Genomic DNA, 62,497 nt, shown 5'->3' with positions numbered 1-62,497 from the left:
CTAATTATTATGGTATCTAAAAATTGGTTTCTATTTCATGATTTTCTTGTAGTGAATACATGTCACACCATTCTAGATTCACATAAAGTTTAATTCATAATAAAAACATATAAACTGTTTAAATTTGATTTTATTCACTGTGAAATAAGTAATTTTTTTTTATTTAACTGAAATATGAAATTTGTCATTTTTACTCCCTTTCATCATATAACACTCATTACTTAATTACGTGTTTAACTTCAGTTAAGTGATAATCTCAAGTAAGATTATTATTAGACTTGGAAATATTTCTGAAAGGTTGTTTTTTATTATTGAAATAAGATAATTTTATAGGTTAATAAAATAAGATAAAATTTAAAAAATTATCAAAATCGTAAATCGTGCTAAATTGAGACAATTTTATTATGAAAAAGTTGTGTCAAGATAACACAATTGCAATGTAATTAGTTTTCAATTAAAGTCTTATATACGATACGACTTGAGTATTAATTAAAATCAGAATACATTGAAGTCATGATAACGTGACACAACTTACCAATTTTATTAATTTTTAAAATTTTATCTATTTTGATAATTAACGTATAATATTAAGCTAGTTTGACAAAAAAAATCCTAACAACTTTTAGATTATCGTGAATATGAATGTTATATGTAAGAAAAAAATAACAACTTCAGATTTTGTTAGAATGAAAATCAAAGAAAAATATTTTTCGGAAAAAAGGAAAACGGTGTCGTTTGTTGGTATGAAAAAACTAAATTCTCACCTTATTTAAACCCAGAAAATCTAATTTAAAAACTGAAAATCGTAAAAAGAAAATTGAACAAATAAAAAATTATAAATGAAAATATTTTTCGAAAATAATAAAAAAAATTAACAAAAATTAAAAAAATTAAAAAAAGAGTTAGAGATATAAAAAAAGAAAAGGAAAATTAAAAGTCAGTTATCTTGCAAAACTAAAAGTATATTAAAACATATATTTGGATATGAAAAAAGTGTAGCTATGAAAGGGAAAAGCATGGGCACAAGAAGCCAACTTTGAATCTATACAGCCATGTGTTAAAACTTTAGAAAGCCTAGCCTTCTTATTTTTTTTTGTTTTTTGGGCTTTAGACGAGTTGGCCTTTTCTTTTTCTGTTTTTCTGTTTTATACCGTGCGCCCCTTTCCTTTTTACACTTCTTGTATATAAACTCTTTTTAGGGTTTTTATCATTCTGATTTTTCAGATTAATAAAATTCTCTTTTCTCTCCTTCTCTCACACCGTGCTTCTTCTCTTCTCTGTTTCTTCATACCTCGTTGTTTTCTTTCTCTTTGATCTCTGTAAATGTTGCAATTACATCAAAGCACTCTTTTGATTTATCTCTGTTATGGTATCTGAGCTCTTCTTTGAGAAGAGCTTTGCTGCGCGCACTCTGTCTTCGTTCTCTCAAGATTCTTTTCTTTTCCTTTTTTTCACGTTTTGTGCATTCACTCTGCTTTGCATCTTCTTGATTCTTTCTAACGATAGTTTGATTGTTTTATTTCTACAGTTCGTATTTTTTGCACGCAAATGGCTGACGAGAATAGTGACGGGAGCGAAAGCCCTAGTTCTAATCAGAGCAAGAATCCCTTACAAGGCGAGAGTTCTATTCATAGCTTCTTATGCCTACATCCCAGTGAAAATCCTGCTACACCCCTTGTGTCACCCGTTCTTGATTCCACAAATTACCACTCTTGGAGTCGCTCGGTTCTCACGACTTTGAGCGCAAAGAATAAAGTCGAGTTTGTTAATGGCGCTGCTCCCCGACCTTCTGAAACCGATTCTTCTTTCTCATCCTGGACGAGATGCAACAACATGGTGACATCTTGGCTTGTACACTCGGTCTTTGTTCATATACGTCAAAGCATCATATGGATGGACAAGGCATTGGACATATGGAATGATCTCAAGGCCCGCTTCTCACAAGGAGATTTATCCCGTATCTCTGATCTTCAAATGGAAGCTTCTTCACTCAATCAAGGTGACCTTTCTGTTACCGATTACTTCTCTAAACTCAGGATTATTTGGGATGAATTAGATCATTTTAGGCTTGATCCTATATGTTCTTGTACTAAGCCTTCTGTTATTATCCAAAGAAAAAGAGAGGATCAGGCAATGCAATTTTTACGTGGCCTTAATGACCTATACAATAATGTAAAAGCACATATTCTGCTCATGGAACCTGTCCCTGCTATTACCAAAATTTTTTCTCTTGCTACCAACAAGAACGCAGTTTAATAATAGTGTTCTTGTAGCTAATGTAAAAAATGTTACCCCTGTTACCTCTGTTAACCACACCAGTACCAATACCATTACTTGTACTTTTTGTGGAAAGTTGGGTCACAGTGAGAGTGTTTGTTTTAAGAAAAATGGTTTTCCTAACCAAGATAACAGAGGCTCAAAGTTTGGTAGTAATAAAAAGGTCTGTACTTATTGCAACAAAATTGGTCATACCGTTGATGTCTGTTACAAGAAACATGGATACCCTCCCAGGTATAGGTCTCAGTATGGTAAGTCTTCTCAATCCAACAACGTCTCCACTACCATTCAAGAAGAAAATTTTGGAAATCAAGACCAAAACAAGCAGAATAATGGAGGAGATTTTCGCATCACTCAGCATCAATATCAAATTCTTTCGGAACTTCTGAAAAATGTTAACAGTTCCAACAATCAAGTCCAAGTCAACCAGGTTGGTTCCCTCTCTGCTGATCATCAAGGTCAGAATTCGGCTGTCACAGGTAATATCCAGAAGCTCAAAAATTCCAATTTTAATGAATATACTTGGATTTTGGATTCTGGTGCGACTGATCACGTTTGTTTTTCTTTATCAAATTTTACATCATATAAAAATATCAAACCCATTACCATTAGGCTTCCCAAAGGAAATTCTGTTATTGCTTCCTGTTCTGGCATAGTTTTCTTTAATAAAAATCTTATTCTTGAAAATGTTTTGTATGTACCAGATTTCTCTTTCAACTTAATATCCATTTGTCAATTAACTGCATCACTTAAATGTGAACTTATTTTTTCTTCCACTGAGTGTCTGATACAGAATTCCAGAACCAAAGACAAGATTGGTACAGTTGATCTTGTAGCTGGACTATACGTCTTCAATAAAACTGATGGCAGGGTTATGAGTTGCACTACAAAACCAAGCAACATTTGGCACCTCAGAATGGGTCACCCCTCGGATGAAAGGTTAAAAATTCTACAAACATACTATCCTAATATGCATATTGATAAGAACTATGTTTGTGATACTTGTCACCAAGCCAAACAAAAGAAACTTCCTTTCTTTCCTAGCAATACTAAAACTGTTCAACCTTTTGAATTACTGCATATTGATATCTGGGGTCCCTGTTCTGTTGTTTCCATGCTTGGTTATAAGTTCTTTGTTACCATAGTTGATGATTTTACTAGATACACTTGGGTTTTTCCCATGCACAACAAATCTGAAGTCAGGGCTAGTGTTGTTAATTTTATTGCTTATGCTAAAAATCATTTTTCTACTAAGGTCAAAATCATTCGAACTGATAATGGTGTTGAATTCTCTATGCATGAATTTTTTGCTTTAAAATGTATTATACATCAAACCACTTGTATTGAAACACCTAAGCAAAATGGTATTGTTGAAAGAAAACATCAACACCTCTTAAATGTCACACGTGCCTTGCTTTTTCAATCTAATCTTCCTGTTGTTTTTTGGTGTTTTGCTGTACAACATGCTACCTTTCTTATTAATTGTATGCCTACTCCACTGCTTAATAACGCTACGCCTTATGAGAAATTGCATAAAAAGCTTTGTGATATTTCTTCCCTTCGTGTTTTTGGATGTCTGTGTTATTCTTCAACTATTATTGCTCACAGAAAAAAACTGGACAGCCGCGCTGCTCCAGGCGTTTTCCTTGGTTTCAAACCAAACACAAAAGGTTTTTTGTTTCTAAACCTTAAAAATCACAAGATAGATTTGTCAAGAAATGTTATTTTTTATGAGAACTCTTTTCCTTATCATTCAAATCATATTCAAAATAATGACTCAAATAGTCTTTCTTTACCAATTCCTCAACACTATGCCCAGACTCATGATGATATTCATGTGCAAACTGAAAATGTTATTGATAATACTACTAATGATGTTTTTGAGACTGACACTAATTTTGAGCAAAATGAGCAAATAGAGAAAAATGAGACAACAACAACACCTCCTAGAAGATCTACCCGCAGTAGAAGACCCCCCATTTATCTTCAAGACTTTGATGTACCAAACATCAACAACAGTGTTGTAAGTACCAAACACTCAATCCATTCCTTTTTAAATTATAATTCTCTATCAAAGTTTTTCAAAAATACAATACTGTAAATATCTTCTGCTGAGGAACCTCACAACTATGAGGAAGCTGTCCAACATCCACTTTGGATCCGTGCTATGAAGGAAGAACTAAAAGCACTTCAAGATAATGGGACATGGTCCCTGACTACTCTCCCAATTGGTAAATCGGCAATTGGGTGTAGATGGGTTTACAAGATCAAGCATCACGCAGATGGTTCCATTGAGCGTTATAAAGCCCGATTGGTAGCAAAAGGTTACAGCCAAATTGAAGGACTGGACTTCTTAGACACCTTTGCTCCTGTAGCAAAGTTGACTACACTACGTCTACTTCTAGCTCTAGCTGCAGCCCATAATTGGACACTCAAACAACTTGATGTGAACAATGCTTTCCTACATGGGGACGTAGATGAAGAAGTTTACATGCAACTGCCTCAAGGCTTTCACACTTCTTCCCCCAACCTGGTCTGCCGCCTAAGGAAGTCACTCTATGGTCTAAAACAAGCAGGTAGACAATGGTATGCCAAACTCTCAAATTTCTTACTTTCACACAATTATAAAATTTCCATTGCTGACCACTCTTTATTTTTGAAACATGATGGCAAACACACCACGACATTCTTGGTCTATGTGGATGACATTGTTCTCACTGGGAATGATCCTATGGAGATATCTACTATAACTAGTCTGTTACACAATTTCTTTCAAATTAAAAACCTTGGTGATTTGACTTATTTTTTGGGAATTGAAATTGCTCGCAATGCCACTGGTATCCACTTAAGTCAGCGCAAATATGTTTTAGATCTGCTCAAAGATACTGGTATGTTGGGATGTGCCCCTGCACCTACACCAATGTTACACACTATCAAGCTCTCAACCACAAAAGGCACCCCTCTTGGTGATGCAGAATCCACTGCATATAGACGATTGATTGGATGCCTTATTTATCTGACCAACACACGACCTGATATTTCCTTCTCTGTTAATCATCTCAGCCAGTTTGTCTCACACCCAACTAGCGAACATCACCAAGCAGCAATGCGCATCCTTCGTTATCTCAAAAGAACTCCTGGCACAGGTATCTTCTTACACAGTCAGTCTCTTATTCAATTAAAAGCATATAGTGATTCTGATTGTGCTACATGCCCTGAAACCCGCAAATCCATAACTGGTTTTTCTGTGTATTTGGGGGAGTCACTCATCTCTTGGAAGTCCAAGAAACAACAGACCATATCTAGGAGCTCATCTGAGGCAGAATATCGTGCTCTTGCTGCAACTACTTGTGAGATTCAATGGATAATATACTTGCTACAAGATTTACGCATTCAACACCTGCAACCAGCCCTTCTCTACTGTGACAATAAAGCTGCCATCCAGATTGCAAATAACCAAGTCTTTTAGGAGCGCACCAAGCACATAGAGATCGACTGTCATGTTGTCAGGGAAAAACTCAATGCAGGCCTACTCAAACTGCTTCCAATCTCTTCATCCCTACAAGCAGCTGACTTCTTCACCAAGCCTCTACCTGCTGCCCAATTCAATATCCATTTTTCCAAGCTAGGAATGAAGAACATCTACTCCTAGCTTGAAGGGGGCTGTTAAAACTTTAGAAAGCCTAGCCTTTTTGTTTTTTTTTGTTTTTTGGGCTTTAGACCAGTTGGGCTTTCCCTTTTCTGTTTTTCTATTTTATACCGTGCGCCCCTTTCCTTTTTACACCTCTTGTATATAAACTCTTTTTAGGGTTTTTAGCATTCTGATTTTTCAGATTAATAAAATTCTCTTTTCTCTCCTCTCACACCGTGCTTCATCTCTTCTCTGTTTCTTCATACCTCGCTGTTTTCTTTCTCTTTGATCTCTGTAAATGTTGCAATTACATCAAAACACTCTTTTGATTTATCTCTGTTACCATGTTCTGTTTTCTGTATGCAGTATTGACCAAACATTTTTCTCTGGGTCAGGCCGAGGTGTGCATTAAATTGTGTGAAGCATACATCATTATTAATGGGTTCACTTACACAGTTTGTTTGACCCTCTCCACCCTTGGCTTCATGTACAACTATTCAAACAAATAAAACACCGACAACAAATCATGAAAGCCTGTACAGTGCACACAGTTGTCTGTATAGATATGAGTAAGACTACTTTATACTCTGCTTAAAACACAATGACAAGGTTATTATGACTAATTATTCAAGACTCTTTAAACAAAGTTAAATTCAAATTCAAATTATCTAAACTAATTTGGTTTAAATTGTTGAATAAAATGATATAGGACAGAATGGTGGACCCACTATATTGGTTTCCTGCAATCGAGCCACATTTTTTGGACTAGAGGATCGTGAGTCGTGACAGAAAACAACACAACTCTAGTCTTCAGGACAATCAATTGCTGATGAAAGGTGTGTCTATATATATATATATATATATATATAATCATGAAGTGTAACTGACCAATGCAACACAGTTAAGTTCTTAATTAGTAAGTACTGTCTTTTGTCTTTTTCCTTTCGTTTATGCACCTACCCTAGTGTTAACCTTTGTTGCTTTCCTCCTCTACTATGTTCAAAAGAAGCAATAGAGTGTGGTTGCTAGTTCCTAGCTGCATTGCTCTTAAATACAATGCAGCATAAAGTGATGCTCATAGATTTAGTCTAAGCAAAAAGATTTCTTAAGCAGTGAAAGTTAACTGACCTATGATGTAACCCAGCAGGTAGTACCAGCCGGCTCAACTTACCCATAAAAAAAAAATTGAGGGCTCTAAATAACTTAGTGGACTAATTATCAACAGGTGTTCCTTGTACAAGTTTTCAGTATCACATAGAACAAATCTAAATAAAAATACAAATGATGTTTCATGTTCGAGTTTCTTCTACAACTCAGATAGTCCACTGTCAAAAAGAAGCAGCAAGAAATAGTTTTTGCATCATTTAAAACTGTTTGACTAAATATTCTGAGGCTCCAGATTTACATTTTCAGAAGAAACCCAATCCTAATTTATGCTTTAAGTGTACATTGGGATGTGTGTTGCAACAATTTGGACCCTAAACATGCACTAATCCTGTTATGATTTGACTTTTTTAGTAAATATGATGTGAGGTCAGTGTTCCAAACATGCTCTTAATGAAACACTTGTTCTTGATCCTCCGCTGCCATTACCATTACCATTACCACTCCCGTTCTCACTCTCTCTACTCTCATCAGAACCAGCATCAACCACAATCTCAAAATCAGAACCACCATATTCATCACCATGATCTCTTGAAGACACAACCTGAGAAGAATCACTCTCAACAACATTTACTACAATGGCTCTACAAATAGGACAATTGGAGTGTGAACTCAACCACATGTCAATGCACTCCACATGAAAACCATGGCCACACTTTGGCAAACACCTTCCCACTTCACCACCCTCAAAGGCACTCAAACAAATCACCCAATCAAGTTCTTCATCTTCTTTGGCCTTGTTATGCTCATAGATGAAGAGAGGAATTGCTCTGATGGTGGAAGAATCAAGGCCTTTGGTTGAGAGGGGTGAGGAGTCTTCTATGTTGAACCCGTGGAAGTGGTGGAACCTTGCCGGGCCAAGGACGTCGGAGACGGTCACCGTCGTTCGTCGGCGGCGGCGCCGACGGCGGGCGTGTGCCTGAGCCTGTGCTTGAGCAAGGAACCATTTGGCGAGGTGGAGAAGGAGGACAAAAAGGATGACAAGGAGAAGGGAATTGATGGCTGCAAGCATAATGTTACTGTTGTCTGAGAAGATGTTCTGAAACATTTGGGTCAACGTCTTGGGTGAGTCAGGTTGGGTTGGCATTGTGAAGAGTGGCCAAAAGGGTGTTTGGTTTTGGCTAAAAGGTTTGGACTTGAAGGGTTTTATTAGTAGGGTGGGTGGCTTAGATTCTTGGTGTGTTTGCTTTCTGTGGCATGTATTTATGTTAGATACACTCTGTAACATATTTTTGTTCAAAAAAACTATATCAGATGCTGAATATTTTGCAGATAATTTTGAAAAAGATAAAATCTTATAAAAACAATCATGTTAAGCAATATCTCAAATTTAACTCTGACGAAAAAACTAATTTTACAGAACAAATTTATGAACCTTAACATGACACTTCTAGAGACAAAATATACATAATAGAGTAGTAGATTGGGGCGTTGTTGGTGTGTGGTTGGTGTGTTTTGTTAGTGTCATGTGAAAGTGATTACGTGAGAGTGAAGTTAGTATTGTATGATGGAATAAATTAGGGGTGTTGCCTCTTGCATATCATACACTTGCGTGTAGTGGTTAGCAACAAATTTGTGTGTTCTCATGCATTATTTTATATATATTAAACTAGAAAGGGGTGTTGTTGAAGTCAAACAAGAATCCCTATAGCCGAGGAAGAGAGAGTGATGTGATGAGAAAAAGGTACAGAAATGAAGGACTCGTGAAGGCGACGGCAGCCGAAAGATGGTGCCTGAATTTTATTAGATTCATGTGGAGCAGTGTACTCTTCTTAATACTTTATACTACATAGGTTTTTCTAGACTATGGTTTCGGTGCTCTCATTTTTTAACTCCTTCATCAATTATCCTTCTACAAACTGATCAAAATTTCTTAGTATTTTATTAAGTTTTTGGTGTAATAGAATGCACCATACGTAATTTCACTAATGTGGCGAATTTAGGGGATCCCAAGGCAGAGCCAGGGCATATAATTCCGAGTCAAGATTCTTTAGATTTTTGCAAGAAGTTGCACCAAACGCAAAGTACACCAAGGAGAGGTAACCTTGGTTCATCCATTTTTTGCTTAGAAACAAAATTTGTTGACACTAGTGAGACTTTTTAATCCTTGTACCAGAATAAGATATCAATTAGAAATACTATTTTACTTTAAATGGGTCCATATTGTGAGAATGAATGAACTAAATGTAAAATGACACCTCTTGATTTGAAAAAGAAAAAAGAGTGTGAATACTGTTTAATTATTTGGAATATATGAGCGAGACATTTGTTTGAGTAGAATTTGGGGTTGGGGTGGCCATTATTGTTTAAAAAAAAAGGATAAAAGGATGTTGAAGGGTCCCATGTGAATGTAAATGAGAGGCATTGTTCTCTACACTTTATTTTGGCACACCTTGACCACCCTACAACCAAAAGAAGATCTCTCATGCCACTAACACAATTTAGAACACCATGATTGTTGGTATTTTGAAGCAACTACAACATTGACAATATTGTACCGGTATGGGTGAAGTCGACCCCTAGTCTCCCTGCCCGATACCTAGTCAACCTGACCGAAACCTGAGGAACCTGGTCGAGACGATGAGGCCGACGACCTACCTGACCGAGACCTTAGAAGACTTGGCCGAGACGGCCGAGATCAGGGGAACCTGGTCGATGACCGACCCATATTACCGCTAATGCTCAAACCAAGGTCAGTGAAGCTAATCCGTCATTAAGAATTAGGTAATGCAACCCTAAGCAAGGTCCACTCCGATAAACGGGCCCAACAAGGTAGGCCCATTAGAATAATATAAATAGCACGCATCCCAAGGAGTAAGGTATGTCATTTATTATTGTTCACCTACCAGAGAACTGATCATCCACTTTACTGACTTGAGCGTCGGAGTGTCTTCGCAGGTACCTCCACCATCCGATGTTCACCCGAGACCGAGTGCCGAAGGAGAAGCAGGAGGACGAGGAGAACCCCAGCTCATCACCCAGCTACCTGACCGATCGAAGGAAGGAGAAAAAGACTTCAATAGTTCTATAGGTCCCATATCCCTAGTAGGAACAATTGGCGCCCACCGTGGGGCCGAGGGAAACTAGCTGAAGGAAAAAAGTAGATGGTCTCAACCAAAAGCATGGAGAGAATGACCGAAACCAACCAGACAATGTTGTTGCTGTCTCTCTAGAGAGAGATGACCGAGATGAGAAGGAAGACCAAGAAGACTGCTCAGAAAAACAAGTAGGAGCTGCAAGCTCTCCGTAAGGAGAACGAATAATGAAAAGGAAGTTGGGGGAGGACCCAGATGTGGTCGAGGAGACGAGAGGCCGACCCCCTCCCCGAGAAACCGAGATGGAAGACGAGTCATGCCTGATCAGGTCCGCTCGGACGACCGTGACGGCCGACTCGACCCGCCGACATCCCTTTACCAACACTATCATCGAGGTCCCACTACCTGAGAAGTGGAAGGGTTTCAATCGAGACCGATATGACGGGTCGACCGACCCGGACGAGCATATGGACGCTTACACCACCCATATGAGTCTCTATACCTCGAATGACGTTGTGCTATGTCGAGTGTTTTCCACATCCTTGAAGGGAGCAGCCCTTAGTTGGTTCACCAAGCTCCCACCCAACTCCATCGACATCTTTGCCACGCTCGTAGCAAAATTCGAAACACAATTTGCAACCAGCCGCCCACATCACCTGACCTCCATCGCCTTGGTAGGCATCCACCAGGAGAAGGGAGAGTCGCTGAGAACCTTTGTCGATAGGTTCAGTAGGTGGCAATGAGCATCCAGAATCTGAGCCCGGACGTTTCCATGCACCACATGCTGACAGCCCTACGTCCAGGGCCCTTTGCCGATAACTCGTGCATACAGCCGGCCACCAGCCTGGACGAGCTGAGGAAGAGAGCCGCTAAATACATGCAGCTGGAGGAGCTCAGAGAGTTTCGCAACCAGGCCCGTGCCGAGGCCGGCGGGGAGAAAAGCAAAGTAGAAAAGGCTGTCAGGGGCGACCCAATCAAAGAAATGACCGACGCCGAGATAACCGGGACCGACCAATCCAGTTCTCAAGATACACACCCCTGACGACCAAGAGGGGGAGGATCCTGGATGAGGCCCTCAACGCCGAGTTAATCCCTCCTCCGAGGAAAGTGGCAAGCCCAAACAATGCCGACCGGAGAAAGCAGTGTCGGTACCACCAAAACACCGCACACTCGACTGAGGAGTGTCAGGCCCTGAAGGATAAGATCGAGGAACTTAACCGATTCGTCAGGAACGATCGAGACCCTCCCTGCCGGGCGGATCCACCTAGGCGGACGAGGTCACCTCAACGCGGCAGAAATGATCGGGACAACAGAGGTGACCGACAACCTGCAAGGGACGACCCCTCAGGGAAGTCGATGGGAGAGGTAACCGGGAGGTTATCAACACTATAGCCGACGGCTTCGCCGGGAGAGGAAGCACAAACAATGCCCAAAAGAAAAACCTGCGAGCGGTACACCAAGTAAACGTTGTGGCATTCCGACCTAGGATGTCACCCATCACATTCACGAACGAAGACTTTAAAGGCGTGGACTACCGCCAGCAGGATGACCCGATGGTGATAGCGGTCGACATAGACCGATTCACCATCCGGAAGACCCTTGTGGACCAGGGAAGTTCGGTAGACATCCTTTCCTGGAAAACTTTGAGGATAGCCGAGGCCGAGATGATGCCATACGACGATCACGTGGTAGGATTCTCGGGTGAGAGGGTGGGCACCAAGGGTTACATTGAATTGTACACCACCTTCGAAGAGGGGAAGGGCACCAGGACCATCAAAATCCGATACCTGGTCATCGACGCCAACACCTCCTACAACATCCTCCTCAGCCGACCATCCATCAACCGGCAGATGGTCATTGTATCACCTTGCAATGAAGTTCCCTTCGAGGACAGAGGACATTCTCACGGTCCACGTAGACTAGAAAGAAGCACGACAGTGCTATGCCGAGAGCCTCCGAGTGAAACCCTTAAGGAACGACACCTACCCCCTGAGGGTGAGAAAATCCTCCCGAAAAGACCACTCCCCCGGGAAGGACCTACTAAGAAAGATCGAGCCGACCGTGACATTGGTAGACCTCGATCCCCGGGACACCAAGGATAGGCTGGAGGCAAGAGAAGAGCTAAGGAGAGTCCCCCTCTTCCACGAAGAGCACAACACTACGGTAGGAACGACCTTCGCAGCTGCCAAGGCCGAGATCATGCATGCTGCGCTGAGAAAGAATGTGGACATGTTCGCATGGACCCCGGCCGACATGCCGGGGGTGAGCCCGGATGTCATCACTCATCGTCTTTCGATATTTAAAGAAGCCCGCCCGATCGCCCAAAAGGAGAGAGACTTGGGTGATGAAAAACGACTCGCGGCGAAGGAAGAGGCCGATAAGCTCTTATCGGCCGGGTTTTTAAGGGAGGCTCGATACACAACTTAGCTGGCCAACGTCGTCATGGTCACCAAACCAAACGGTAACTGGAGGATGTGTGTTGACTATAGAAACATCAACAGCGCATGTCCAAAGGATACCTACCCCCTCCCAAACATTGACCAGCTGGTGGATGGAGCAGTCAGTCACAAGATTATGAGCTTCCTAGACGCTTACTCTGGCTACAACCAAATAAGCATGCACCCCAGGGACAAGGAGAAAACGACCTTCATGACGGCTGACGCCAACTACTATTGTAAGAACCGACTACCCTATTTTTAAAATTCTATCTAAGCCAGACGTTGCAGGGAGAATGATAGGTTGGTCAGTCGAACTCTTTGAGTTCGACATACGCTACGAACCGAGGGGCGTCATCAAGTCCCAGTGCTTGGTCGACTTCTCGGCCGAGTTGACACCACTGCCCACCCTCTCAAGCGGGTGGACGATGTGTGTGGACGGCTCCTCAAATAAAACAGCATGCGAAGCATGAGTCGTCCGGGAGGGGTCGGGTGACCTCCTCCTGAAGCAAGCTCTCCAATTCGGATTTCGGGCAACCAACAACCAGGCCGAGTACGAAGCCTTGCTCGTCGGGCTGAACCTAGCCTACGACATGGGAGCACGCGAGGTTACATGCAAAAACGACTCCTAAGTGATGGTTGGCCAAATCAATGGAGAGTTTGAAGTAAAGGAACCTTTGCTGCAACGGTACTACCATGCGACCAAAAACAGCATCGTCCGTTTCAGCAAAGCACCTTTGGAACACATACCGAGGGAGGACAATAAAAGGGTCGACATCCTGTCCAAGCTGTCGGTCACCAAGAAGAAGAGCCACCAGAGATCAGTCATACAAATATGGCTGAGACACCCCAGTGTGACAGAGGCCGAGGCCGAGTGTTTGGCTATAGTCGAGGCCGAGGCCGAAGCCGACAACTGGATGACACCCGTCATCCAGTACATAAGAGACGACACGTGCAAACCAGACCAAGAAAAGGCGATGAAGCAACAATGCGCCTGATACACCATGATCAACGAGGACCTGTACCAGAGAGGTTACTCGACCCCCTTGCTAAAATGTATCACCAACAAACGGGCCGAGTACATTCTGGCTGAGATACATGAGGGAATCTACGGGAATCACGCTGGGACAAGGACGATGGCCGCCAAGGTTCTGAGGGCCGCATACTATTGACTGACCATACAGGGTGACTGTCCTAGTACGTGAAAAAATGCATCAAGTGCCAGGAGTTTGGCCTCCCTCCACCACACAAGGCCGGAAAAGCTGCACAACATCACCTCCCCATGGCCATTCACCATTTGAGGAATGGACATTATCAGTCCTTTCTCACCGGGGAAAGGACAAACCAAGTTCCATTTGGTGGGAGTCGACTACTTCACCAAGTGGATCGAGGCCGAACCCCTTGCATCCATCTCGGCAAAAAATGTGCAAAACTTCGTATGGAGGAGCATTGTTTGCCGATTCGGCGTCCCGCACACAATTATAACTGACAATGACCGACAGTTCATTGATCGACCTGGGCATCAAGTGTGTCACAACCTCGGTCGAACACCCGCAAACCAATAGGCAGGCCGAGGCCGCCAAAAAGGTCATACTCAATGAGCTGAAAAAGCGTCTGGGCAAGGCAAAAGGTCGATGGACCGAGGAGTGGATCGAGGTACTTCGGGCGTACAAGTGCTCCCACAAACCACCACGCAGGAGACACCCTACAGCCTGACATACGGGACCGAGGTCATGATCCCGGTTGAGGTGGCCGAACCCACCATACGACGACAGAATGTTTGACCACATCCTAAACGAGGAAAGTCTAGCGGTCAACCTCGATTTGGTAAGTGAGTTTCGTGACAAAAGCAGGATTCGAGAAGCCGCTTGCAAAATCTGAGCGTCCATGCGGTACAACACAAAGGTACGGTCGAAGAGCTTCCTCATCTGGAGAACGCGCAACGATGCTAGAAAAAATGAAGGGAAGTTCTCGTCCAACTGGAAGGGGCCTTTCCGAGTCCGAGAAGTCGCAAAGGGGAGAGTTTATCACTTAAAATGACTTTCAGGCAAAATTGTACCGAGGACGTGGAATGCCACGCACCTCAAGTTCAACTAGAATTAAAATTAATAAAGTCACACATTCTTTCCTCACCTAACCAGGGAGGTTTTAACGAGGCGTTTTCATCAAAAATACTAGCACGACTCTCATGCAACCTCTTTCGGCTCGATCTGGATAAAGCCTTAACTGGCATACCCTGCCGAGACCGACTCCCAGGTTTGGTCTGGATGAAGCCTTAACTGGCATACCCTGCCAACACCTCTCTCGGCTCGGTCTGGATGAAGCCTTAACCGGCATACCCTGCTGAGACTGACTCCCAGATCTGGTCTGGATGAAGCCTTAACCGGCATACTCTGCCAACACCTCTCTCGGCTCGGTCTGGATGAAGCCTTAACCGACATACCCTGCCGAGACCGACCCCCAAGTTTGGTCTGGATAAAGCCTTAACCGGCATACCCTGCCGAGACCGACCCCCAAGGCTGAGTCTGGGCGAAGTCTTAACCGGCGTACCCTGCCAAGACCACACGCGACAAGCGGCCGATCGCCCGTTCCCACTTGATCGATTAACATCACAAATAATGGCTGACACCCATTTTGAATGGATCGATTACAAAAAAAATAATAACCGATCACCCAACCCAACTCGCTCGGTTTAACATTCACAACTAATGGTCGATCGCCCGTATTCAACTTGTTCAATTTGGCATTTACAATTAAGGGCCGATCGCCCGAATTCAACTTGCTCGATTAAATACTCGCAATTAATGACCGATTCCCAACACTTGTTTGATTAACATCGCAATTAATACGACCGCCCGCCCGATTCAGTTAAAAACCGACTTGTTAACTTGTAAATTTTTATGCAAATCAAAACCATAAAAGAAGATAAATGAGGCGGTATATTAAAAAGCAGAAGTTGGGCGATACATCAAAAAGCAAAAAAAGGCCACAACCCGACCTCGGAGGAAATCAAAAAGCAAGAAAAGGCCACAACCCGGCCAAGGGCAAACCTAATCTTGAATCTCTACACACTCCCCCTCCTCAGTCCCGGCCTCCCTCTCGTGAGCCTTAGCTTACCCCTCCTGGGTCCCGGCCGGTCCAGCCTCTTGAGCAGTTAGGTCAGCCACTTCAGCACTCAGTACCAACCAACCCTGGTAAACCTCACAATCGAGGCCAAAATCACCAGTGGCTGACGGCCCACCATAAAGCACATCTGCTTGACGCACGGCTCGATCGAAGCATTGCTTCAGCAGCTCCTCGGCCTCCTCATAATTCTCGTCAAGCTCGGCCTCAACTTGAACTTTGGCAGTTTGAATAGTGGCCAACTCAGTGGCCGCGGATGAGAGCTGTTCACTTATTTTCTCGGCCAACTTTCTCAGTTTGGCGATCTCTGTAGCTGCCCTCAACTTCTCAGCCTCCAACTGACGCCTCACCTCGACGACCTCCTGCTACGCCAACTCCCTCTTGGCCGCCCTTTTAGCAATGTTGGTTGATAAGTTGCTATTCGCGGCCAATGATTGTTTCAAATCTTGGGTTGCCTTAGACAGTTGGTGCTCCAACTGCGACACGTTCTCAGCCTGACGGTCTCGCCCTTGAAGCCCATGTTAGACAAGGACGACGGAGTGGCACATCAGCTCAAAGCCGCCCCTCAAAAGGTCTGTGGAAGAGACATCTCGGAAGGACTCCCGAGCCTCATCCGGGAGCGCCATGCGAAACCTTCGCGAGAATTGGTAGCCACCCCCCAAGAGGTCGAAGGGTGTATGTGCGACCCTGGCCGCGGTTTCGGACAGAGTTGCCGCCCCACGCACTGTTTGCCTAGGCAAAGGTGGCGCCACCTCAGCCACCGCCCGACGAGGAGGAGGAGGTGTTGGCATAGAACCAGGCGAGCTGGTTGTAGTAGCAACGTTGCCCCCGTCTCTCGGCTGTTTCTTGAACTTGTGGGAAGGCCCGACCAGCCCCTTGGACTTCTCAGCTCTGTCATTCCTCGACGGTAGTACCTCTAGGCTGCGGCGACCCTTGCGATCGACTGCCTTCTGCCGATGCTTGTCAAGGACGCTGATGACTGTCGATCGCTCGTTAACCATGATTTCTGCAAAACAACAAAAGCAAACAAGTTAGAATATAGGAGCTAAAACCGACCGACAAAGACAACCAAGACACATACCCCTCACGGCCGCCCATCGCGCAGACTTGGTATACGCGCCGATCAACCCCCAGCATGGAAGCTTCCTCGGGAGGGCGTCAAAAAGGGTGAGAACCCCCAACTCGTCCTCACCCTATGTCGGCCTCGGCCACTCCTTGAAATCACAAGGCCGCCGAGTCCAGTAAAGAGGGAACCTCGATCGACTGGCCAAGTCAAAGAAACAAGCGGTCGCCTGAGGTCGAATGACAACCTTCACAAACCTCTCCTTAAAACGTTTATAGGAGAGGGCGAATGAGTCAAACAATACACTGCCCGGTCGCCCGACCAAAGAATGTCAAGCGATCTTTTTTGCGGGATGAGAGGTGTATTAAGAAAGAAAGCAAGAGGGGGTGGGGTGAAGGCGTATAACTTCACACAACAGGCAGAAGGCCTGAATGGACGCTCAGGTATTTGGGTGAACCTGGGTGGGAGCCACGTTGAGCGTCCGAAGGACGTCCATCGTAAACTCGTCGAAAGGAAGGGAGACATGAAGATCCGTAAATAAACAAGCGTACATGTAAAAAAAGGGGGGGGTCTTTACCCGACCGCCCTATACACACGCTCTCGACCGCCCCACAAGGCAAGACATCAAAGTAGCTCGAATACTCTTCCGCCTTTAGAATCGGATGCCTGACCAAAAACTTGGTCATAGACAACTCGGTCCCATAGACCATCTCAACTACTCTAGTATCCACCCAACTAAGATCCTCTAAAGGGACGACCATCGGGGGAGAGCCCGATCAGTCAATAGCGTTGGCCGGGACGTCTCCCCTTACAACCTCCATCTGGGATGACACTTCGGCCACCCTAACCGAAGCAGGTTCGGCGGAGGAAGAAGAAGAAGAGGAAGAAGACGAGGACTTTCTGGACTGTGGAGGGCGACCAACAGGGGAGGATGGGTGACCCGAAGAAGAAGAGGTAGGACGAGATTGCGACGACATGACTAACCTTTGTTAAAATCAAAGTGGACGAGAGTGAAGCTTTGTGAATAGGCCGAAAGGTATCTCGATTCTCAGAGCAGTGGGCAAAAGAAGGCTCGACAATCAGAACAAACTCACTCAGGAAATACAAGGTCTCGACACTGTTGGGGACTCGGATTCTGAACCGACACACCAATCTCAACCGTTGGATGGTCCATAAAACTTCTCGCCCGAAAAACCCCTCATTAATGACAGTCGTGTCACGCCGCCTAGGGTCACGTCATACCTCGAGAAATGGAACAGTCGCACAACCAAGGGAGACCAACCGACACCATCATTAAAAACTCATCGGGCACATCCTACATATCTGCCCTCGAGCCTGGGGGCAAGTGTACCGGTATGGGCGAGGCCGACCCCTGGTCTCCCTGCCCGAGACCCACCTGGCTGCCTGAGACCTAGTCACCTGACCGAAACCTGAGGAACCTGGCTGAGACGACGAGGCTAACGGCCTACCTGATCGAGACCTTAGAAGACTTGGCCGAGACAGCCGAGATCAGGGGAACCTGGCCGATGGCCGACCCACATTACCGCTAATGCTCAAACCAAGGTCAGTGAAGCTAATTCGTCATTAAGAATTAGGTAATGCAACCCTAAGCAAGGTCCACTCCGATAAACGGGCCCAACAAGATAGGCCCATTAGAATAATATAAATAGCACGCATCCCAAGGAGTAAGGTACATCATTTATTATTGTTCACCTACCAGAGAACTGATCACCCATTTTACTGACTTGAGCGTCGAAGTGCCTTCGCAGGTACCCCCACCATCCGATGTTCACCCAAGACCGAGTGCCGAAGGAGAAGGAGGAGGACGAGGAGAACCCCAGCTCATCACCCTGCTACCTGACCGATCGAAGGAAGGAGAAGAAGACTTCAATAGTTCTTTTGGTCTCATCTCCCTAGTAGGAACAAATATCAAGGTCAGAGTTGAAAAAAAAAGTATACAGTAAAAGTATAAGGCAAATAAAATAACCTAAAACCTATCAACAATATGAGAAACGTTCCTAAACTGCGAAATTAAGAAGGATTGAAGTTCGTCCCATCGATTTATCTCTTCCCTAACTTTTCTGAATTTTGACTGAAATTTTTTCACTATCGATTCCATTATTGTCAATGCTGAACCGACCAGTCATGAGGCAAAAAAATAGTAATCGTCAGACATAGATAAAAATCTCTTTTTGAATCTTTTAGGTGTTCGTGTTTAATTTATGCTTCAAAACGTACCTCACTGTGGAATGTTCGAAGGCGACGACGCGATGACCGTTCCATGCCGAAAATTAATCCATCATTGTAGACGCTGTCAGACGCGGTGAGTTAGTGTCGCTGTGAAGGTGACGGCATGAAGGTGGCGACGCAGTAGAAAAGGTGTGATGGGAGGTAGTGACGCGGTGAGGAGTGGTGGCGTCGTGATAGCGTATAATTAAATTAAGTGTTTAAAATGTTCTATTTTATATAATTAATTTGTTATTATAGCATAGTATATAATAAATAGTATATTTTATTATTTTATTTTTCTATAATAAATAAATTCACATAAAATTAGAAATAATCTATATTTATAAAAAAATTATAAGAGTGTAATAAAAAATGTGGATATGTAATTGTATTTTCGGTAGTATTTATTTTTAATTTTATAAAATAAATTGGTTAGTCTAGGAGTTGGTCTCCTTTACAAATTTAAGAGGGTAAACAATAAATTATATAATATAATATAGTATTTGAGTGGTTTGACAGATTAAGTTATTAAGTTATGTTAAAAATTTAATTAGATTCCTAACTTTATTATTTAAGAAATGTATATGTACATTTTATGTTTCTGTTTAGTTGTTAAGTTTACTTATATTTTCTAAATAATTATCTTTTTATAAAATTTTATATATTTTTTATTATGAGTTGAATGTTATTTAGTTTGGAGATGTTTGACGCTCAAATATTATTGTCTATATATCTGGAAGATTTTTTTAAGTATCATGTTGTCAAAATCTTCATAGGTTTGTGTGTATTAAGTGGATTTCATTTTTTTCATATGACATTCAATACAAATATTTGTGTATTGTATCTCTAATTTTGAATTATTTTCATAGTTATATATATATATATATAAGGAAATAATGATAATTAGTGTAGTCAATATTGAATTATTCACTTGCATAATTAAAAAATTAATCACCTTTTAATAGTTTATTAACATGTACATTTTAATATATTTCATAAAATTTCAGTTGATTGCGTTTATTGTTAATCTTTATATAGGTATTTGGTAGTGATTAATTCAATGTCACATGAATACTATTATAAAATGATGTCATTTTTTTAAAATATAAGTAATGTTTATCATAATTATTGTGTTAATCAAATAAAAAAAGAATCTATTAAAATGAGATATAATTAAAACTTTAACTATAAATTATAGTTACATGCATCACGACAAAATTTAATTCCAACAAAGTACGTATAAACATAAATATGGATTGAAGTTAAACTATTTCAGCATGTATAAGTGTTGATTATGAGAATAAACACACAATTTATGCAATATAATGTTGGTAATGGTGACAAAGGTTTAATTCAAAATGAAGCATTCCTAATGATTATCATAAGCATTACATTACATGAAATTAATGGTGTTGACATGCATATACATTTTTTATCGTTAATGACCAAAACATCACTTTTACTACCTCACAGATGATTCTAGCATACCTTCCTCAGTGTGGATATTGGATTGATCAACCAATAGTTGCTGAAGTGCACCAAGTTCACTAGCACTGCAATACAGTAAATGCAAAATTATTGCTGATAAAAAAAAAAAAAAAAAAAACAACAGTAAATGCAAAATACAGAATAAAACATTGGACAACATAAGTACGGGCATTGGAAAATGAAGGCAAGTCTTTTCATGAATAATAAAAAATAAGAATTTAGGTATTGGGAATGGTTTCTACTTTTGTATTCTGTAATATTAGTAGAGAGCTCATTAAAGGCATCAAAGTTGGTTTAAAGGAAGTTGAGGTTTCACATCTTCATTTCACTAACGACTCATCTTTTTCTTGGAGGAGTAATAATGATGCCTTTGTGAATGTTTTACTTCTGGGTATACTAAGTTAACTAAGTCGTTGGGACTGATTTTGTTTAAAGTTTGACTGAAAAAAGACCACCTGATTTGAATGGGATAACAAAATTCTTTCACATGCTCTTGAGGCTGCTTCTAAATGTTAGAAGCTCACAACACCATCTCATTTACTTTCCGACAGTCACACACACATGATCAAAACAACAAAATATACACAAGCGCATGTGTGGCCATGTACACACTGTCATAAACATACACAATTATGACATTTGAATGTCTAAACAGTAGCATAGGTATTCATACCTTGATTTCAAGGAAATTTCTGATAGTGCGGAGATCACTGATGATTTTAATAAATACCTAATACAAAAAAAAAACTAGTAAATATTTTTTTACCAGATCAACGTGGTGTTATCCGAAGTAGAAACAAAGGGGGAAAAAACAATTCTACAGAAAAGCTTTTAAAAGGAAAAAGTTGCATTCCATCATCAATAACATTGAGAGTTTAGAAGTCGTTTCACCCAACAAATAATAAAGATTTATGATTAACAGAAGAGTTGTTACATTTTTTTAGTTTTCAAGAACTTCTTGTCCAGCAACGAGACTTAGTTTAATTGGTCAGAAATAAGTCATATGTTCATATACATTATCCATAGTAGATGTAAAACAAACATTAAGTGAAGGAAGCAGAGTAATTGCATTTCTGGTTTGTCAAGAAGCAGAATAATATACATTAAGAAAAAGTTGTTCCTTACTCAGAGTTATATATCTCATGTATAAACATCAGGCTATCAAGGCAATAAATAAGACTAGGTTTCATGCCAACTTGCTGTTGCAGTTGTTTCCTGTGCAGGTGAGAAAAACCGCCATTCACTAGTTGTCTACTGTCTCGATGAATTTTGTCAAGAGATAAGGCAATACAATGAAACTCTTCCCTGAAAATTTAAAGAAATTAGTCACCAAAACAAACAAACAATCTCCTACATCAATGTTCATAACCTTGATCATAAAAGTTGAACGAAAAACACTTCATAATTTCTTATTTTCATTAAGTACACCTAAAGACTGAAAGAAGGATAAAACCACAGTAAGTAAAAACTAATAAAACCAAGACAATTATCATTTCATCACATCATAAAAAAAACCATTATGCATTAATCTAATCTCTATGGTTCATCCATATAAAAGATATCATATGTAACTTGTATTTATACATTAGAGACTTGAGCTCATTTCACAATTTGTTCTCCAAAATGCTAGTATATACACTTATAGGAAATAAAAAATAAAAAAGGAAAACAAAATGAAATATTCCATACGCTAAAAGTTTTTTTTTTAACTTATCTGCATAAGAAGATTTTGGCCAATGGGAAATTTTGTTTCATTTTTACTTTTAAGTTTTCCTCTTATGTCATTCAAAAAAATAAAAAACAATTTCAAACTGAAAACATGATTGCATTAGCCATAAAATTAAATTAAAATACCCATTAGTTTTACATATCACTAGATATCAATAGAAACTCACAAAGTCTTTCTTATGGAAACCAAAATGTTGTTGAGCGATTCAATCTGCTTCTCCAAAAGAGCATCTCTCATGCCACTGTCACAATTTAGAACACCATGATTGTTGGTATTTTGAAGCAACTATAACATTAGCAATATCAAGGTCAAATCAGTAATAAATAGGGTAGGAAAAAAAATAAAAGTATACAGTAAAAGTATAAGGCAATTCAAATAACCTGGAACCTATCAACAATATGAGAAGCGTTCCTAAACTGTGAAATTAAGCAAGATTGAAGTTCGTCCCATCGATTTATCTCTTCCCTAACTTTTCTGAATTTTGACTGAAATTTTTTCACTATCGATTCCATTATTGTCAATGCTGAACCTACCAGAAAAAAATAATTGTCAGTTAAACTTGTTTTGAACTCCTTGGTAGTAGAAGAAAGTCCCTACATTAAAAAAATAAAATCATGCATCATGCATCATGCATCATGCATCATCTAAGCAAGCATGGGATTGATGACAAAACCTAATTTTACTTTCTGGGAGTTCTGGGTCAAGTAGTTAAAGTAATTCAGAATTCTTATCTAATATGATATTGATAACACACAAATGTTCTATATGAAAATTTGCAAAGTACTAAAGGCGTTTTAAAAGCAAATTGACAATTTACATTGAAGAATGAGGTGGTTCCGTGAAAGGCTATATCTTCGATCGTGGAGAAAAAAACTAAATAAAATTATGTATAAAAAAGATCAAATTATTTGAAAAATAAAATCAAGAGCATAAACAGAAATAATTTTTTTCAAAATTCAAACAAAAACAAAAGAATAAAGAAAACGACATTAACAAGAATTCCTCGAAGTTCAAGAAAAGTCCCCATTTCTGAGATCTTTATACCCAAGAATAAAATTCGAAAATCAAAATGCATTCAATATTAAAAAAAGAAAACTTTAGACAATTGGGGTTAAGAAAAATCACACAGAAGAAGGAAAACAATTTGGGTATCTGTGGAACTTCGGTGTTCGAAGAAACGCAGAGAAACAGAGATGAAAAAGAACAATAACTGGAATTAACTAAAAGAATATCAAATAACGGCAAGCAATTAGAATACATTGGAAGAGAATCAAAATAAAAACAGCACGCAGCAAAGAGAATGTAGAAAGGAGCAGATGTCAATGCTACTGTAGGGTTCTTTTATTGAACGAACTAAAAGGGTAAAAATTCTCCTACCTGAGAGAAGAAGGAAACGGTGTCGTTTGTTTGCGTGAAACGGTGTCCTATTTCTTTTAATTTAAAATTGGTTTAATGTATAAGCTCATGTGTAAAATTTATTTTATATTATTTATTTAACTTTTTATTTTTTATTTTGTGCAGAAGTTAATTTTAGTTTACGAACAAGTAAAAATTCATTATTTTTCTTTTTTAGTGATTAGGGAGAAACTCATCTAAATAAATAACGTGAATTAGGTTTTACTCACACACTAACCCACCGCTTATCTCAAGCTTCATTCAACCAGATCTCATCCAATGATTAAAGATTACTTGATAAAGATCAATATTATATATATATTCCACAAACAAAACTTATAAATAATAAAAATATTTAATAAATTTTAGTCACTTTTGTAATTAACTAGCATTTTTGACCCGTGCAACACACTGGGCTTATTTTAAAAATATAATATATTATAAAAGGGTAATTCATGAAAAAAATTAAAAACGAATTTATTATTTTTAAGTATAAATATTAAAACAAACCTCAATCATTAAAAGAGTATGAACACACTCTTTTATTTGATAATTCAACAAATTATCATTTAACACTAATATAAACTTTTCAATTCCCAATAAACTCAATTCATAAATGAATAATAATAATAATAATAATAATAATAATAATAATAATAATAATAATAATAATAATAATAATAATAATAATAATAATAATAATAATAATAATAATAATTAAAAAAAATACGATACAATAAAATAACTAAAATTTATAAAAAGGTAATTAATGCAAAATATTTAAAAATAATTTATTGTTTTTAAATTCAAAGGAACAAATTTCAATGATTGAAAATGTGTAAACAATAGACTCTCCCTCTACACTTTCACTGGTGTAGACATTCCTCGTATGCGTTCCCTTTAGACACTCCGCATCTGCTGACTTCGGTGGTGGTTGTAAGAGAAGGTGAACATAATTTTTACTATATAATAAAATTATTTAATAATATTATTAATAAAAGCAATTAAAAAGAATAATTTAGAATTTATATTTATTTAGGATTTTGAATAAGTTTTATTACTTTTATATTTTTATTCAAATAACACATTAAATAATTTTTTCTTTTTGTATTTATTTAGGATTTAGAAAATTTTTAAAAATTTATCTAGTCCACATTTAAATTTTTGTTTAAATACGATATTAAATAATTTACGTATTATTTAGAATTTTAAATAATTTAGGATTTTTTTATTTTAAATTTTTATTTAAGTAAGACATTAAATAATATTTTTTTTAAAAAAAATTATTAATTTAAAAAATTTATGTATTTCATATTTTTATTTAAGTAGGACATTAAATAATTATGAATTTTACTTATTTTAAATTTGCATAGAAATAGTACGTTAAATAATTTAGGATTTGTATTTAGGTTTAATGACATTTTTGGTCCAATATTTTTTAGAATAATGCAATTTCGTCATGACTCATTTAGAAAGTTAAGTATAATCTCATTTTAGATTTAAATATAAAGATTAATTTAAAATACAAAGTAGTAAATAGTTAAAACTTTGATAGTTAATGATTAGAGATCAATTTAAAAACTATTTTATAAATTTTATTAATAATAAAAAAACTACTTTCGATACTAATAAATTTTTTAGTTTAAAAAATTATCTCTAATTTAGTCAAATAATAACTAATTATTTTGATTTATAAAATTAATTTTTATTTAATAATTTTTTTTATAGTGATAATAATAAAAAACATTTTTTAAGGTGGTGATAGGTTTACATCTCAAATGGTAAAAAATATTCATCTACAACATAATAAGTTAATATTTTGATTATATTTAATTTATCTTTTAATTTAAAATATTATTATATTATTATAATAGGTTGTGAAAATAATATACTTTTCTAGTGTCAAAGTATACTTTTTCATTTTTTTATTCTTGTATATCCATTTGTATATTGATGATAAAGCAGGGAATACATAATTCTATAAAGTGTCTGTAATTTTGTCAAGAGCATTGTAAAAAATAAGAGATAAATAGAGTTGATGGTTGCAACCACAAAGTCAAAAAACCTTGTACACTGCAGCTTAATTACAGTTGTAGAGTTTAATTTAAAACCATGATAGATACATGATGTGTTTAGTGTATGAGTTCAGGTTGGTATGTTTTAGAAATTGTATCAATATAGGCATTCATACAAAAATGCTTAATTAATGTATGTTTATACTCTTCTTCCATTTCTGTATTTTGACTTCAAACATCTGATAAAAGTATTAGTATTACCTATGCTGTATGCCCTCTTCTATGTTAGAGTATACAAAGAGTCATGATATAGAAAACAATAGAATATTATTTATGTGTATTAAATTGTTATGAAGAGCAACAACAAAGAGAGATATATAATACTCAAGGTGATTTGACCGTCAATTTTAGTTTATTTGACTAAGAGAAATCTGGAACCAGATATAGGTTTAGTGAGAGGTCTGCAACTTGATACTCATCTCTAACAAAGTGCAAGTCAAGCTCAAAGTGTGTTTTGTCTTACAAGTGCATAACAGGATTGGCAGAGAAGAACAGTACCAAGCAATGTTGCCAAGATCGCAAGTTAGATTGGAAATCTCGCGATCTTGCGATCTTTCTAGGCAAAAACGAGCTGGATCGGAGGTGGGATCGGAGTTTCACCGGATCGGAGCGATCCGGCTATCGAAGGGCTGGATCGGACGATCCATGGGCCTCCGCAATCCATGACGCGGCCCAAAAACAAAAAAAAAACCCTAAATCCAATAAAACCCTAATTTGAAACCCAGAAACCCTAACCTGTGCCTCTGTCGCGCCGTTTTTCCGCCGCTTGTGCTCGCCGTTTCGCCGCCGTCACTTGCGTAATTCGCTGCCTCCGCCACTGCGCTCCACCGCACACGCTGCTCGCGCTGCCTCCGTCTTCGCGCTACCTCTGCCACTGCACACGGCTGCGGAAAAAGAAGAGACGGCGCATGAAAAATATGAAGACCCTAAACCTAATTTTGAAAAAGCCTAATAAGTTTGAGCCTTTGGCCCAATCAAACCATAAACCTCTAACACTTTTTCTTCTTGCACCCTACATATTTCTTTCTGCACCCCATATTTTTCTAAATACTAAGACTATCCTTAACCTTTTATTTGAAAAAGGGCACCATGGTTACCGAAAATCAGGACTTGGAAGTGTGTAACAGATTCATCAATCTAAAATTGAATCATTTTTTTTTTCGAATGAAGGGGTGTTCTGAGAGAAAATTTTGCATAAATTATTGATTTCCGGATTGCCAAATCCAGAAACCAAATTCTCTTACAGATTGGTGGATCCAAAATGTCTTTTCTTTTAATTATAGATTTCTGAATTCGGAATCCAAAATGTTTTTTCTTTTAATTATAAATTTTTGAATCTGGAATGCATATTTCTGTTACGGATTGATGGATCCAGAATGTTTTTTCTGAATGATGAAATTTTGAATGTAAAATGCATATTTTGAATTACGGATTGGTGGATCTGAAATTTTACTTCAAGTACCAATCTGAAATTTTTCCGGATTCCATAATCTACAATGCAAAAAAATAAATACAGTTCGAGTGCATTTTAGGATTTTAAAAAATAATAGAGACAGTTTGGTCTTTGCATAACATTGTGGAGGTACAAGAAGAAAAATTAAGAATACAAGAAGAAATTGTCAACCTCTAATTATTTAAATAGAATTTAAATATGTTGTAGCTGCATTTAAAACTAATTAAGAAATAAAAGTTTAAAATCTACTTAAAATTAGGTTATTGTTGGTCCATTTAAAACATTATAGTTATTGTAATTTTTATCTCTGCCAACCCCGCTGTCTTGCTTTTTTTAGAGTATCTTTATTACTGCTGCTTCAAAGCATACTGGCATATATGTAAAAGGATTGGACTAAAGCAAAGTTTAAAGGAGAAAAAAAAAACCACTGCCTTCACAATATTACCCAAAGGGCAAGTCCAATGTGAATTATAAGGTTATAAGTGAAGTTATTTATTGAATCTTCTCATTTGCAAGTTGAGACATGGATCATGAAAAAGACATATTTGGTCTCATCTTCCACTTCTGCTCCAACCTAAATTGTTTGGAGCACATGGAGGGAAAGAAAAAATGATGCAGCTTCTGAAACCTATTGATGAATGAATGTGGGAAGACATTTAACTCCTTGATGGTAGAAGAAAGTCCCTGCATTAAAAAAAAATCAATGCACTGTTTTGCAATTTACTACAAAAAATACATAATTATTTTGAGGAAAAGTATTTCTGTCAACATGATATATCTTATTTACAAGATCGATAATATCATAATTATTATCTAACATGACATTGATCAACACACAAATGCTCTTACATGAACATTTGGCAAGAACCAGAAGGCGTCTTATCAATTCTGTAAAATAATAAATAAGTTAGCTTTTGGATTAAAAGAAAATTGGCAATTTACATTGAAGATAAAGTGATTACGTGCTTGAAGATGCTTATACCACCACGAACTAGAAAATGACTTCGATCGTCGAGAAAACAAAAACTAACAAGAAAATGCTTATCCTGAAAATTACAAGAAAGAACCAGTGAATAGGCTGCACTTAGAGAATCAGAATTATATATAAAAAATCAAATCATTTGAAAAATAAAATCAAGAACATATAATTCTTTGGTTCAAGAAAAGTTCCCATTTCTGAGATCTTTATACCCAAGAATAAAATTCGAAAATACAAATGTATTCAATATTAAAAAAAAAAAAAAACTTTACACAATTAGGATTCAGAAAAATCACTCAGAAGAAGGGAAAACAATTTGGATATCTGTGAAAACTTCGGTGGTAGAAGAAATGCAGAGAAACAGAGATGAATGTTAACGGAGTGCACCAAAAGCCTCCCTAACCTCTATAAATATTGTATATTCTTTACTTTCCACATGCATGCAATATAGCAATAACACAAGTGTTTCCTCTTTCTCTCTCTAGCGCCTATCTCTCTCTCTTCTCTTACATGGTATACAGAGCTTTTTTTTCCAGCCATGTCTTCTTCATCTTCTTCCACCTCTGCTCCCACAGTTTCTTCTCCTTCTCCTTCTCCTGTTCAGCTTCACACTTTTCCCACTGCCCTTTCTCTCAAATTAACGGATGATAATTTTCTGGTTTGGAGCCAACAAGTTCTTGCTCAGGTAGAGGGACTCAATCTTCTTTCGTTCTTGGAATCTCCCCTCACCCCCCCTCGGGTTCTGTCTGGTACCACCGTCAACCCTGCCTTTCTCCTTCACAAGCAACAAGATAATCTGCTTGTTGCTTGGCTTCTTGCTTCTATGTCTCCTTCAATGCTTACACAAATGGTTGGATTACGATCGGCTTCTCTCATATGGGACAAGTTAAATGTCTACTACGCTTCCCACACTCGTGCCAAAATTCGCAAACTCAAGCTTCTGCTCAAAACCCCTAAACGTGACCGCTCCATCTCTGCCTACCTTCTTGATATCAAGAAAGTGGTGGACTCTCTCGCTGCCACTGGTTCTGCTATCACGGCTGAAGACCACATTGGTGCTGTCTTGGATGGTCTTCCTGAAGAGTATGATGATTTTATTACGTCCATTACCTCACGTCTTGATCCCTACACTATTGAGGATATTGAGGCTCTGCTTTTTGCTCAAGAAGAACGGTTCGAGAAGCACCGGTCTCTTGAGAACTCTCTCGTCCAAGCTAATGTTGCTTACAGCAACTGGAACCCCTCACCTTCCTCTACTTCTGTTTTTCGTGGCCATAATGTGCGTGGTGGTCGCGGTTTCTTCAGGTCCCATACCAACACCAAAAGGTATCAATCTCCTCGTGGCCCACATTCTCCCTGGATTGATCAGTCTTCCTCCACCGCTCCTGCCCGGGTTCAATGTCAGCTCTGCTTCAAATATGGTCACACGGCTCTTACTTGCTGGACTCGTTCTGATATCAAGGGACCTTCACAAATTTCTGCTAATGCAACTTTCTTTTCGTCGTCTTCACATCCTGATCATTCTGAACCTTCCATCTTGGGCACTCCTTCAACTGTTCAAGATCCTTTGTGGTATCCCGACACTGGTGCCACTCATCACATAACCCATGATCCTTCTGTTTTCTCCTCCACCAACACATACACTGGTAATGACTTCGTTCAACTCGGTAATGGTTCAGGTATGCCCATTCGTGATTTTGGCTCTGCTTTCCTTTCTTCTTCCAACTCTTCTCCCTCTTTCAAACTACATAATCTTCTTCATGTGCCTTCTGTTAATAAAAATCTTATCAGTGTCTCACAGTTTGCCCGTGATAATGGGGTGTTTTTTGAGTTCTTTGCTGATCACTGTTTTGTCAAAAATCAGGTTACAAGAGAGATTCTTCTCTAAGGCAAAATTCATGATGGTCTTTATGTTTTTCCACATTTACAACGCTCTATGCCACCCTCTGTTCATATGCACCCTGCTGTTCATACTGCCTCTACTAACACTTTGCTGAACAATTATGATATCTGGCACCAACGTCTTGGACATGCTTCATCTCGTATTGTTCACCTTATTATGCGTTTACAGAACATTACCTGTAATAAAACTACTGCTTTCTGTGATGCCTGTGCTAAGTCTAAAGCTCATCAATTACCTTTTTCTCGCTCTTTAACTTCTTACAATACACCACTACAACTTGTTTTTGTTGATATATGGGGTCCCTCACATACTTCCTCCACAAATGGTTCGCTATATTACATTGCTTTTCTTGATGCCTTCTCTCGGTTTACGTGGTTCTATCTTCTTCACTCTAAGTCTGAAGTAACTTCTGTCTTTTTACGTTTTAAATTGTTTGCTGAAAAACAAACTGGTTTTTCTATCAAAGCTCTTCAAAGTGATAATGCAAAAGAATTTCTTGCTTTAACAAAAACCTTGCAACGCTTTGGTATTGATCACCGTCTTACTTGCCCACACACACACCAACAAAATGGTTCTGTAGAAAGAAAACATCGTCACATTGTTGAAACTGGTCTTGCTCTTCTTGCTAGTGCTTCTCTTCCTCTCACTTATTGGGCTGAAGCGTTTACATCTGCTGTTCACATTATCAATGTTTTACCTACCATTGTTTTAAATGATATTAGTCCCTATGAAACTCTTCTTGCTGTTAAACCTGACTATAAGTTTCTTAAAGTCTTTGGGTGTGCCTGTTATCCTCTGATGCGTCCTTATAACCAACATAAATTTGATTTTCATTCCTCCTTATGTCTGTTTCTTGGCTATGATCCTCACCGACGAGGATACCTCTGCCTCACTACTGGTGGTAAGCTCCTTGTTTCACGCAATGTTTTATTTAATGAGTCTCTGTTTCCTTATTCTCTCACAGTTAACCCTTTTCTATGTTCTTCTACCTCTGATATTTCTGTTTCTTCCACTGCACCTCTCACTGTTGTTTCCATTCCTCATGTCGCTACTCCCGCTCCTCGTGCCTCCATCCCCACTTCCCCACGTCACACGGAGTCCTCTCCACCTTCGGCTTCATCCCCTGTTTTTCCTACCGAGCCTCCTCCTGCACCAACCACTAACACTCATCCCATGCTCACTCGTGCCAAAGCAGGTATTTCCAAACCTAAATTATTTCATTCCTCCATTTCTCCTGACCTTTCTGAACCTCTTAGCTATAAACACGCCATGGCTAATCCATTTTGGTTTCGTGCCATGCAAACTGAGTATGATGCTCTCCTTCACAACAAAACCTGGACATTGACTTCGCTGCCTCCCAACGCCAATCTGGTTGGATGCAAGTGGGTTTTCAAGAGAAAGTTCAACGCTGATGGTTCTCTTGAACGGTACAAAGTCCGCCTTGTCGCCAAAGGATTCCACCAACGTGAAGGCCTTGATTTTTCCGACACCTTCAGTCCTGTTGTCAAGCAAACCACCATTCGTATCGTGCTCACCATTGCTCTCTCCTCATGTTGGCCCATTCACCAACTTGACATCAACAATGCCTTCTTGCATGGTGAGCTTGATTCACCGGTTTACATGCAACAACCTCCGGGATTTTCTTCCAGTGATTCCTCTCAAGTTTGTTGTTTACACAAAGCCATCTACGGTCTTAAACAAGCACCACGCTCCTGGTTCCAGAAACTGTCTCACACTCTTCTCCACATGGGTTTCCTCCCTTCCAAGAGTGATACTTCCCTCTTCACTCGCTTCACTCCTACTGCAACATTGTTTATTCTCATCTATGTTGATGACATCCTGGTCACTGGTAGTTCGCATGCCTTGGTGCAGCTGTTTATCACACAACTCGGCTCTCACTTTGCCCTAAAGGATCTCGGTCGTTTGCACTATTTTTTAGGAGTGGAAGTCACCTGGCATGCTCATAATTCCCTGCATCTCTCTCAGTCAAAATACATTCGTGATCTTCTCCACCGCACCGACATGCTTCATGCTAAACCTCAACCCACACCCATGGTTTCTTCCCTTCGTCTTACCGCTGATGGTTCCACATCGGTTGAGGACCCTACGCTCTTTCGCTCTATCGTCGGTGCCTTACAGTACGTTACCATCACTAGACCCGAATTGTCCTTTGCTGTCAACCGTGTTTGCCAATATATGCACAAACCTCAGCAATCTCACTGGAAAGCTGTGAAACGAATTCTTCGCTACCTAGCTGGCACCTCGTCTCATGGTCTTCATCTTTGTGCTTCTCCGTCATACTCCATCATCGGCTTCAGCGACTCCGACTGGGCCACTGACCTAGACGACCGCAAATCCACAACCGGTTACTGCATCTTTCTTGGCCTCAATCCAGTTTCGTGGGTCTCAAGGAAGCAAAAAGTTGTTTCGCGCAGCAGCACAGAGGCGAAATATCGGAGTGTTGCTGCTGCCTTAACTGATATGATCTGGATTCAATCTCTTCTGCATGAGCTGCGGATCCGTTCCCCTACACCACGCCTATACTGTGATAACCTGAGTGCTGTTCAACTTGCTGCAAACCCCATCATGCATTCTAGGTCTAAACATTTTGAACTCGACCTTCACTTCGTCAGGGATCATGTCCTTGATAAGAGTCTCACTCTCATTCACTTACCATCTCAGTTTCAAGTTGCAGACATATTAACTAAGCCTCTTTCTGGCTCTCCCTTTCACTCCTTCAAGTGTAAACTTAGGGTGTTTGATAAATCATCCCACCTAAGTTTACGGGGGGCTGTTAACGGAGTGCACCAAAAGCCTCCCTAACCTCTATAAATATTGTATATTCTTTACTTTCCACATGCATGCAATATAGCAATAACACAAGTGTTTCCTCTTTCTCTCTCTAGCGCCTATCTCTCTCTCTCTTCTCTTACAATGAAAAAGAACAGTAACTGAAATTAACTAAAAGAATATCAAATAGCGGAAGGCAATTAGAGTACCTTGGAAGAGAATCAAAATCAAAACAGTGCGCAACACGGAGTATGTATGAAGGAGCAGGTGCTAATGCTACTGTAGGTTTCTTTGATTGAACGAACTGAAAGGTAAGAATTCTCCAACCTCAGAGAAAAAGAAAAAACAGTGTCGTTTGTTTGCATGAAAAAACTAAATTCTCACCTTATTTAAACCCAGAAAGTCAAATTTAAAAACTGAAAATCGTAAAAAGAAAATTGAACTAATAAAAAATTATAAATGAATTCGGTTTATTAATTATAAATTTTTATTATTATTTATAAAATAATTTTGTTACATACGCAAATGTTAGACTAAATTGCTATAAGAGAATATTTAAAGAGATTCATTTTTAACAAGTTTCTGTTTAAGCTCTTTATAGAAGAAAGAATTAAAAATGAATGAAATTAATTTCTTTCAAGTTAAAATTGGTTTACTGTATTAGTTCATATATAGAATTTATTGCATATTATTTATTTAACTTTTTTATTTTTTAGTTCATGAAGAAGTAAATTTTTTTCTTCTTATTTTTCTTTCCCAAGTGGTTAGGGAGAAACTCATCTAAATAGATAATGTATTTTAAAAATAATAATATAAAAAACGGGCTAAAGACATACACATCTAAATAAAACAATTAAAGTAAAATATAAAACACATATAATATAAAAAGCCTTCAGTTAAAGAATTAGGTTTTAACCACACACTAACCTACAGCCTATCTCAACCTTCCACCAGATCTCATCCAATGATTAAAGATTACTCAAGATCCATTATATATATATATATATATATATATATATATAAGTAATGAAAATATTTTTAATTACTTTTGTAATGAATTATATTTTCTAAAATATAGTTCTTTTAATTAAGATTTTATTTCCAATAATTCTCTATTTACTCTTGATTTCAATTTTCATTGAACGATAACTTTCTAGAATGATTTATAGAATAAAATAATATTAAGTAAATTTTTAATTGACCAGAAAGAAACTATGAACATGGATATATAAATCGCTACGTGAAGGTCATGCCACATCAGTGACACTGAGCACACTGAAAGTGAAGATGAATATAAGGCAAATTACACTTCTATACCATCTTTATATATATATATATATATATATATATATATATATATATTATTTTATTTTATTTTTCTTTTCTTTTTAGTTTCAACCATACCTTTATCACTATTTAAAAAAAAAATCGTGTATACCATATTATAATATTTGTAACATCCATATGTATTTTGGATTTTTCAATTTAAAATTTCATGTACAATTCGAAATATATTTTATAATTACATTTTACATCGTACAATTTAAAAATATTTTTAGATTCTATAATTCAGAATGAATTTTATTTTTTTAAAATAAAAAAAAATATATATATATATATATATATATATATATATATATATATATTTGGATTGTAAAATTTGGGAAGTGTAAATAGAAAAAAATAAATTTTCAAATTGTAGAGTCCCAAAATATTTGTTTTTGACTAACATATGGGGGTGTTTGGAGAAGCTATGAAGGTGCAGGGAGAAACAACCATCTTATTATGGTGACTCAATGGATATAGTGGAGATAGCCATGAACATGATAAAATATATTTTTATGTTTTTTTCTTTTGGGTTGTCTTTTTCTGTTCTAAGTCCTTTTATTTTCTGGCCCAATGTTGTATGAATTTTAGACAACACTTACATTTTTTTTCTAATCGCAGCATTTGAGAGAATAATTTCATTATTTGACATATTTTAATTTACTGCATAAGATAAATCTACACTTACGTGAGGGCTTGAGTCTCTTGTAATTAGAATTTTTTCCTCGGGAAAAATCACAAAAGTTCTATCAAAAAAATAATTATTATTATTGCACTTGCAACGATTCCATGAGATTGACTGTTATTACAACCTGAAGCAAATTGTGAACCCTCGAAACTAAAAGTTTTTTCTATAATGCGAAGATAAAAAATTTCTGGATTTTGTGGCTTATGGATCGTACAATAAGGGAACGAAAATAGAGTCATCACCAGTAAAAACACCACAAAACTTATCTCAACGTTCACTGCTAACACCACCACTTGAAAATGAAAAAGAAAGCACTAGACTCTTCACCATATTAAAAAACGTATTATTGGAATTAAAAAAAAAAGTATGGAAGTGCAGGGAGAATTTGACTGTATTTTATATCACTTCAGATTATCTCTTTCACATTAACACTTTTTCTTATTACCCCAATGTATACTTGCAAATTCTTAATGAAATTTTTTCTTTCTTTTCTATGACTTATATTCTTGATTCTTCTACCTCTTTCTTCCTTAGCTGATCAGGTTCTTTACTTCTCGTTCTTTTACTTTTGTTGTTGTCTTCATAATAGGGTTGTTTCATGGAATTAATCGTTTTATTATGTGATTGTCTCTGTTATGGTATAAAAACTACTATTTTGAAGAGCTTTGCTGTACTTTCTGACCTTCTTTTTCTTTTGTATTTTATTTTCACTTCTTTCTTGCTTTTCTACTCTTACTTCCTTGTTTTTTTCTTTTTTATGCAATATGAGAAAAGAATTAGAAGTGGACTTTAAGCCTAATTCAACCTTACAAAATTAGTTCATAAAGTTAGGTTTACATCTACCTATATATCATGAAAGATTATTGATGCTATGTTGAGTTTTAGACAAGTATTTTACATAAATTATGTAAGGCACATCCATATATGCAGTTATCAACCTTTTTAAAAATAGTTAAAATAGTCTTATGTTATTCAGATTGAATCAGTTATTTTTTATTTTATGTGTTTATGTTTAATGATTAAATAATTGAACTTGACCAGAATTTAAAAACTCAGTTGAATTTTTAGTCATCAAAGATCTTAAACTACTTAGTTCTACACCAATTTTTGTCAAAAGAGTTTTAATCTAATGAATAAACATTTATATACATAATAAATTTCTAGCAATTGTAATATGAATTATTTGAAATAATTTAGAAGAAAGAGTGAATTGAAGTAACTGATATTATTTGGAGTAAAACATTTTTGAAATGGTAAATTTATTTTACTTTTAGTTTATTTTTAAATATTATTATTTATTTCTCTATCTTTATCTCTTCTTATTTTTCTTATTCAAATCCATTTTATTTTTCACCTATTTCATTTATCTTTTCTCTCTATTTATTTTCCTTTGACAGATGGATTAATCTTGTTGAATGATTTCTATTTTTGTCAAAGTTGTGAGAAGGATGATGAAATAAAAACAACAAATTGGTGTTTGTAATAAGGAGAAAAATAAAGATAAGAGGATGTGATGAAGAAAAAGAGTAAGATAAAAGGTGAAATGATGAATGTTCTATAGATGGAATAATAGAAAAAAAAAGGAAAAACATAAAAGGGATAAGGATATAATAGAAATGAAACATGATGGAAGACGGCGGCGATAAGGAAGACAGAAAAAAGAGTATATACGACAAATGTGGATAATAATTGAGACTAGTTTTATTGGGCTGTTTGGTGTAGATAAATGAGATACAGAAATAAAATAAAAATAGAAATACTTAAAAAATAAAATCAAAATTCTCCTAATTTCTTAAGCTACAATTTTGGATCTACTTCCAAAATACAGGCATTTAGTTTTTCAATATTTTTAATGGTGATTCCTATATATGACATTCTAATATAATTGAGTCTATAGAAAGATTATTTGTTTATTTTCATATAACTATTTTAACGTTAACTTTCACTTGCTAGCATCATTTTTCTTTTGATTTTTGTGACAACAAATTAAATATAATGAATAACACCAATCACACTATATCACAAATGAGTCAATTTTAATTTCAATTGTTGAACTCAACTATCTTTACAAAAAATTGAACGACCAAAATCTCAATTTTAAAATAAGAAGATTGAAATTGAGACTAAAATTTTATTTCAATCTTTAATTTTCAAATCATATGTAAACTTCACTTTAATATATAAAATTGTTTTTTAAATTTATAACCAACTTTGATGTGTGTTTGAATTTATACACACAACTTCTATAAATTTGCTTATTTAATTTTTCCAATCACAAAATCATCATTTTGATTTTTATCATTAAACCTCACCTACCGTATAAGTTTCACTTTTTCCATTGTGTTAACTCATAATGGCATGCATGTTTGGGCATGCGGATGTTATAAATATTATAAAAAAATCATTAAATAAAAACTAGTTTTAAATATAAAATTAAATATTATTTTATTGATAAATAACATTATTAATATATAGAATAGTTTTTTTATTAATAAATAGTTTCTAAATTAATATTTAATTAATTACAAAAATTTTAAGTTTTAGAATATAAAATAATTATTACCTTAAATTTTAGTAATGAATTAAATATCAATTTATAAGCTGGTTTATAAAATTTATTATGAATTAAATCATATTACACTATTACAAATAAATACAAAATTTTGTCATGTAAAGCTCAATTAGGTTTAGAAATTAATTTTTAATATAATATTAGAGTTTATTTTAGCTAGATTTGTAGGACTTACTTTTTCTTTATTTGGATGATGGTGAGAGTGGAAAGAAAAGAAAATGCAAAGAAAAAAAAATGAAAAATGATATTTTTTTGAACATTGGAAAAATAAGTATATATGAGTGAAAATTTTGTAATAGATGTAATTGATGTGATTAATTTTTTTTTTTGTTTTCTTATTTTAATAATATTATATTCATTATGTATTTTAAAAATTGATGTATTTTATTATAATAAATAACAACTTTAAAAAATTATGCATTGCAACATTAATATTATGAATAATAAACATGTTAATATTAAAAATATTAATACTAATATTATCTATAACTAAGAGGATTCCTCTTTCTATTTTTTTTGTAACACTTATCTTACTGTACACAATTTACTACCATTTTTTACCCTCATAAATATATCTCGTTTTATTATTTTATTCTTTAAATTTTTATAATTTTATTTTTAAATCAATTAACTACCTTATATAATTATACAAAAATATTTATTTATTTTATAATTACATTTTATAAATTTAATAATAATTGTTTATAAAAACTACTTATTTATTTTTTGTCACTAAATTTTTTTTGGATATACATGTTATAAGCTCATATGTTTCTACTAGTAATAATAATATGAATATTATTCATAATAATATTACTAATATTTTTAATATAAATATGAAGTTCTCATTATAAATAGAAATTATTACAACTTAATTTTTTTCATAATTTTTTAACATTTCATTAGTTATTGTCTTTATTGTATACCTCTTACTTATAATCATCCTCACGAACTTGAGAGATGAAGATATCTATGTCTTGTTCCATCAACTCACAATCTACTTCATCCACTAATGACTGATCATTATAATTGGTTTTTTCTTTTTCATAATTTGTTGTGGCTAACATGTAAGATTTCCAGTACTTCCAATATGAAGCCCCTTCACACGTTTTAGCCATGAATGATGCAAATGAAACAATGAGTTTCAAGTTTTTTAAGCTTATTGTTGATAATAAGAGGAATACAACAATGAGGACACTACTAAAACAACCACACCAACACACAACAACAACACCTTCTTCCATTACAAACCTTATAATACATCAACTTATCAATATAAACACAAAATTGAAAAACATTCTAAGCTTTGCAAACGAAACAATAAAAACTGAAAAAAAATTAAGAAACCCTTCAACATAATCGAATAAAGGAAAGAATAATCGATCATGTTAAAAAAAACATAATCAATTATGTTAAAGAATTATTGATTATGTGTTTTCTTTTAAAGTATAATCGATTATTTTCTTCCATAATTGATTAGTTAAAGACTAGTTAGTGTGGTGGTTTTATTTGAGGAAAAACTCCAAGTATCACACATTTCAGCCATGGATTCATGTATGAATGTCAACTTACTTGTTAATATTCACATAGAGTCCTTCATTCTTAATAGAAAACCACCAATAACTTTCTTCAAACACAAAACCACTATAATTAATGACCACACAAAAATCACACAAAGCAGGAACTCAACTCACACTAAATAAACCAACACCAAGGCAAAAATAAATAATGCAACTGTGAACCCAATACATTCAATCACAAGTTTTTAATGCCATTTTCAAACACTCACCTCCTTGGTCAAGAAATGAATCTCTGATGCACTTCATGAATCTCTACTGGTCAGAAATCTTTCCATGCACAAGGGAAAAAAGGGTACCGATATTTTGACACCTCCATTTGCGTTGCTCCAGAATACATCCGTCTGACGTGTCACTTTTAATATTAAACAAATAGTGTGTGGGTCCCTTGAGGTGGAAAAATGACATTTGAAATGTGCGTTTTTGGTTTGTGAAACAATAGAAGGAAGATGGTTTGTTCTTCCCCTGTTTGGTGCGTTTGTGGATTGTGAAGGACATCGTTGTGTTTTGGATTGCGAAGGGCCAGCATTGCGAAAGAAGAGGTTGGAATTTATGTATTTTTTCGATTGGGAGCGTCTGGAATAGCGGAGTTTTCGATTTAGGGGTCTTCGATTGGGCGTTTTGGAGTGCGGCGGTTAGGACTTAGCGTTTTTCGATTCTGTTTGGTTGTTGGATATTAGGCTTTTGGAGTGTTGGACACTGGGGTTTATTGGTGTTTTGATTTGCTATATGTTGAATGACCTTTGTATTGGTTTGGATTTGATTTTTTAGGGTTTCCTAACAATTGGTGAAGGAGGGAACTGCAGCTCGTATGCGAGAGAGGGTTTCCTTACAAACCCCGAAAGGTTAAGACTTTGGTCATAAAGGCGTTGGTGTCCAACGCTGCAGCTGCATATCAAGCTAATGACTTCTTGTTGGCTAACCAGGCTTGCTTGTAAAACCTAATCCTATCCTAACTTACTTTATCATATATGAATGTTCCTGTGTATTACTAAACCCTAAAATCTAATCCCCTGTGATGTATTCTGTTATAGTTATTATGAAAGATTTTTGCTATTTTTCTAATCCAATTTCATGACAATTTCTGAAAGAATAAATTAGATGGGCGGTGGGTGGTGGACTAGGCATGACTTTCTTAATTGCAACAAAGAGTCTATTCATAAGATAAACAAAGATGATAAAAGCAAAATTCTAACATTTAAGAGTTAAAGAAGAATTATTAAGCAAGTTAAGACCAAATTCAACAATTAATGTGGTTATGTTTTCTTTTAAGAATGGTGGGTGATAAGCTTACCAAATTGATTGAGATAATTTTTAAGAAGTCTACACTAACCTTTCTAATTAGTTTGCAGATTTTTAATTTTGATATGAAATTGTAATTCTGCCATGGCTTTGAAATGCTGAAAAATACTAAAAGTTTCATATTTATTTTGAAGTAGATAAATCCAATTGAAAATATGCATCTATAAAACTAACATAGTAAAAATATGGATGAAATATGTGATGGTGAGGAATATTTCATAAGCAAGACCATGTGAGCATTCTGTTTTCAATCTGTTTTCAAGTCATCAACATGTTTTTGTTGATCACTGATCAGTTTTACAACTGACAAAGCTAACCAATGATACCAGGTGAGTATACTAATTTTTTTTCTCAGCAATATATCTGATAATGAAAAGCACAGAGAGAGAGAGAAAAAAAAAGTAAATATTTAGAATACATAATTGAGAAAATAAAATCTAACTCTTAAGTACTACATTATAATTTGTATCGGTTGTTGTTGTAGGGTATCTAGAAGATGATGGATGAGCATCAAGGAGTGCGTAGCCGCTTTATGTCCTTAGTATTGGCATACCACCAGGTAAGAATCACATATGAAGTAGGGGGGTGAAGATCTTTGTATGCACTCTTCAATGTGCAAACCCTCACTATGCAAGGTTTGACAACTTCTTCCATATCTAACCTGATTAAACAAATGCAAATTCTCACTATAGACACCAAATTCAGTACTTTGAATTTCAAAGAAAAGACTCAGACAAATTAGTTAAGTTTCAAATTCACATTGAAAGAACAAATTATATTACCTTCAATTCCGTCAAATAATTTTCAATTTGATTTTAATGTTTATTACATAAGAGGTGGAGACCTAAAGAGATCAATATTTAAAATATATGCTTCTGGATTTTTGCTTCTTTTTCTTGACTTAGCTTAACATATACCTTCTTCCACGTGCAATATATGCAGCATGTGATGCACCTATAGAGACTGGAATTCCTCAAAGCATCTTGTTGGTAATCTACACTAGTTAGTTTGTCTTTTGGTTTATTTCTATATTTTTATTCTATTAATAGTAATTAATTCTCATCCTTATCTCTTTGGCGCCAATATGTTGTTCTGTAACAGACAGTGATTGTATTATATTGGATCCGACCAAAGATGAAGAAGAGGTTAGTAGAATAATTTTTGGTTAAAATGTTATTTTATTTTCATCTAATTTCTTGGGAGTTTAGTTAGCTGAGTAAATTTGGTCTAATTTGACTCATTTGTATTCTACATGCCTTGTGAAAAATATTTGAAAATATCATTAAACCTTTGTTGCCCCAATTTCGTTATTGGTGTCTTAAAAAACCTTTCATCATTGATGTTACAAGCCTTCGAGTAAGTGTGAAGATTCCACCATGTACCTTTTTTAAATTAGTTTTAAATTATTCTGTTATTTGGTTCTTAAATTGTAAATGTGTTGAAATAGTTATTTAGTTTTAAAATTTGCAACTATGTTGAAATTGCTATTTGGTTCCTAAATTAGCAACTGTGTTAAAATTGTTTTTCTTTCCTATCTCTATAAGTTGAAATTGTTGATCTGTTTTTGGTACAGTTGTTGATGTTTACACTCTTTTGGCTTCATAATATTAATCATTGTTTCCAATTTTATATAGAAAAAAAATTATGAATTTTAACTTGTTTTTTAACTTGAAAAAATTAACACATATTTTTATTTATTCCAGGAACCAGATATTGAAGTAGTGTTCTATCACCAAACCAAAATATTATAGGAAGTGGAGGCACCAAGACAAATTAAGACTAGGACTTGACTTGTAATATGTTCAAATATGAAACAATTGTTATTTTGACAATTTAATGTTATCATTTTAATTAACTTGTAGTTTGGATTACTTTCACATTATCAACTTTGTTCTTTCAATGAATAAATGAAGTCATTTTTTTATTATTATATTTATCAATTTTAATTATATTATGAAGTATAATTATATTATGAAATTAGTATTGTTCAGATGTTTTTGTTGAACTTTGTAGTGAATGTGGTCAATTCTATTATGTGTAGAACTGAGTTTAGTGGGTGTGATGATAGTAATTGCAGTGTGTGGTGGTCATGTTGTGAATACTTTATGCACAACATCTCAATACTTAAGGAAATTGAATACTACAACAATAGCTTGAAATGTAGTATGTCAATCTAAGTGGTCACCCCTTTGTTTTTAAGTGGGTACCTGTGAAAAACTTTATGCATTGTCATATAACCCTCGAATAGAAAGTTTGCATGTTTTTTTGTTGTTTTAAGGGTTCACATGGGAGTCCATAGAGCTCATTCCAGGTTATGCAATTGAATAGTGCAAGAGCACCTTGAAATGTGGTAGGTGAACCTAAGTGGTGACTCCTTTGTTTTTAAGTGGGAACCCGTGAAGAACTTTATGCTATGTGATGTAACCATCCAAGTCAATGTTTGTTTGTTGTTATTTTGGTGTTTTGAGGGTTGAGATGGAAGTGCAGTGAACTCATTGGAGGTTAGGCAATTCAATAGTGGAAGTGTAGCTTGAATTATGGTATGTGAATCTAAGTGGAGACCTCTTTGATTTTAAGTGGAAACCTGTGAAGAACTTTATGCATTGTCATGTAAGTCTCTAGGTCAATGTTTGCATCTTACTTTTTGGTGTTGTGAGGGTTGAGATGGAAGTCCAGTGAGCTCATTGGAGGTTAGACAATTTAATAGTGCAAGAGTAGCTTAAATTTTGGTATGTGAATCTAAGTGGGGACCCCCTTGATTTTAAGTGGGGACCTGTGAAGAATTTTATGCACTGTCATGTAAGCCTCCAAGTCAATGTTTGCAACTCATTTTTTTGGTGTTGTAAGGGTTGAGATGGGAGTCCAGTAAGCTCATTGGAGGTTAGGAAATTCAATAGTGCAAGAGTAACTTGAATTGTGGTATGTGAATCTAAATGGGGACCCCTTTGATTTTAAGTGGAGACCTGTGAAGAACTTTATGCACTGTTATGTAAGCCTCCAAGTCAATGTTTGCATCTCGTTTTTTTGGTGTTATGAGGGTTGACATGGCAGTCCAGTGACCTCATTGCAGGTTAGGCAATTCAATAGTGGAAGAGTAGCTTGAATTGTGGTATGTGAATCTAAATGGGGCCCCCTTTGATTTTAAGTGGGGACCTGTGAAGTACTTTATGCACTGTTATGTAAGCTCCCAAGTCAATTTTGCATCTCATTTTTTTGGTGTTGCGAGGGTGTTGTGAGGGTTGAGATGGGAGCCCAGTGAACTCATTGGAGGTTAGACAATTCAATAGTGGAAGAGTAGCTTGTATTGTGGTATGTGAATCTAAGTGGGGACCCCTTTGATTTTAAGTGGGGACCTGTGAAGAAATTTATGCACTGTCATGTAAGCCTCCAAGTCAATGTTTGCATCTCGTTTTTTTGGTGTTATGAGGGTTGAGATGGCAGTCCAGTGACCTCATTGCAAGTTAGGAAATTCAATAGTGCAAAAGTAACTTGAATTATGGTATGTGAATCTAAGTGGGGACCCCTTTGATTTTAAGTGGGACCTGTGAAAAGCTTTATGCACTGTGATGTAAACACAATTCTCCTTCTGTGTTTAGAAAATATTGTGCCTTATTGTAGTTGCATATATGCCAAATAACCCTGTATTGTTGAAGAGACTGTTGAATGCAGAAAAACATTGAATCTGTTGATATTCATTCAAGACACGAAGATCTGGATTCCATTGTATAAAAGAACAAGTTAAAAGCTTCAAAGATTATCTACTTATATGTGAACATAAAATAGTGAACTTGACTTCATATAGCAATAAAAAAAGAGAAAACTCTACTCAAACGGGAAAACTTGAAAAATTCAAGATCATAGTGGCAAAGGTAAATCAAATCACCGATGAAAGTCAGCTGTAAACTAGAAGATATATAGTTTAAACTTACATAGCTGATAAGTGTCAATGTGTAGTTTTTATGATTGAGAAAATTGAACACTTTGGAATTTAATTGTTGTTTAATGTAAGAAAATTACCCTAATCTGAGAATTATTAAAACTGATTATATATTTTTTGAACCAAGAAACAAATGAAGAAATTTAATTTCAATTTTTGTGTAAATTGCAGATGAATATGAAGCATTGAAAGAATGCATTCAAGCTGGCATTGAAAGAAAAAAAAGTAAAAACTTAATTGGATCACAAGAAGATTTAGCTCAAGCTAGAGGATTTAGCTCAAGCTAAAACTGTCCAGAGTTGATTAAAGGTGCAGTACAATTCTAGCCCAGGCTAGAATTGCTAGCTCAAGCTAAAACTGTCTAGAGTTGATTAAAGGTGCAGTATTGATCTAGCTCAGGCTAGAATCGCTAGCTCAAGCTAAAAATGCACCGAAAGATCTAGCTTAAGTTAAAACGGGCTAGCTTGAGCTAAATTTGATTATATAAATTCTGAAACATAACTCAAAACCAGCGGTGGAAAAATATTGGGTTTTTATAGAGAGAGACTAGGGAGAGAAAGAGAAGAAACCTTTGTTCTTAGGAGAAGAACTTGCTCAGATCAGCCCTTCTTATGCAATCCAGATCAAGAATGAAGATTGGAGGAGCTGTCATGAGTGGCTAAGTTCTTTCTAACTTGGGATTGAATGTAATTTACCTTGATCAAATGTATTCTTGGTGATATATATATATATATATATATATATATATAATTCTCTTTTCTACTTGTTCTTGGTATTTTCGTTTTATGCTTATTGCTTGATTCTGTCTGATCAATAGAGTCTTGATTTTGATCCTTAAATTTAACTGGAAAGTACCTTTAAGCATCTGAAATAAACGAAAAATACTTGATAAAGCTGTTATTGATTGCATTATAATTCTGTTCCTAAAGCTGGATGATTTGTTAAATATTTGAGGAATCAGTGTTTGAGAAATTATCTTATGAATTTCATTTGTGAGGAATCAAGATGAATGACTTTAAATTAAGCATAAAGAATAAGTAGTTTTGAGTATTATATATTGTATTATTCAAAATACAGATGATTGAGATAGACACAATTCAATCCCAAGTATCTTTCTCTATAATTGATAAGTTAGTTTTGTATTTGGTTGAATCAAACTCTATATCTCTTAGTTACTTGTGAAATCTTTAATTTGGTAATGAACAAGTTCTCAACAATCAAAATTATTTTCTATACTTGATGAGTTTTAAAACAGAACATCTTAATTAGAATTGTTCTTTGTGGGTTCGACATTCGTACTTTAAAGAGTACTATATTACAGTTGATTCGGTACACTTGCCGAGAAATATCAACAATAGCCAATGCTTCGGAATAACCAGCAGAGTGAACTGCCTCCATAAGTAGGCATTGGGGATTGTTTATTAGCTCTCCTATCTCTGCTTTCACCTTTCGAAGTTGTACCAAAAGATTATTTAAGACTAGAAACCGACCTCTTTCACAGTCTCAACAACTTCAGTCATTGTAAATTCACCTGGAATGTAAATATACTCAGATAAGTGACTGAAGTCAGAGAAAAATATACTTTCCCAACAAAGGAAGTAACAACACTCAAATACAGGTCTTGCAGTAGAAACTAACCTGGGTTTTTCAAGGTTGATTGGCCCAGTGTTCGGCCCTTCCATGAGACGGATAAGGCCATCAACCTGGGACATCTCGTAAAAATCATAATCACATTCAGGTACTAATTCAACATACAAAGATTCAGTGACATAATAGAAACTTCGAGTTTGTGTTCCTGGACATTGGATTGTCAAGGGTTCCACCTTGTAATGAAACATTCATTATGTCAGAATTGAATCAAATTACAGTAATAGAAATTATAGTTTGTCACCAAATTAAAGTAAACTTTGAAACAAGTAAATCAAGGATTGATCTGGAGTTGCAGCCAAACATGATCTAGAGTAGCAACATTTTAGCATGAATTCAAGTAGTTACCGAAGTGCTTGACACGTCCATCATCAATATTCACGCGTGGTCCATATCTTGCAATGCGTATATTTATGTTGAAAAGATAAAAATACCTGGAGAAGTCAAAAAACAAAGGAAAACTTACTGCATATGTCTTAAACAAAATGAGAAGCAATTATGAGGAAAAGGAGAGAGCAATTATGAGAAACTTTGATGTTTGATTACCAAGCCCATGCTGCCTATGGTAATCAAACATCAAAGTCTCAGCCAAGAATGAAATAAAGGAACCTACCAATAGGGTTAACATTGCCCCCAATAGCTTTCAGGTTGGGGATGCACAAGAGGATCTCCATATACCTCTGAAGTTGATGTAAGCAAAATCCTATCAGTAAAATTCAAACTAATTAAGATCAACTTGCTCTACTCGCTTTGCATATTCATAGTGCCTATCACATTAAGTATGCATGTGAAGTACAAGGCAAGGGGGTTTCCTTGTATGCATGAAGTTATTGAGGATTTGGGATATATTTCCTCCACTTCGATAGGGAAGGTTATTAACAAAGTCACCTACATTCATCACGTTCTGTTACAGTCATGGATTTCCCAAAAATAAACACTAAAACCTAAACAATGCATTCAAAACCAAAATGGCCACAACACCAATGCATTCAAAAAGCGACCACAAAAAACCCAAAAAAAAATCAACCCTACATACCTTTTTGCCAAACAAAAACTGCGGGCACAACCTTTAAGTACCCGCAACCTCTTCAGACTCCGCCGCACTTTGCCACACTCCACCTACAATCCTTGTCTTCGCGATTTCGCCAAACGAAAACTCCGGGCTCAAGTAAGCACCCGCAACCTCTTCACACTCCTAATGAAACCTTTTCGGACTTCGCCAGTCCTCGCCTTCTTAGGGTTCAACGTTTTCGTGCTACCTCTCGAGCTTTTTCTATTTTCTCACTGCACCTCTCAATAGGGTTTTTTCAAAACAAAATCCCGTGCTATTTCATTTGACAAAAATGCCCCATGCCATGTCAGTTTCACAGCCACCTCAGCAAGGTGTAATCTGGAGCAAAGAGGGAACGGGTGTTGAAAAATCATTTTCCTTTTAGATATGAAACAACATAGATAGATGACATTGGAGTCACAACCAACTCATCTGTCACCATGTACATTACTGGTCCTTTCACAAATCCAGGAAGACTCGAAGATTCTCCAGTAGAGGATTTAGGATGAACAATATTAAATGATCTACCATCATATGAATAAGAACAAGGAAAACTTTCAACCCCAATTGGTAATATCTGGTTGCTGAGGTTAAATTGTGGAGCACATAGAGGGCTAGCTAGTTTTTCTTTGAGTTCCTATGAACTTAAATATCTGTATGAACTCAGTTCATTCATGCTCCTATATAATCTATCTATGCAACTTACTGAAGAAAATCCTTCAAGCATGTGAAGTACTCCTCCCAAGGGAAAAGTGAGAAAACTAAAAAGAAAGTCAACAAACTCTTCCTCAGCTTCAGCAAACAGAATCTTCCCATTTGATTTTCTTATTTGTATTTTCACAACCATTTGCCTACCCTCACCAGATGATATTTTTTCCAATCTCAAATAGGTTTTGGTTTCTAAGGGTGAAATTACCAATATATTTCTTCTTTCTTAAGATTAAATCTGTCAAAGGGGTTCTTGAGATCAATGAAAACTTGAGCATATCTAGTACCTACTTTTATCTTTCTGGGCCCTTTTTTCTGTTTTGTATGGGCCAAGCCCAATTGCATCCCGATTGCATCTTCAGGGTGTATTTAGCATATACCATTTTTCTCTTGTAATTGGTGAATTCAAGTTTAATAAAGTTTTTTTTTTCTCCTTTGATTAATTACTGTGGTTATCTTCTCTCTCTGCCTCTTTACCACCACACACCGCTCCCTGTTCCTATCCTCTTTCACTGCACCGTCAATTGCCATGTACAAGAAGCACATGAAGAACCTTCAAAAATCCAAGATGAAGACCATGTCCAGCTATAGGGACTCTGAACGGGTAATGTGTTTCTTGAAAGGATTGGGAGAAATGTATAATGTTGTTAAAACGCAAATTCTTTTGACAAAACCTCTACCAGGAATCAGCCGTGTCTTCTCTTTGGTTCTTCAACAAGAACGTCACTTGAATGAAGGCATGGGGATGGATACAAAGATAATGTTCAACAGTGCCAATCAGAAAATCAACAAGAGCAACAACACTGGTCAAGGTGGACATAGTTATGGAAGAGGAAGAGGAAAAAATTATGGAAAGCAGTGTTCTTACTGCCACAAGATGAATCACACTGCTGACGAGTGTTATTCAAAACACGGGTTCCCACCTTGGATGAAGCAGAAGATGAATTACACTGCAAACGCTCTTGAGAAGGAGGGTGATTTGGCGTCTGAGACTGAAAAACAAGCACACAGTGAAACTCTCAATGAGCAAATCTTTAAAGCCTTTGGACCGGAGCAACTTCAACAACTGATAAACATGATTCAAGATTCAAAGAACAAAGACAAGGTGATAAACAACACCATAGGAGATTCTTTTGCCATAAAAAACAACATAGGTAAGAGAGGTATGCACTCTTGGATCATTGACACTGGGGCTACAGATCATGTAGCCTGCTCCCTCTCTTCTTTCACTAGCTATTATAAAATTAAACTTGTAAAAGTTAAGCTTCCAAATAATCAAACTGTCACTGCTGCATGTACTGGAACTGTTACATTGGCTAAAAATATTATTTTGTATAATGTTCTATATATACCAAATTTTATGTTGAATATTATCTCTGTTCAGCGACTGACAAACTCTTTAGGATGCCAACTTCTTTTCTCACAAAATGCTTGTCAGATACAGGAGAAGACTACCTTGAAGATGATTGGTCGAGCTGAGATCAAGAATGGTCTCTATCAGCTGTGTGCAGATAAGGAAGACAATCTTGTTTTTTTCTTTCAGAATGATAACACTTTTAAAGCTGTTGAAAACTTGAACTTTTGGCATTGTAGAATGGGCCATCCATCAAATAAAGTTTTAGAAAATTTAGCCAAGAATCATGCTAGTATACATGCTAATGACATAACTGTTTGTGCTCCTTGTCATCTTGCAAAACAGCGTAAGATCCCTTTTCCCCTTAGCAAAACTAATAGCCAATGCATTTTTTATCTTGTGCACATGGACATATGGGGTCCTCTAGGTGTTTCCTCCATACACGGACACAAGTATTTTTTAACTATAGTAGACGATTTTAGCAGATATACTTGGATACACTTAATGAAAAGTAAAAGTGGAACTAGAGAGCATATGCAACGTTTTGTCACTTATGCTAAGAGTCAATTTAATAAAGATATTAAAACTATTAGGACTGATAACGGAAAAGAATTTTGCTGGAAGGATTTCTATGATAAGCATGGCATAATGCATCAAACTTCATGTAATGAAACGCCACAACAAAACTCTACTGTTGAAAGAAAACACCAACATGTTCTTAATGTTACTCGCTGCATAATGTTTCAATCTAATTTGCCTAGAGCTTTTTGGTCCTTTGCTATTGTGCATGTTGTCCATTTAATAAACCGTTTACCCTCACCTGTTATTCAAAATAATTGTCCCTACAAGCTTCTGTATAATTGTGTGCCCGATCTTTCTGATATCAAAGTGTTTGGTTGTTTGTGCTTTGCTTCAACTCTTGAACAAAACAGAAGCAAACTTGATCCTAGAGCACGAAAGTGCATATTTCTCGGTTACAAACAAGGAACAAAAGGTTATATTGTCATGGATGTGCATTCTAGAGAAACCTTTGTATCCAGAAATGTGATTTTTTATGAGACTTATTTTTATGATTTAAAAGAAAGGAATGAGCAGGTGATTGCAGAAGAGACCAATGATCCAATGAGGTATCACTGTGATGATCCTGAGCAGATTGGAATTGAGAAAAACTTAACAGAACAAGAAGAACAAAGACAAAGCCAAGAACAAGCTGAACATGAAATTCTGAGACGATCTACAAGAGAAAGAAAAACACCTGCATATCTAGAAGATTATCATCATCAAATCATGGAAACACCATGTAACAAGACTCTCAGAAACAATGATAAGGTACTCTATCCACTCAGTTCTGTTATTTCTTATAGAAAATTGTCAGAAAGACAACTAAAGTATACTTTGTCTGTTTCAACACAAACTGAGCCACGATGCTATGAAGAAGCTAAAGAATTCCCTGAATGGGTGAAAGCTATGGAGATGGAAATTAAGGCACTAGAAGTCAACAAGACCTGGGATATGGATCTTCCTCCCAACAAAATGCCCATTGGTTGCAAATGGGTATACAAAATCAAACGAAGAGCTAATGGAGACATCGAGAGATACAAGGCTAGGCTTGTAGCGAAAGGATATACGCAGCGTGAAGGTATTGATTATATGGAAACATACTCACATGTAGCTAGACTTACTACCATACGAAGTATTCTAACTATTGCATCTATCAAGGATTGGCATCTAGAACAGCTGGACGTAAACAATGCTTTCTTACACGGTGATCTACAAGAAGAAGTATACATGGAATTACCTCCTGGAGTCATCACTAAAAAATCTCATCAGGTTACTCGGCTAACCAAGGCTTTATATGGCTTGAAACAAGCTAGCAAACAATGGTACGATAAACTCACTTCCTTTCTTCTTACCATTAATTTTGTTCATTCAAAAGCTGATAGTTCTATGTTTATAAAAAAAAACTGAAACCTCCTTTATGGCTCTCCTCATATATGTTGATGATATTCTTATTGTTGGAAATAATATGAATGAGATCAATAAAGTGAAAAGTTCTTTAAATGTTGCCTTTGAAATCAAAGACCTCGGTAATCTTAAATTCTTCTTAGGATTAGAAGTAGCTAGAACTAAGAAAGGTATCCATATATGTCAAAGGAAGTAAGCTCTTGAGATTTTGGCAGATGCAGGTATGCTAAATGCTAAGCCAGCAACAACTCCTATGGTTAAAAAGAATGAGAAGCTTTTCGAACAGAACCACCCTGTGCATGACATTACCGCATATCGAAGAATTATCGGAAGGTTACTTTATTTGGTGCACACTAGACCAGACATCAGTTTCTCTGTTCAGTTCCTCAGTCAATTTGTTCAAGCACCAACAAAGCTACATCATCAAGCTGCTCAGAGAATTCTAAGATACGTGAAATCATCACCAGCACAAGGTATATTCTATCTTAGAGACACAAACATTCAAATTCAAGCCTTTAGTGATTCTGACTGGGCCTCTTGTGTTTCTACTCGATGGTCAACTACTGGATACTGCATCTTTTTTGGAGAATCTCTTGTATCATGGAAAACAAAGAAGCAGAGCACTATATCAAGGTCTTCCTCTGAAGCTGAATATCGAGCACTTGCATCCACATGCTGTGAAATTCAATGGCTCAAATATTTGCTTGAAGACCTGGATATCAATACCAACAAAACAGCAAGCCTCTACTGTGATAGCCAATCTGCGAGGCACATTGCACATAACAGCAGTTTTCATGAAAGGACTAAACATCTTGATATCGATTGTCATGTGGTAAGGGAGAAACTGCAACAAGGTTTATTTCACTTACTCCTTATAAGCACCGAAAACCAGCCTACAGATCTTCTCACAAAACCGCTACACAGTGAAGTTTTTCATAGGCTTCTTAGCAAGCTTAGTGTACAGAACATTCACCCACTAGCTTGAGGGGGGGTTTTATCTTTCTGGACCATTTTTTCTGTTTTGTATGGGCCAAGCCCAATTGCATCCCGATTGCATCTTCAGGGTATATTTAGCATATAACCTTTTTCTCTTGTAATTGGTGAATTCAAGTTTAATAAAGTTTGTTTTCTCCTTTGATTAATTACTGTGGTTATCTTCTCTCTCTGCCCCTTTACCACCGCACACCGCTCCCTGTTCCTATTCTCTTTCACTACACCGCCAATTGCCATGTACAAGAAGCACATGAAGAACCTTCAAAAATCCAAGACCTACAATAAAAAATGAACGAACCAATGAAAACAAAGAATGAAAAAATATAAAAACCAAGTTAAAAATAGACATACCTCCTATCCACAATTTGTTCCTAAGAGTCTCCATGTCTTCAATCGCAAGCTTAAGAAACAGATTTGCACTTGCTCCAAAAACATTAGGCATTATATGAAGATCATCAGAAACTAAAAAAGAAGCAGATTCCTTCACAAAGCCATTTTCTGAACTCAATATGTCTAAAGATCTCACCACCCTGTTCATTAATTTTCCACAACCACATCTTTGATTCCTAAAAGTGCTCACAAGATACGGCTTTATAATACATTGCAACAAGTTCTCACAAAAGTAGTAGCTTTTAGGTTCAGTGTCATCAATATTCAGCTTCAATTTTTGGCAATAATCTTCCATAGAGTTCCTTGGTTGCAGTAACATTTCCTTGCACCTTTGAATCCATAGAAAATTTTCTTTAAGATGTGACACACTTTCATACAATGTGCTCAGACTGCCAACTTTCAGTGGTTGTACATTGGACTCTTGCGCCACCAGTCTAGCAATAGTCCCTAATGGCAAAGTTAAGAAACTGAGTAGAAAATCCACAAAATCTTTCCCTGCCTCAGCAAACACAACTTTATTTTTCTCTTTGTGTACCAAAACATTCAGGGAAACTGTGTGATCTTGATCCCCTGATGGAGTTGCATTTCCAACCATTGTGGCTTCACAATCACACATCTGCTTTGCCAAACTCTACTTATAGAGCATTATTGTTTTAAATTAGAACTCTTCATATTTGATTTGGTTGACCTGCTACCGATAAAAGAAGATGATAATTCACCTGTTCTACTTTTTAGACGGTTTTGAAAAGGAAAAGTTTGGTTTTGCTACCCATTACCATATACCTTTTCAATTAACAAAATATTACAAAAATCATGAATATTTAAATAATATTTCCATTATAATTAAAGCTTGTTTCAATTTTTTTACTATACTTTTGTTTAAACTCTTCATCTTCTATTTACTTCAGTTATAACCTCTTTTTTTTCACATTCCTCTTAAAGAGGCACCTCAATATCTTTTTTTTAAAATTATCAATAGTTATTTTTTTAAACACATAACTTTCATTAATTTCTATTTTAAAGAAGTGAAATTATATTATACGGTAGTGAATCTCAAACTTAATGAAAACTAAATTTGAAAACATGTTACTATATTAATCATTACTAAAAAATAGAGTTGTGATAAAACATTTTATCAATTATTTTAACGGCTTGTTATTTTAAATATTAACTTGATGAAAAATACTTAAATAATAAAAAACATTCGAGGACCGATTTGTTTTTAAATATGAAATCATGAATATGTATATAGATAATTTATCACTAAACTATCATATTTAAAATGTTAGTTATGTTTATTTAGCATGAATAAAATTAAACAACTATCTTGTTCTATCGTGTGGGTGTTTTATTACATTATAAAGTATTCTCATCGTGTTAAGGTGTACATATTTTTTAAAATGTTTTTAATGGATATTCATTATAAGCTAAAATTAAATAGAGAGGTGAAGAGTTTAAGAAAAAGGAAAAAAGAATAAACACTGAAATAAATTAATTTTGATTACAATAAAAAAAATTACGTTATTTTTTAAGGAGGTATTTAAGAGCTCTATGCATATATTACCAACGTGAATTAACGAACATCCAAGAGACACTTACAAAATATTGTAGCACAGAAAAGAATAAATATATTTTAAGAAAATTAATGTATTAAATGCAATGGCATACCGTTTACTTTATTTGCTTTATGACCAGGCTTATTTAAAAATAGAGTTTTTTTTTTAAACTAGTGTAATTTTGTTTCGATTTTTTTAAAATGGATAATTTCTTTTCTATTTTTAAAATGGACAAATCCATGCATGTTTTAGATAAGACAAAATCGCCCCAATCGTAAATACTTTAGAGAAAAATAATAAATTGTATATGCTAAATACAATTTCTAACATATACATTTTTAATATTTTAATACATTAAATTAAAAAAATTATATATATGATTGAAATCGTATTATTTTAAATATTCTAGTATAATAATATATAAAATTAAAAAAATGTATACAATATATACAAATACGTTTTAAATATTTTAATAGACATTTTTTAATATTTAAAAAAAATAGAAATTTAGATAACTTTAATTGAACATACTGACATTTTTCTTTATGTACGCTCCTTCACTTGTTTTGTTTCACTTGTTTTGTCTTTTTTCTTCATGTACTTTCCTTCACTACATAACTTGATTCACGAGAGAATATTGACTGAAGTTGCACCGAATTACTCCACATCATAGGTGAATTAAACACTACATTATGCTTGAAAGTTGTGTTTTGATAGAGATTCTGAATAATGTTTCCTATTCACTTGTGAAAGCATGACACCGTGGATATGTTGTTTGAATGTGTTGGATTGCATTTAAATTGGTTTGTTAGTTCACAAAAGCATACCATCATTTCCTTCATTGTTGCCTCCTCCTTGTGATTCAAGAGATAGAATTTAACTTGTGTTTTGTACCAGTGTCTAGTCTTCCATATCATCAAGGAAGTATTAAATTTATTTTGTCAACTTAGAAGTCTAAATATTTAAGAAATTTAGAACTTTCATATTTTTATTTTTTCAGCTACCAATGACAACCAATGTACGACTACCATCTGATCCCTTTTGTGGTTGCAACATAAACATGTGACAAAGACTTTATGGGAGGGGAACGAAAGACTGATTTATGGAAGGCCTAGACGACATTCCATTTGGGTTCTCAAACATTTCAAAAGAATTGATCACCGAGTCTGAAATTTAATTGAATATGTTGGGTTTGGACATATACCGACATTGAACAACATTGACATAAATCACATTAGTCGAAAGGTGGAGAATTGAAATGCACACCTTTCATCTGCCACTCCAAGAGACGACAATCTCCTTAGAAGATATTGTTGTTCAACTTGGGCTCCCAATTGATGGGGAACCTGTTATGGACATTAGTAGTGGTGACTTGGTATCTCTCAGAGACATTGTTCAAATCCTTGGCGCTAGAAACTGTAATTCAAGGAAACACAATCAAGATATCTTAATTGAATAGTTCTTTTCAGGACTTGCCACACGATGCAACGAATATTAATATTGCACAACATGCACGAGCACACATATTGAAATTAATTGGAAGTTCATTGATGCCTAACACATCGGGTAGTCGGGTTCATTTGATGTATCTACTGTTATTAACTAACTTGAATAATGTATGAAACTTTAATTGGGGGTCAACTTTGTTGGCGTGTTTGTATCGTGCATTGGATCACAAAATTAATTATAATAAAGACAATATTCGAAAGTGCATGTCGTTATTACATTATTGGGTGTGGGACCGAATGCCTAAAGGTTACTATTAATTTTTTTCATTCAATATTGTACATTAAAAAACTTCATATTAATTATGACATAACAAATATTGATCGTAGGTGAACTCAAGATTTTCATCGATCAAACACAAGTGCGATAAGCATGGTTGAAATCCAGAAAACGTTAGATCAATTGCAACCGAAACAGGTTATCCTTTTCATCCTCTAACAACTAAATTCTTTATAAGTAATCTAACAAATTAATAACGTTATTTTCTATTGTTTGACTCTTTTTTGTGGATTTCATATCGACAACATCAAATTAGTGGTCTAATTACAATTCATGTAACAGTTGTAAGTCAGATAGTTGTACCTTTAATCTATTTTACAACCGTCAAATTTAATCAATTTGAGTATTGACAACACATTCCATACAATACATGCTACCAAGATAAAGTGTACAAAGAAGATATGCGTGGGAGAACAAATATGTACTAACCACAATATCACAAAAAGTGGATAAAAATGTGAAATAACATACAAAATCATTAAATTGAGGAAATACCATACCACGATTTTTTTTTTCAAAATTTAATATATTAAAATATTTTAAAATCATATTTCGCATATAAATATTTTCAAAATCGTATTGGCAAAGTTGTCTTATCTAAAGCGTCTATCGTTTGACGGTTATTCATTTTGGAAATAGAAAAAAATGTTTATTTTAAAAAATAGTGTAAGACTTTTTGTTGGACTTCAGCCCCATCATTTAATTAAACAAAAACACTCATATATACTTGATATTAAGTATTCAAATTTTATAACAAACCGAAAAGTATCAGATATTTTGAAAATGACAGATTCAATAAAATTATACTGAAAGAAGAAAGATTTAATAATTATTTAAGGAGTCTCATAAAATAAGTAAAAGTAAGTAAGTACTTATTTTGTAGCACCTTACAAGATAGAAATAGTTGATAAATTCTCCAGCTCATTGATTTTTGTGAATTGTTGTAGAGCGTTTGATAAAGCAGATGTTGAGGTGAGGGAAGCTTTTAGTATGGCCAAACCCTGCACCATGAAACCAACAGGTATGAGTATACTATTGTAATCTGATTCAAGCAATAGTGTGTGATGGATAACTCAGCATGAGAGAACGTGTCTTACCTCCTTCACACCAACGCTAATGACCCTTTCTTCCAAGTCAGAGAGAGGGACTTGTGACCTATTTAGATATGAAACAGCAGAAATGGATGACATTGGAGTCACAACCAAATCATCTGTCACCATGAACGTTGATGGTCCTTTGGCAAATCCTTTACCAATCCAAAAATCCCCAATAGAGGACTTTCCATCTAAAATCTCCAATCGAACATTTTTGTCATAGTCATAATAAGGAGTTCTGGTTGAGGTAGAAAGAGCGAAAGTGTGCCTTACGCCATCAAAGAAAGTATTGCAATAATAAACAGGCAAGGATACCTCGCCAATTGGTAATATCTGACCACTGATGGTGAATTGAGTGGCACACTTAGGATTAGCTAATTCCTCTTTTAGTCTCTGTGACCTTAAATATCGATCAGGACTCAGTTCGGAAATACTTTTGTGTAATTTATCTATGCAGCCCAAAGAAGAATTTCCTTCCAACATGTGCAACACCCCACCCAAAGGTAAAGTCAAAAAACTAAAAAGAAAGTCTGCAAAATCTTCCTCTGCACCAGTAAACATAATCTTTTTATTTGATTTTCTTACCAGTGCCCTCACAACTATCCTTCTACCTTCATCAGATGATTCTTCTCCTCTCTCAAACCAGGATTCGTTTATTGGGTTGAAATCATCAACTCGTGGTTTCTTCTCAAAGATAAAATCTGTCAAAGGGCTCTTTGATATCATCGACAACTTTAGAAGATCAACCACCTATACAAAATAAAAAGAATGAATCAGAGAGAAAAAGCAATAAAACTAATAACAATAAATGAATATAAAAAACGATATCCTAGCTATTTAGCACATACCTCCCTCTTGCTGATATCCACAGTTTGTTCCTCAATAGCATCCATGTCTTTGATTCCAAGCTTCTGGAGCAGATTCAGACTTGTTACAAGAATATTAGGCAACACAGAAAGATCGTCACAAATTATAAAAGTAGCAGTTTCCTTAACAAAGCCATTTTCTAGAGTATTATTTTCTGGGGACACTATTCTGTTCATTAGTTTTCCACAACTGCATCTTTGATTGTTGAAAATGCTTAAAAGGCTCCCACTTGGCTTTCTACTACAATCCAAGTTTTCACATAGGAAATAGTTTGTGGGGTCAGTGTCGTCGATGTTGAGTTTCAGGTGTTGGTAATAAGATTCCATAGAACTCCTTGGGTGAAGAAGCATTTCTTTGCATGTCGGTGTCCATAGATGCTCTTCTTCAAGATTTGACACACTTTCATACAATGAACTCAGGCTGCCAAGTTTCACTGGTGGAATGTTTGACTCCTTAGCAACGAGTCTTGCAATAGTACCTAAAGGCAATGCTAAGAAACTCAGTAGAACGTCAACGAAATCTTTACTTGCCTCAGCAAACACAACTTTGTTTTCACTTCTGTCCACCAAAACTTTGAGGGGAACTTTGTAAACCTGCTCATTGGATGGAGCTTTTGTTGCAGCCATGGTTGCAATCCCTGAACAACACCTAAGCAAAAATGAATGCTTTTTTTCTTTCTTGCTTTTTCAGCTTTGCCCGTTTGTTTATTTTCAAAGTTTATCAGTAATGCACCGTCCCATCAAATCAAATCGATTAAAGAAAAAGTTACTCGAATAAAAAAAGTTATTTTTAAAAGGTGTCGTGCACTAGTTAAAAAAATTCCTGATATTTGAACAACCATCGTCCAGTATACTGTGACAAAGTTAATATTATTTTATTAAAGTTGTGGGGTTCGCGTTCAATAGACTTAACATTTTATTTTACGGCTAAAATGTAAAGAAATTAGGATTAAGAAACTGCGACATCTCTTCACTTTTTTTTCTCTTTCCATGGTGTTTTTTTTTTTTTTCGTTGGTTCCGTTTTTGTTCACCTTCATTCTTCAGTGGATTGCTGCTGTGACATGTACCTTCTCCTTCACATTTTTGTCGTCCTGTCGTCATCTTTCATCTTTTTATTAAGTTTTCTTCTCCCCTTTCTCTTCTATAGTGGGATTAGGGTTTAGGGATTGGTGACAAATGATAATACATTTTCTATTTTTTTTAAGTAAAACATTCATGTTGTGTGCTTTTGTATTGGATGATTCATGTTATTTGTCATGTGTTGACACTTGTATGAGTCAAAGTCTGTGTTTAAATCTGATGCGGTCATAGTTGTCTAAGTTTATTATTTGTTTTTTTTATGGAGCATGACTTGTTTTTTTGTGGAATATATTGTTAAGAGTATATATTTTCGTTTACTTAGTTTGTGTAACTATGTATGCTTTTTTAGTATTATTTTTCTCTAAAAAAGACATTTTCTAAAGCTATTTTGGTTGAGTGGGGCATGATGTGGAGAGAAAGTGAGTTAAATAAGGTTTTTAGAGGCTAATAGTGTAAGGCAATGTTAAGTAAGCACAAAATTCACTGAACTTAGAGGGTGACAGTATGTGGTAACCCTAGTAGGAATATGTGGTGACCTATATTAGACTTCCTGCACAAACCCAAGTAAACTTTTTATGGAATTGTTAAGTGGGTGTTCGTGTTGGTTCTAGAAGGCATGAGGTGGGGAGAAAGTGGGTTAAACGAGATCTTTATAGGCCATGATAGTAGTCCAGTGTGAACTAACCACAAAATCCACTCAACTTATTGAGTGACAGTATGTTATGACCCTAGTACGAATATGTGGTGACCGACATTACACTTCTTGCACAGACTCAAGGAAAATTTTCATGGAAATGTCAAGTGAGTGTTTGTCTTGGTTGAGGAGGGGCATGAGGTGGGGAGAAAGTTAGTTAAATGAGTTCTTTAGAGGCCATGAAAGTAGGAGACTGTGAAGTGAGCACAAAAATTCACTTAACTTAAAGAGTGACAGTTTGTGGTGACCCACATTACACTTCCTGCACATACCCAAGGAAAAAAAATTTGGAAATAGGAAGTGAGTGTTCGTGTTGGTTGGGGTGGGGCATGAGGTGTGAAGAAAGTGATTTAAATGAGGTATATAGAGGCCATGAGTGTAGAGCAATGTGAAATGAGCACAAAAATTCACTGAATTTAGAGGGTGATAGTATGTGGTGACTCTAGTAGGAATATGTGGTGACCCACATTACACTTCCTGCACACACCCAGGGAAACTTTTTTTTTTGAAAATGTCAAGTGAGTGTTCGTCTTGGTTGGGGAGGGGTATGAGGTGGGGAGAAAGTGGGTTAAATGAGTTCTTTAAAGGCCATGAGAGTAGGACAGTGTGAAGTGAGCACACAAATTCACTCAACTTAGAGGGTGACAGTATGTGGTAACCCTAGTAGGAATATGTGGTGACCCACATTACACTTCCTGCACATACCCAGGGAATTTTTTTTTTGGAGATGGGAAGTGAGTGTTCGTGTTGGTTGGGATGGGGCATGTGGTAGGGAGAAAGTGGGTTAAATGAGTTCTTCAGAGGCCATGAGAGTAGGACAGTGTTAAGTAAGCACAAAATTCACTGAACTTAGAGGGTAACACTATGTGGTGACCCTAGTAGGAAGATGTGGTGACTCACATTACACTTCCTACACAAACCCAGGGAAACTGTTTCTGGAAATGTCAAGTGAGTGTTCGTCTTGGTTGGGGAGGGGCATGAGGTGGGAAGAACTTAATTGTTTCAAATGATGTATAACTCTGAATAATATGTAATAATAACTAATATTATTGTTTCGCTCTTGACACCATTAGATAGTAATTTGATTAGTTCACACCACTGAAGTGCACCTCAGGTCATTCGATTATTTCTATTATAACTTGTTCCAATGTCTTATTCACTAAATTTGTTATACATCAAGATGTTTTTAAGTCATCTTTCTTATTCCTTTGCAGGTAAAAACAATGCCTTAAGTAAATGTTGACAAATGCGACAATGTATTGAGGATGGAGTTTATGAATTACACGTGTACAATTTTCTTATGTATTATTGAACAATGGTGGTAGATGTTTCGTCACCCATATGCAATGGGTGGGTTGTATATGTTTGTATGAAAATTTTGTGACCGTATTGAATATATTTTGTAAGATTAAAGTAACATGGTTATCCCAAAAAAATATATTTTTTACAAAATGTTATGTTTTCTCTTCTTTGAAAAATCGTTATTCAAATATTTATTTTGGAAATAAGAATGCAAAAGGTATTTCTAAATTAAAAAATTGAGTACTCTTAGCAGTGGTGCATTTTCACTTGACACACCTAATTTGGTTTCACCCTGATGTGACCCAAAAATACATGAAGATGACAAAGGATGTTATACTTTAAGGGTCATCTCAACAAGCAAATAAAGATGTCATCAATAGAAGGAATGGTCATGAACCACAACACTTGAAGTTTTTCTTATTAGTGTTCTTAATACGGAGGCCCAAACTGAGGCCCAAGCCCAACACATGATTTCATCATCCAACATGCCTCAAAAGATTATTAAGAGCAAGGGCACAAGCCATAATAGATGAGCATAAATTGATTATCTTTTTATAATTTCTTTAGAGTAGAAATTAAGTAGAACATAAAAGGAAGGTGTAGATATAAATATAAGGGGTGCTAATGTACAAAGATGAGTCACACCTTCCATGTGACATAAAAAGAAGATATAGGTGTAGTTTTAGGAGGTGCTAAAGAAAGAAACCAAGTCACACCTCCCTTGTGACATGTATTAGGCGCCAAATTGAAATGCTTCTCATTTGAATTTTCCCACTTTAATTTCAGCCCTCTTACATTATAAATAGAGGTGTTATGCTCATGTAAATTCAGATTTGGAATTTGAAGAAAAGTTACTATACACAAATTGTGAGTTGTGAGAATTGTTTCTCCTTCTACTAGTCTTATCTTGTGAGTTTGGGAAGCTCTCAAGTGGCGACATCTTGCCCTTATCTTGGATCAATCACCATCCAAGTGACGTGTTCATCCCTTCCATGGCTTCATTCACATAAGTTATTCCTATCATTCATCTTTTAATTCTGTTTTTCTCCATTCCATTCAATTCCAAAATATGTTGTGTTGTCTTGTTCTTCAATTCTACTGATTGTTCTGGTTATTCTTGTGTTTTCCTTTTCAATTCTGCACTTAATTCTTCATTTCAATCGGTTCATTTGCTTTATATTGTGTTTTTATTCGGTTTAATGTGTTGTTATTGCTTTCCTTTCAATTTTCACATTCTATTCTAGTTTTTTATTCGTTATTTTGTTGTGTAAGGAAATGACACTCATGTTCTATGAGTTTGGTTCATCATTTGGAAGGCATTGAACTCCATTGATGTTTTCTTAAGCCTCCTTATTGTGTTGCACCTTGTCTTCTTTTAGTCCATTCCTCATTTTGTTCTTAAAGTGTATAATGAATCTCAAAATCAACTTACATCACACCCAAAGGCCAAAATTACTTGTATTTAAGAAATGATGTTTTTTTCGCTTGAACTAAATAATTTCGGTCGAGCTAAACATGTCCAGTGGTGAAGGGGTGCCTTTTCAGTCACACTAAATTAATAGCTTGAACGAAATTGATCCAGTTGTGAAGGGGTGCACTCTAGCTTACACTAAAAATATTGGATTAAGCCAAAAATGATTCAATGGTGAAGGGGTGCCTTTTTGGTCACACTAAAATTAATGGCTTGAACAAAATTCATCCAGTGGTGAAGGGTTGCACTTTAGCTTACACTAGAAATATTGGATTGAGTCAAAATGATCAAGTGGTGAAGGGGTGCCCTTCCCAAAATGTACTCTGTGTGCAGAAACTTTGTCACAAGTCACCACATATTTCTTCATAG

General features: G+C 36.1%; 4 protein-coding genes and 1 long non-coding RNA gene across 12 annotated transcripts; 1 reads left to right on the top strand and 4 right to left on the bottom strand.

Moving 5' to 3' along the window:
- The first annotated feature begins 1,892 nt into the window (after nt 1–1,892).
- Nucleotides 1,893–8,330, top strand: LOC137824051 (uncharacterized). The gene is made up of 3 exons (XR_011083208.1): nt 1,893–1,999; nt 6,618–6,744; nt 7,427–8,330. It is a non-coding gene; the product is annotated as an uncharacterized lncRNA (long non-coding RNA).
- Nucleotides 7,271–19,276, bottom strand: LOC137824048 (RING-H2 finger protein ATL63-like). 3 transcript variants are annotated; one of them, XM_068629475.1, is made up of 3 exons: nt 18,967–19,276; nt 16,747–18,641; nt 7,271–16,671 (listed from the first exon to the last, which is right to left on the bottom strand). In XM_068629475.1, exon 3 carries the CDS (start codon nt 8,298–8,300, stop codon nt 7,443–7,445), a length of 858 nt encoding a protein of 285 aa, XP_068485576.1. In that variant the 5' UTR covers nt 8,301–16,671; nt 16,747–18,641; nt 18,967–19,276; the 3' UTR covers nt 7,271–7,442. The 3 variants fall into 3 exon arrangements, with proteins under 3 accessions (XP_068485576.1, XP_068485575.1, XP_068485577.1); XM_068629474.1 differs by having other exon boundaries at nt 18,446–18,641; XM_068629476.1 differs by having other exon boundaries at nt 7,271–8,291; nt 18,446–18,641.
- Nucleotides 19,277–20,249: 973 nt separating this feature from the next.
- LOC137824049 (uncharacterized protein At5g43822-like) lies at nt 20,250–33,081 on the bottom strand. Of its 5 annotated transcripts, none has more exons than XM_068629480.1 (6): nt 32,979–33,081; nt 22,555–22,697; nt 22,341–22,459; nt 21,571–21,750; nt 21,119–21,175; nt 20,250–20,510 (listed from the first exon to the last, which is right to left on the bottom strand). In XM_068629480.1, the coding sequence occupies exons 2-6, from the start codon at nt 22,684–22,686 to the stop codon at nt 20,420–20,422; spliced, it is 579 nt and encodes a 192-aa protein (XP_068485581.1). In that variant the 5' UTR covers nt 22,687–22,697; nt 32,979–33,081; the 3' UTR covers nt 20,250–20,419. The 5 variants fall into 5 exon arrangements, with proteins under 5 accessions (XP_068485581.1, XP_068485582.1, XP_068485579.1 ...); XM_068629481.1 differs by lacking the exon at nt 32,979–33,081 and adding an exon at nt 26,380–26,592 and having other exon boundaries at nt 21,646–21,750; nt 22,555–22,703; XM_068629478.1 differs by lacking the exon at nt 32,979–33,081 and adding an exon at nt 26,380–26,591.
- A 19,013-nt stretch (nt 33,082–52,094) lies between these two features.
- Nucleotides 52,095–52,874, bottom strand: LOC137824588 (uncharacterized). Its single transcript, XM_068630252.1, has 2 exons — nt 52,241–52,874; nt 52,095–52,165 (listed from the first exon to the last, which is right to left on the bottom strand). Exons 1-2 carry the CDS (start codon nt 52,872–52,874, stop codon nt 52,095–52,097), a joined length of 705 nt encoding a protein of 234 aa, XP_068486353.1.
- Nucleotides 52,875–54,988: 2,114 nt separating this feature from the next.
- On the bottom strand, nt 54,989–58,303 carry LOC137826380 (uncharacterized). 2 transcript variants are annotated; one of them, XM_068632327.1, is made up of 4 exons: nt 57,563–58,303; nt 56,718–57,464; nt 56,507–56,621; nt 54,989–55,251 (listed from the first exon to the last, which is right to left on the bottom strand). In XM_068632327.1, exons 1-3 carry the CDS (start codon nt 58,205–58,207, stop codon nt 56,508–56,510), a joined length of 1,506 nt encoding a protein of 501 aa, XP_068488428.1. In that variant the 5' UTR covers nt 58,208–58,303; the 3' UTR covers nt 54,989–55,251; nt 56,507. The 2 variants fall into 2 exon arrangements, with proteins under 2 accessions (XP_068488428.1, XP_068488427.1); XM_068632326.1 differs by having other exon boundaries at nt 56,512–56,621.
- Between the last annotated feature and the right edge of the window lie 4,194 nt (nt 58,304–62,497).

This window comes from Phaseolus vulgaris, chromosome 8, assembly GCF_000499845.2.
Source record: "Phaseolus vulgaris cultivar G19833 chromosome 8, P. vulgaris v2.0, whole genome shotgun sequence".
Classification (NCBI taxonomy): domain Eukaryota; kingdom Viridiplantae; phylum Streptophyta; class Magnoliopsida; order Fabales; family Fabaceae; genus Phaseolus; species Phaseolus vulgaris.
Note: the sequence above shows the minus strand (reverse complement) of the source record. Positions and strands in the feature narration are given on the sequence as shown.

Coding starts and splice junctions, on each gene's coding strand:
- LOC137824048 (XM_068629475.1), bottom strand. CDS start 8,300: ATGTTACAGAGTGTATCTAACATAAATACATGCCACAGAAAGCAAACA.
- LOC137824049 (XM_068629480.1), bottom strand. CDS start 22,686: ATGGAATCGATAGTGAAAAAATTTCAGTCAAAATTCAGAAAAGTTAGG. Junction 21,751..22,340: donor GTTTCCATAAGAAAGACTTT/GTGAGTTTCTAT, acceptor TTAAATTTTCAG/GGAAGAGTTTCATTGTATTG. Junction 21,176..21,570: donor CATGAGATATATAACTCTGA/GTAAGGAACAAC, acceptor TTTTTGTATTAG/GTATTTATTAAAATCATCAG.
- LOC137824588 (XM_068630252.1), bottom strand. CDS start 52,874: ATGGTTGGAAATGCAACTCCATCAGGGGATCAAGATCACACAGTTTCC. Junction 52,166..52,240: donor GAACAAATTGTGGATAGGAG/GTATGTCTATTT, acceptor TTTTTATTGTAG/GTCTTGGATTTTTGAAGGTT.
- LOC137826380 (XM_068632326.1), bottom strand. CDS start 58,207: ATGGCTGCAACAAAAGCTCCATCCAATGAGCAGGTTTACAAAGTTCCC. Junction 57,465..57,562: donor TGGATATCAGCAAGAGGGAG/GTATGTGCTAAA, acceptor TATTTTGTATAG/GTGGTTGATCTTCTAAAGTT. Junction 56,622..56,717: donor TTAGCGTTGGTGTGAAGGAG/GTAAGACACGTT, acceptor TTCATGGTGCAG/GGTTTGGCCATACTAAAAGC.